This window comes from Castanea sativa, chromosome 1 (assembly GCF_040712315.1).
Source record: "Castanea sativa cultivar Marrone di Chiusa Pesio chromosome 1, ASM4071231v1".
In the NCBI taxonomy this organism is placed as follows: Eukaryota; Viridiplantae; Streptophyta; class Magnoliopsida; order Fagales; family Fagaceae; genus Castanea; species Castanea sativa.
Genome location: NC_134013.1, coordinates 19,704,433 through 19,776,521, shown reverse-complemented (window position 1 = coordinate 19,776,521; position 72,089 = coordinate 19,704,433). Strand labels below are relative to the sequence as shown.

At 35.9% G+C, this 72,089-nt stretch overlaps 2 protein-coding genes across 2 annotated transcripts; both read right to left on the bottom strand.

The window, feature by feature from the left end:
- Positions 1-22,448: 22,448 nt before the first annotated feature.
- Positions 22,449-54,424, bottom strand: LOC142610519 (CHD3-type chromatin-remodeling factor PICKLE). The gene is made up of 31 exons (XM_075782333.1): positions 54,295-54,424; positions 49,004-49,153; positions 48,029-48,166; positions 47,779-47,933; positions 47,434-47,595; positions 45,783-46,030; positions 45,588-45,683; positions 45,345-45,481; positions 45,055-45,267; positions 44,864-44,971; positions 43,584-43,634; positions 43,361-43,460; positions 40,464-40,606; positions 40,281-40,384; positions 39,803-39,941; positions 39,495-39,664; positions 38,297-38,363; positions 38,087-38,209; positions 35,427-35,536; positions 35,260-35,341; positions 32,613-32,810; positions 32,105-32,252; positions 31,899-32,004; positions 31,607-31,681; positions 30,559-30,620; positions 30,377-30,453; positions 29,773-29,903; positions 28,365-28,740; positions 26,481-26,613; positions 23,292-23,365; positions 22,449-23,158 (listed from the first exon to the last, which is right to left on the bottom strand). The coding sequence occupies exons 2-31, from the start codon at positions 49,148-49,150 to the stop codon at positions 22,637-22,639; spliced, it is 4,395 nt and encodes a 1,464-aa protein (XP_075638448.1). The 5' UTR covers positions 49,151-49,153; positions 54,295-54,424; the 3' UTR covers positions 22,449-22,636.
- Positions 54,425-68,242: 13,818 nt separating this feature from the next.
- LOC142621976 (cytochrome b561, DM13 and DOMON domain-containing protein At5g54830) lies at positions 68,243-71,637 on the bottom strand. The gene has a single exon (XM_075795377.1). It carries the CDS (start codon positions 71,349-71,351, stop codon positions 68,667-68,669), a length of 2,685 nt encoding a protein of 894 aa, XP_075651492.1. The 5' UTR covers positions 71,352-71,637; the 3' UTR covers positions 68,243-68,666.
- Between the last annotated feature and the right edge of the window lie 452 nt (positions 71,638-72,089).

Here is a 72,089-nt window from a genome sequence, read left to right as displayed (position 1 = left end):
GAAAACCCAGTTATTAAGGCCCAATACATTAGCAAGCTTCACAAAACTTTAATCAGAGAAACAAAGGAAACCAAACCTAAGCCCTCTGAACCTCCAGTTAACCTAGAGAAGATCTTCAATAGGTTTGCCAAAGCTAAGAAGGAAATCACAGTCAACAACCTTCAACATGAAATCAAGGAAACCAAATTTGAGATCAAAACTCTTAGAGAAGAAGTTAGGAAGCTTGACCAAGCCCTGACCGTCCTTAGGATTGATCACAATTTCCTTTATCAGAGAATCAAGCACCAAGATGATACTTCTCATCAAGGTAATGATGAGGCAGGCCCCTCATACCAAAACCCTTCAGATGATGAAATAGAAAACATCTATGATGAGTCAGTCAACCCTACAACAAGCATAGCCTTAGAAGAACCAACCCAAATATACATAGATACAATCAGTAAGATTAATTTCCAAAAATGGCATTCTAAAGTTAAGAAAGATTTTGAGTTTGAGATTATAGCCCTTATGGATTCAAGGGCATGTCTCAACTACATCCAAGAAGGAATCATTCCCTCCAAGTATATTCAACAGATAAGGGAACGATTATCCTAAGCAAATCGTAGCAAGATGCAAATTAAATTCAATATCTCAAAAGCCCATGTGTGCCAGGACAAAACATGCTTCAAAATAACCTTTGTCCTAATTAAGAATATGACAGATAGAGTTATCTTAGGAAACCCTTTCATGTGTTTGTTATACCTGTTCATTACGAATAGTGAAAGAACCACTACCCATCCCTTTGGTCAGCTAGTTAAGTTTAAGTTTCTCAGAAGCCCAGAACCCCGTGAGATTAGCAGCCTCCAGGATGTCTCCATCTCCAGGACCTTTAACCTGATCAACAGAAAAGCCAGACACCTTAAGTACCTTAAGGATGACTTAAGACATAAGAAAATTGAGAAACAATTAACTTGTGAGATCATCCAAGCAGAGATCAGACAATTTGAGGAAAAACTCAAGTAGGAAGTCTGCTCTGATCTACCCACAGCCTTTTGGCATAGAAAGAGACACAAAGTAGCTCTCCCATATGTCAAATATTTTAAGGAAAAGGATATCCCAACCAAAGCTCACCCCATCCAAATGAGCCAGGAACTCATGGAATTTTGCAAAGCTGAGATAGAGGACCTCCTTAACAAGGGAATCATTAGAAATTTTTAGTCACCTTGGTCATGTCCAGCCTTTTATGTCCAGAAAGATGCTGAGATAGAAAAAGGTGTACCCAAATTATTCATCAACTACAAGCCCCTTAACAAAGTCCCAGATATTCTATCCCCAATAAAAGAGACTTAGTTAACAAGCTTATTAAAGCAGTCATCTTCAGTAAGTTTGACATGAAAAGTGGTTTTTGGCAAATACAAATCAGAGACTCTAATAGGTATAAAACAACCTTCACCATACCATTTGGTCATTATGAATGGAATGTAATGTCTTTCGGCCTAAAGAATGCACCCAGTGAATTCCAAAACATCATGAATGAGATTTTCAATCCATTCTCCAGTCACTCCATTGTATACATTGATGATGTACTCATTTTTTTAGAATCCATTGAACAACATTGGAAAAACCTGTGAGCATTCCTTCATACAGTTAAGCTCAATGGCCTTGTTGTTTTAGCTCCAAAGATCAAACTTTTCCAAACCCATAAATAAAGCCATCCAATTTGCAGACAAGTTTCCGGATCAAATCCTAGACAAAACTCAGCTTCAAAGATTTCTAGGATCTCTAAATTACATTTTTGATTTCTACCAAAATCTTAGGTAGCAATGCAAGCCCCTTTTTGATAGATTTCGAACCAACCCACCTCCTTAGACTCCAACCCATACTTCAATCATCCAAGAAATCAAAAAATATGTCAAGACCCTCCCTTGTTTAGGAATTCCCTTAGTAAATTCCTTCAAGGTCATCCAGACAGATGCCTCTAACATTGATTATGGAGTCATTCTCCTTCAGCGTACCATTCCCAATTCTCAGGAACAGATAGTTTGTTTCCATTTAAGAATATGGACTCACTCAACTAAATTATAGTACTATTAAAAAAGAGATTTTATCTATAGTACTATGCATTTCAAAGTTTCAAAGTGATTTGTTAAATCAAAAGTTTTTAATCATAATTGATTGCAAATTTGCAAAACAAGTTTTAGAAAAACATGTTCAAAACATTGCATTAAAACAGATTTTTGCATGATGACAAGCCATTCTCTTAGTTTTTTATTTTGACATAGAATTCATAGAAGGAACCCAAAATAGTATCCCTGGTTTCCTTACCCATGAATTCTTATAGAATCCAAACCAGAATGTCAGGGAAGAAGCTGCAGCAGCCCCAACCCCCAAAACTACCTAACCAATCGCCCCCCAACGATACTAGTCAGGCAAAGAACCCTGGCTAGTTAGTCCCACTTTCCCCAGTTTCCATGGTCAATCATTATGCGGTTTCTACAATTCTAAGACCAAATTATGAAAGACCACCTTTAGCCCAATCCAATTTTAGTTCTACCTTAGTATCCCCAGCACCTAAAGCAATAACCCCATATACAGTTGATAATCCCTTTGGCTCGATACAGTCCCAAAGATCGTCCCAGCACCCCAATAGAAAAAATAGGTCTCCTTATGTTAAGAAACCTTACATCCAGCACATCTTTTATATCGAACCTCACATGGTTCATATAAAAGACCCATTGGCCCTTGCGTTGAAAATTTTGCCACCAAATTGGCATTTCTTTCCAAAGATCCTAGAAAAATCCATCAAGTTCTATAAGAGCATCCTCACCCAGGAAAAGTCTGCTCAAATAGAAGACATCAAGTCCAAAGCGGACCCCTCAGTTGTCCTCTGCTACAAGCTCACCATCACTAGATTTGTCAGTTGCAAAGAATGGGGCCAGCACCCCTCCTTGCTCAAAACAATTCATACAGAAGGCTCAAAATTTCAATATAGTTATTATGAATATATAGAAGCCTTTGAAAAGATTTTATTTTATCAGAATAAGAATTTTGATCATTCATGATTCTTAATGTTTGACAAAAACTTCAACAGCCAAATACCGACATGGTTCATTAAATGGTGGGAAATATTTGGATCAATCCCTCAGATCTTCCCATAACCCTTCTAGGATGCCCTCAGGTATTTTAGCTCAAGGTTCCAAGTCAACAATCATAATTCCATTGGATCAGCATGTGGCCCTATGCAATCAACAACAACCTACTAAACAGGGAATTCTCAATAAAATGGTGGGATAGCCTCAAAATTGATCCAATAATCAATCAACTAAATAAAGATTTCCCTCCTCCAGTCCACAGAGCCATTGCCCAGCAGACAAGGTCCCAGTCCAGCCTAGAATTTGTCTTAGTCGCCGAAAAATCTAGCAAAGAATTAAAGGATCTTACTGACCAGTTGCTCCTCCAGGCTTCACAGTTAGAGGAAGAAGAAAAAGCTTCTCCTACCTCATTTGAAGTATCTACTAGTCACCATCCATTTGACCCCTTCCAGGATTCTCAAGACCCTTACGAATGTCATAATTTGGATAGCCCCTGGACTATTCTATTAGCACCAAGTCACTATTCAGAATAATTCCAAACAGTCCCAAATTCTTGCACCAGCCACTATTCAGAACAGTACCAGATAGACAAGTTACTATTCATGAACAGTACCAGCTGACACAAAAAGATGAAAACAGTACCTGCCGATACAAAATGACAAAAATGAATAGTGTCACAGTTTCGCTGCTCCTTCCAGATTCCCATTTACAATCAAAGGATCCTAAGCTCCTACCAGTCTATATAAGGAGGCTTAAGTTCCATTCCAAGGCAGGCTTGGTTCAACAAAACTCCCTCTTATAGAATCCCTTAGCAATCTTGTATTAGGAACATTATCCAATCCTGTAATCAAATGGCATTTTCATTTTTCTGTTTTCATTGTAATCATATGGCCTCAGTTGGCTTTGATGGTCATATATATATACCAAAAAAAAATACAAGGAGTTCCTTGATTACAAGAAACCAATTTAATCAAATTGTTATTAACTATTGATCAATTTGATATTTTGCAAGCATGAAACATATAATAAAAAATTTTAATAATATAACGATGAGCACAAGAAAAGCTCATTCTATTAACTATTAAACAATATAACATTAATGAATAAAAAACTCATTCACACATTACAAATAAATAAAAATAGAAGAGGAATATACTTAATCAAGCTTCTCAAAAAAATAAAAAAGTTCAAACTTTATTAAAAAAGTAAAAACTAAGCAATATATATATATATATATATATATATATATATATATATATATATATCACTCATCTATATATTACTAAAAGCTGAAACGTAGCGTTTAATATTGTTGCGCTCACGTTGAGCCACGTCAGTGTCCACGTTATTATCTTTTTTCTTTCCATTTTCTTATAATTTTTTTAAATTTTTTTTACTTCATATTTACACTTCTCCAACCTTTCTCCCCCCCTTACCTTTTCATCTCCCCACTACTTCTCCAACCTTTCTTCTTCCCTCACCTTCTCATCTCCCCACTATCCTCTACATTAATATCATTCTTCATCTTTCCCTTTATCTTTTTCTATTTTTGTCTCTTCTATTTCACACCCTCTTACTATAATTTTGTCACTATCTCTTTCATTCTATGCATAGTTTTCCCTTACAAAAAAAAGGTTCTCTCTCTCTCTCTAAATTTTTCGGTAGATTTTTATTTTTCTTGCATCTTCGCTTTAGGTTGATAATTTTTTATATTCTTTAATTTAATTTAGGTTAATGCGATCCACTTTGTTTTTTTTTATTGTTGTGTTTTTTTTTTCTCTCTTTGATTGTTAAATGTTATTCTATTGCGTTATAAATGATTAAATATAGCATATAAAAATATAATATTATTCTCCTATATAGCATCATTTGTATAATTTAATTTGGTAGTTATTGTAATTTGATAGCATGATTTTTATAGTGCTCAATTTAGATGTTAAAATTACTAAAAGCTGAAGCGTAACGTTTAATGCCGCTGCGCTCATGGTGAGCCACGTCAGCATCCACGTCATTATCTTTTTTTTCCATTTTCTTATAATTATTTTTATTTCATATTTACACTTCTCCAACATTTCTCCCTCCCTTACCTTTTCATCTCCCCACTACTTCTCCAACCTTTCTTCTTCCATCACTTTCTCATCTCCCCACTACCCTTTTCATTAATATCATTTTTCATCTTTTCCTTCATCTTTCTCTATTTTTGTCTCTTCTATTTCACACCCTCTTACTATAAATTTGTCACTATCTCTTTCATTCTATGCATAATTTTCCCTTTTAAAAAAAAGGTTCTCTCTCTCTCTCTCTCGCTCAATTTTTGGGTGGATTTTTATTTTTCTTGCATCTTCGCTTTAGGTTGATAATTTTTTATATTATTTAATCTAACTTAGGTTAATGCGATCCAGTTTTTTTTTTTTTTAATTGTTGTTTTTTTTTTTCTCTTTGATTGTTAAATGTTATCCTATTGCATTATAAATGATTAAATATAGCATATAAAAATATAATATTATTCTACTATATAGCAAGTGTAAGTGCACAATTGCACCTGGCCCCAAGAACAGTTACGGGCTCAGCCCAACGAGCCTTAAACAATGTAATTTGTAGAGTGTGGGCTTGAAACCCAGGTTAGAAGTGTTTGAGGATTAAATAGCAAGCTAAAGATTATAAACACTTAAAAACAACAAAGAATGCTATGAATCAATCTGCTCGGACGTAAGCCGAGAACTGTTCTTATATAATTTCTCTCTCTTTCTTTTTCTCTTTCTTTTAGGTTACAAAGAGGGAGATCCCCCTTTCTGTCTTAGATTCCTCCTTAAATACTACTCTCTTGAATACATTTTACACGTGTTGCTTTACCTCCCCTTTAACCTAGATATTTCTTTTCCCAGTGCCTTTGAATAGTAACCAGAAGTTTCTCTTCCACTGTTCAGGTGTCACTTCCCCATCAATGCGGCCAGGGTGGTAGGTGCAGGGTCTTTAATGTGGAGGTAGCAGCCTTTATCTTTGACATTTCTTCAACACCAGTGCTTCTGGGGCATTCTAGGGTTTACCCCTTTTAACCATTGGTCTTAACCGTGTCATCCCCTAATCTTTATTGCGAAACCCCGAGTTCTTCGGTGTCCGTCCGAGGATAAGTTCACCCTCGGCTGGATCCTCGGACCCTCGGCGTATGGGCCGACCCATAGTACCAACAAATTCTAAACCCAGTAGCAGGTCGGCCTTCCTTAACACGGCCCAAAAGGCCCACATTCTCATCAGGATCTTTTTGCCCCCCACAATAGCCCCTCAAAACTCTAATTTTCAACGTCCGAGGAGAAAAATAGGGTTTTGATCCGACGAGAACCTACTCCACTCACTTTGTTAGTAATGGTACGTGTGGAAATCGTTTCGCGTCCCAGAAGATGCCATTTGGCGGTTTTATTTTGAACAACGCGCGTATTTAATACTGCCAGTTACACTTTGTCCCTCACGTTCAACGGTGAGATGGGCATCCAACGGCCCTCATTACTCCACGAAATTTTAGGCGGGACAAATATAATTTCGAGGCCGCCTTTTCGCACGTCGTGACGCTTCGGGAACCTGCGCCTTCATTTAATTCATCAGGGATCAATCCCATCAAAACACCTACAATCATTCTTTACCAGCAGAAAACCGTGGAAATCCGTACCTCCAACTTTGTAAGTTCTTGCTTTCTCTGTTCTTAACCTTTTCTCCTCGGATACAGTCCTCGGCTGTCTTCGTAAACATTTTTTCCTTTAAAGTTTAGCCTTTCGTTCTCTTCTAATGGGTAGGTTTAAGTGTCTAGTCGATTCCGTCGCTGGGATGGAGGTTTTTAGGGCTAAATACCGTATTCCCAGCGATGTAGGACTAAAATATTGCCCGGCAGAAGCCGTGGCAGGTTCTAGGAAAGAGGAAGAGGTTATCATCCCTATGATAGCCTTTATAGAGGGTGGGATGACCCTTCCAATGAAACCCGTAATGAGGGAATACCTTCGCAACCACCGGTTGTGTCCCGATCAATGCCTCCCAAACGTTTTTAGAGTTCTAGGTAGTGTAGATGCTCTCAACGAGCAGATGGGTTTAGACCTCACATGGCACGATGTCGTGTTCCTATATGAGTCCCATAAACTTTCTAAGGTAGGTTATTATATTAAATCTCGGTCCAACACCGTTAGGCTAATCTCCTGTCTGCCCAAATCAAACAAAGGCATGAAGGACGACTACTTGATCGTGTCTGGGAACTGGCACGACGGCCTCCACTGCCCAGTTGAGTGGGGGGATCCAGGTGCGACGCCGTAGGATTAATCTCCCCACAACACAACTTCTCCTAACACACACAGAAATGCGTATTCATATTTACTTAAATTTGTTAAATATTTGTGTGAATCTGACCAGATTTGTTTGTTTTGACGTCTTTTTTGCAGATAAGCAGCACGTGCGTCCTCGTCTGAGTCACTGCAACATTGCCGATCTAAACCGAGTACTTCGCTCCGAAGTGTTCGTTAGTGAAGACTTACAACTCCGGGCTGCTCACCTCATTCTAGGGTACAATCCCCTTTCCTCGGACTTCCAGGAGATAGAGAACGCCATAATTGCGGGCGACCGAAGACGAAAGAGGATAAACGTAGCTCGGCCCCACTTTCTGGACGACCGCGAACTCCCGGACGCTCCCAACACCGTTTTGTACAACCGGCCTATAGCAACAATCCCCCTTGCTGTGCATTCGCAAACAACTGTCATTCCAAAAGAGCAGGTGTCTTCTTCACACACTCTTGACGACGAGATAGATCAATTCCATCTCGAAGACACCGAGAGACCTCGCGGGAACCAGTTTGTGGTACTTTCCGACGAGGAGGAAGAAGCCACCGAGGCCTCTAGAATTGCAGGGTTTGTAGTTGCCCTTCCCGAGGACGAATTTGAAGAAGACATGGGAAGAATGGAGGGTCTCCTCACGAATAGGGCTGCTAAGGTTGCAGAAAAAAAGAAAACGGGGACGTCCCAAGTTCCCCCAGCTTTACCTCCTCCTCCTCCTCCAGCTGAGCCAAAACTGCCAGCCGAGGATCCCAAGAAGAAGAGGAAGGGGGATAATGAGGGGACGATTAATAAAGACCCCAAGAAACCACGCCAACAACCCCCATCGGCCCGGAGAAGCTGGACAAGGGCAAGGGTAGAGCCCGTTCGGTTGAAATCGGGGAATTCAGGGACGAGGCTGAAGTGCGCCGAGCACCGACCACCTGGTCCCCTGATCTAAAGCTGGACGGCGCACCCATCTCCTGCCAGTCCAGTATAAGGGCGGTTCAACAAGGCCACGCCCACCACCTGGCCGAGGTCTTGGAACGCCCTCTTCTGCTGCCCAAGGACATGGAGACCTTGGAAAAGATGGGCCAGCCACAACTATTCCTCTCACTAAAAAGAGACTTAGCGCTGGTAAGTTTTTCTCCTTTTTTAGGAAGATTCCACTTTTATTAATATTTATAGGTAAGTTTGTTTTTTTATTATTCCTAACTCCATCATACTTTGTTACAGGCTATTCAGGAGGTCTTTGTAGCTGAAAAGCTTATTGAAGACACTCGGAAAGTAGCCAGAACTGAGCTCGAAATCAGGATGGAGACTGAGAAGTCTTTGGGCACAGCCCTTGCTGAGAATGAGAAGTTGACCTCAGAGGTGGCTGATCTGAGGAGAGAGAAAAATGGGGTCGAGTCAAACTTGAAGACTATGAAGACCCAGATAGAAGGACAGCGCAAGCTCCTTCGTGAAAGAGATGAAGAGCTCTCCCAAGCTCAAAGGGAGTGCTCGGATCTGAAGAAGCAGCTGGCGCTGATGAAGGAAGAAGCCAGCTCCTTCCAACTCTCTCTTCAAGCTGCCAAGCAGGCAAGTTTTGATGAAGGGGTAGCAACCACCGAGGAGCAGCTGACAGAGGAGTTCGCGGCTTTATGCCGCGAATACTGTCAAAAAGTATGGGGGGAAGCTTTAAACGCAGCAGGAGTTCCCCAATCTTCGGATTTGAGGAAGTCCGAGAACGTTTGGCTTCCCCTAGAAATACAGGAGATTGAAGAGGCTCCTGCTGCTACTCCTACCCCTGAGACAATTCTTCCTGCCCTACCTCCGGTGGTCCCACAGCAAATTCCTGATCCTACAGAACCTTCTGGTTCCAACAAAGAGAAGGAAGGAGGAGGGGATGCAGAGAAGGACTTAAGCCAAACAGTTGAACCCAACGTCCCGCCAACGAAGACAGCAGATAAGGGAAAGCAGATCTTGACTCCCTTTGAGCTAGAGTTGAGAAAGACCGAGGGCACTAGTACCTCTCAGCATGAGCCTCCTCCAAAAGCTTAGGACTCAGCTTAGGGCTTCTCTTTTTCCATTTTTGAATTATCTATGTAATGCATATTTAACTGATTAATGAAGAACAATTTCATTTGCTTTTCACTTGGGTTGTATCTGTTATACTTTACTTTACTTTTTTTTGTATTTGTTATAAATATTGCCATTAGCACATAACCAAAATTTCTCAGAGTAAACAAATCTAACTCCAAGGATTGCACAATCATAACTTTCACATAATCTTATGTACATCATTAAAGATTTAATAAAAAGTGACATGGTTAATATATTTAAACAATGCCTTGATTAAAAAGAAAAGAGGACTTCATATAATGATTAAGCCCTTATAATGCACAACACTGTTTCTAGTAGGATGTAAGATCTGAGGACCATTCCTTACACAAAATTGCTTAACACTTAAAGACATGAAACTTAAGGTCCGAGTTTAATAAACAGTAACGCATTAACATCCAGACATAATAAGGAGATAACCTTGATCAAAATTGTGGTCCGACGATAAGACTTCACCACTTTTACGTTTGATTCTTAAAAATTATAACTTCAAATGTTAATTTTCCCAAAGTAGGAGGTCCGAAGACCCAACATAACTAAGGTTCTGTTTAACAAATGACAAGACATCAATTTCCACAAGGTTTATGGTCCGAGGACTGCACTTAACCAAGTTTCTGTTTGATTCTTAAAAATTGATAACTTCAAATGTTAATTTTCCCAAAGTAGGAGGTCCGAAGACCCGGCATAACTAAGGTTCTGTTTAACAAATGACAAGACATCAATTTCCACAAGGTTTGTGGTCCGAGGACTGCACTTAACCAAGTTTCTGTTTGATTCTTAAAAATTGATAACTTCAAATGTTAATTTTCCCAAAGTAGGAGGTCCGAAGACCCGGCATAACTAAGGTTCTGTTTAACAAATGACAAGACATCAATTTCCACAAGGTTTGTGGTCCGAGGACTGCACTTAACCAAGTTTCTGTTTGATTCTTAAAAATTGATAACTTCAAATGTTAATTTTCCCAAAGTAGGAGGTCCGAAGACCCGGCATAACTAAGGTTCTGTTTAACAAATGACAAGACATCAATTTCCACAAGGTTTGTGGTCCGAGGACTGCACTTAACCAAGTTTCTGTTTGATTCTTAAAAGTTGATAACTTCAAATGTTAATTTTCCCAAAGTAGGAGGTCCGAAGACCCGGCATAACTAAGGTTCTGTTTAACAAATGACAAGACATCAATTTCCACAAGGTTTGTGGTCCGAGGACTGCACTTAACCAAGTTTCTGTTTGATTCTTAAAAATGATAACTTCAAGCGTCAGAGCTACTCATAATTTTGAAACACACACTGACAAAAGCTCATTTCATTAATAATAATACCTTCTAAGATTATTTACATTCCATGGACGTGGTACTATTCGTTCGTCTAGATCAGCTAGCCTATATGACCCTATGCCTGCTACTGAAACAATACGATAGGGGTCTTCCCAGTTTGGTCCCAGCTTGCCCCAAGCTGGGTTCTTAGAAGTGCCTACAACCTTCCTTAACACAAGATCACCAGGTGCAAGTGGTCTTAGCTTCACATGGGCATCATATCCTCGTTTTAGCTTCTGTTGGTAATAAGCCATCTGGACCATCGCTGCCTCGCGCCGTTCCTCAAGCAAATCTAGGCCCTTTTCCAGGAGTCCATTGTTATTCTCAGGACTAAAGGAGCTGGTCTTTAAGGTGGGAAAACCAGATTCCAGAGGTATCACCGCCTCGGCTCCGTAAGTCATAGAAAATGGAGTTTCTCCAGTGGACCTGCGCGGTGTGGTCCGATACGTCCACAGAACATGAGGGAGCTCTTCTACCCATCTACCTTTCGCATCATCCAACCTTTTCTTTAGCCCACTGACAATGACTTTGTTAACGGCCTCGGCCTGCCCGTTTCCTCGAGGATAAGCTGGGGTGGAATACCTATTTATAATACCCATGTCACCATAATACTTCCTAAAAGCCTTACTGTCAAACTGAACACCATTGTCCGAGATGAGCGTGTGTGGTATACCGAATCTGGTAACGATGTTTTTTCAGACAAACTTCTTGGAGTCAATATCTCTTATATTTGCCAAGGGCTCAGCCTCAACCCATTTAGTGAAATAGTCTGTTCCCACAAGAAGCCATCTTTTATTGCCAGCAGCTCTCGGGAACGGCCCTACAATGTCCAAGCCCCATTGTGCAAAAGGCCAAGGGCTGGAGAGAGGGTTAAGAACCCCTCCAGGTTGGTGAATATTAGGAGCAAATCTCTGACACTGATCACATTTCCTGGCATAGTCTTGGGCCTCCCTTTGCATATTGGGCCACCAATAACCCTGAGTCAGAGCTCTGTGAGCCAAGGACCTTCCCCCAGTGTGGCTGCCACAAATCCCTTCATGCAATTCTTCTAGAAGCCCCTCCGTTAAATCAGGGTGTACACACAACAAGTACGGTCCTGAAAAGGATCGTTTGTACAATTTTTGATCCTCGGACAGCCAGAATCGTGGCGCCTTTCGGCGTATCTTATCTGCTTCGGATTTGTCCTCAGGAAGGACATCATCCCTAAGAAAAGATACGACCAGGTCGATCCAACTAGGTCCAGGCCTTATTAGATGGATACGAGGCGCGTTGGTAATGACTAGAGAGGGCTCTAGCAAATCTTCAACGAGGATAACCCTAGGTAAACCTTGAGCCGAGGACGTTGCCAGTGTGGCTAAGGAGTCTGCATGGGTGTTTCCGCTCCGAGAGATATGAGTTAAGGCGAAGGAGCCAAATTGAGTTTGCTGACGCTTAACCTTGGCCAAATATTCCTGCATCCTTGGATCTCTAGCCTCCATGGTCCCCGTGACCTGTCCCACCACCAGTTGAGAATCCGAGAAGATGTGGATTTCCCTTCCACCCATCCTATGCACCATTTTCATGCCTACCAAGACCGCTTCGTATTCGGCCTCATTGTTAGTAGCCGAGAACGCCAATCTCAAAGATTTTTCGAAGATAATTCCCTCTGGGGACATAAGAACAAGTCCAACACCAGATCCTCTCTGATTAGCCGCCCCATCCACATACATTTTCCAAATCGGAGGAACGGCAGTTGTAATCACACCAACTGATTTTTCTTCCAGTAATGGCTCGGCAAATTCCGCCACCAAGTCAGCGAGGATCTGGCCCTTCACCAAGGTGCGAGGCTTATACTTTACATCAAAAGCCCCCAGGATGGTCCCCCACTTTGCTATCCTTCCTGAGTAGTCGGCGCTACGCAGAACTGCCTTGAGGGGCAATTGGGTCAGAACAACCACTGTGTGGGACTGAAAATAATGGGGAAGCTTTCGCGTGGCATGAACCACGGCCAGGAGCGCTTTCTCTAAAGGTTGATAACGTACCTCGGCATCACCCAAAGACTTACTAACATAATATACCGGTCTTTGCACCCCGCTATCATCTCTTATCAGGACAAGGCTGACCGCGTGGACGGCCACTGCCAGATAAGCAAACAAAATCTCATGTGCTTCTGGACGAGAAAGGATGGGTGGCCGAGATAGATATTGCTTAAGCTGTTGAAAGGCTAACTCGCAGTCCTCGGTCCACTGAAACCCTTTCCACTTATTCAGCAGTTGGAAGAAAGGACGACACGACCGAGATATGAACCTGTTCAAAGCGGCAATCATTCCCGTCAACTTTTGAATTTCTTTCGGGTTCCGAGGAGGCTGCAAGTCCTGAATAGCCTTAACCTGCACCGGGTTTACCTCTATGCCTCTATGTGTAATCATGTATCCCAAGAACTTCCCAGAACCCACGCCGAAAGAACATTTTGAGGCGTTGAGGCGCAACTTGTACCTTCTCAGTATCTGAAAAGTGTCGGCCAAATCTTTCACATGTGAGGGGATTGTTTTGCTTTTCACCACCATATCGTCAACGTATACCTCAATGGTTTTCCCCATCTGCTGTTCGAACATTCTGGTCATCATCCTTTGATAAGTAGCCCCAGCATTCTTCAGACCGAACGGCATGACCTTATAATGGTAATTCCCCGTCGGCGTAATGAATGCGGTCTTCTCCTGATCCTCCAGTGCCAAGGGAATCTGGTGATAACCCTGGAAGGCGTCTAAGAAACTCATCCGAGGATGACCGAAAGTGGCATCCACCAGTTGATCAATGCGTGGCATTGGGAACGAATCTTTGGGACAGGCCTTGTTCAGATCAGTAAAGTCCACACATACCCTCCACGTTCCATTTTTCTTTTTAACGACAACTGTATGGGCTAACCACTCAGGGTAGAAAACTTCTTTGATAGCCCCAGCCCTTTTGAGTTTGAGCACCTCTTCCTTCACAGCCTCGGAATGTTCCCTGGAAGATCGCCGAGGTGGCTGCCTTCTCGGAATGATAGCCGGGTTGACATTTAGGTGATGACAAATGAAGCCCGGATCCAGGCCTGGAGCTTCATAAGGATCCCACGCAAAAACATCAATATTATCCCTCAAGAACTCTAACAACTCCATTTTCTCTTGGTGTGGTAAAAGTACACCGACTTGGAAGAATCTCTCCGGGTCATCGGCCACTGGAAACTTCTCTAATCCCTCGTACTGTGTCTCATCTCCTGTCACCTCTCCAGATGAGTCAGGAGCCGTTAACTGCTATAAGCCCTTGTTGATCAAAGCCGAAGACTCGGCTTCCGTCTGATGCAGTACCGCAGCTGATATGCACTGCCTGGCTACTGATTGGCTGCCGAGGATTTCCTCAACACATTCCCCCGAAGGGAATTTAACTTTAACATATAAGGTAGAGGAGACGGCTCCAAGCGCATGCAACCAAGGCCTGGCAAGGATGGCCGTGTATGGAGAGTACGCATCAACGACGATGAAGTCCACCTCCACCGTTTCTGAGCCGGACTGAACGGGCAAACGGATCTGTCCCTTCGGCACAACGGCTCTCCCTTCGAAGCTTATAAGTGGCGAGTCATAAGGAGTAAGGTCTTCCAACTTCAATCTTAACGCCTTAAACAGATCAGGGTACATGATATCTGCACCGCTGCCCTGATCTATCATCACCCTTCTCACGTCATAGTTCCCAATTCTGAGGGTAACCACAAGAGCATCGTCATGGGGCTGGATGGTCCCTACCTTATCCTCCTCCGAGAAATCTAGGACGGGCAAAGTGCCCTTCAACCTCTTCGGCCTGTGACCCATGTCCTCGGTCTGTTGATGGGAAACCGCCATCACCCTAGTGGGACCTGAGCCGGTCCTGCCAGGGGCAGCGAAGATAACATTAATTGTTCCCAAAGCTGGCCGAGATATATTGTTCCTCTGGTTGTTTGAACCAACTTGACCGGCCCCGCCCGGTGGCCGACACAAGTGCTGCTTCAACTTTCCCTCACTGACGAGCTGCTCTAGATGGTTCCACAATGTCCGACAGTTCTCGGTAGTGTGGCCTACATCCTGATGGTACTGGCAAAAGAGATTTTGGTTTCTTCTCGCAGGGTCCCCTGCCATCTTGCCTGGCCACCTGAAGAAAGGCTCTTTACGAACTTTCTCTAGTAACTGATGCACCGGCTCTCGGAACACAGTATTTACAGCCTGAGGTGTTGCCGAGCCGGATTGCCCGAAGTAATCCCTCCTCGGCTTGTTGTTGTGGTATCTATCCGGCCTGAAATCCCTTCTCTCCTGCGGGATAACCTTTTCCTTTCCCTTCCCTTGCTGCTGGTCTTCTTCTACCCTCTTGTACTCATCAATACGATCCATAAGGCGGCGTACACTGCGGACGGGCTTTTTCGTCAAAGACTTTCTTAGGTCGTGGTCAGTAGGGAGACCTACTTTAAAGGTATTAAGCGCCACCTCATCAAAGTCACCATCTATCTCGTTAAACATCTCCCAGTATCGGTCGGAGTATGCTTTCAGTGTCTCCCCTTCCTTCATGGCCATGGATAGCAGCGAATCCAATGGCCGAGGGACTCTGCTACACGTAATGAACCGCGAAGCAAATGCCCTAGTCAGCTCCCCAAACGAGCCTACGGACCCAGATTTGAGACCGTTAAACCATCTCATAGCCACAGGTCCCAAGTTAGAGGGGAAAACTTTACACATCAGAGTCTCATTGTGAGAGTGCACCGCCATCCTCTGGTTGAAGTGACACACGTGCTCCACCGGATCAGTCCGGCCATTATAAATGGTGAAGGTGGGCTGGGTGAACCTCCTGGGGAGCCTCCCCCTCTCAATCCTCCGCGAAAACGGAGATTTAGAGAGTTGGTGCAACGCCCTACTCATGGTATCGTTACCTAAGCCCCTAGAACGAGGCTTCTTACGTCTGCGAGTTGGTTGGCTGCCCTCCTCACTGGAGGATGTTGCACTGGTGGGAGTGCGCGACCTTGAGCTGTGGCCAGCTCCCCTATCCTCCTCTGAGGAAGAACTAGACAAGGACGGGGAAGCCTTACGTTTAGCGCGGCGTAACTTCCTCTTCAAACGATCGATTTCCCTCTGCATGGATTTAGAACCCTCATCATGGGTAGTGCTACCCCCTCCATGAGTATGGCCAGCACTTGGATACTCTGTATGGACACTCCCCTCACGATCCCTACGATGTTCAAGACGTTGGAAATGATCTTCCGGTTGTGATCCTTGTGACTCTGCATGGTGAGAGCCTAAGCCTGCCATAATATCCCTACCTCTTCTAGACTAGATTTCCCACAGACGGCGCCAATTGTAAGTGCACAATTGCACCTGGCCCCAAGAACAATTACGGGCTCAGGCCCAACGAGCCTTAAACAATGTAATTTGTAGAGTGTGGGCTTGAAACCCAGGTTAGAAGTGTTTGAGGATTAAATAGCAAGCTAAAGATTATAAACACTTAAAAACAACAAAGAATGCTATGAATCAATCTGCTCGGACGTAAGCCGAGAACTGTTCTTATATAATTTCTCTCTCTTTCTTTTTCTCTTTCTTTTAGGTTACAAAGAGGGAGATCCCCCTTTCTGTCTTAGATTCCTCCTTAAATACTACTCTCTTGAATACCTTTTACACGTGTTGCTTTACCTCCCCTTTAACCTAGATATTTCTTTTCCCAGTGCCTTTGAATAGTAACCAGAAGTTTCTCTTCCACTGTTCAGGTGTCACTTCCCCATCAATGCGGCCAGGGTGGTAGGTGCAGGGTCTTTAATGTGGAGGTAGCAGCCTTTATCTTTGACATTTCTTCAACACCAGTGCTTCTGGGGCATTCTAGGGTTTACCCCTTTTAACCATTGGTCTTAACCGTGTCATCCCCTAATCTTTATTGCGAAACCCCGAGTTCTTCGGTGTCCATCCGAGGATAAGTTCACCCTCGGCTGGATCCTCGGACCCTCGGCGTATGGGCCGACCCATAGTACCAACAAATTCTAAACCCAGTAGCAGGTCGGCCTTCCTTAACACGGCCCAAAAGGCCCACATTCTCATCAGGATCTTTTTGCCCCCCACAGCAAGATTTGTATAATTTAATTTGGTAGTTATTGTAATTTAATAGCATGATTTTTATAGTGCTCAATTTAGATGTTAAACTATGAGACTTTAATCATTTTTGTTTATTTTTTAATCATTTGTGGTGGACAAAGTACTCTTAATAATTGTATTAGAAGTACTCTATAATGTCATTTATTTAGAGAAAAGTAAAGGTTGGCTAAACAAAAATTAATGGATGAGAAACAAATTTATCTTTCGCAATTTTACTTTAATTATTATTATTATTATTATTATTATTATTATTATTATTATTATTATTATTATAACAATGCATATATAGAAATTTAATTCTTAAATTTTACTAATAATTGTTTATTTGATAATCTATTTTGGGTGGGCGAAATTACAATTTCGACAAAGAAAATAACCTTAGTAGATTATAAACAAAAAATTGTTTTCCTAATTGGTCCAATTAAACATAGTTAAGTTTTATTAAATTTTTTAGTTACTTTTTTCAGTGTTTTGGATTGTAGGCAGAAAAAATAAGTTTGAGAAAGTTTGTTTAAAACTAAAAGAATAATTTTCAAATTTTATATTCTTTTTAATATTCACAAAATGTTATAAATAAATTTTATTAAAAAATAAATATTTTCGTTAACTTGCCTTTTGAATTTCTACGAAAAAATGTATTTTTTTCATTTTAGTACAACAAAAATTATTAAATTTATGATTTATTATTTTTCCTACATTACATTTATGATTATTCTTATAATAAATAAATAAAAATATAATTAAAAAATACATTACTCTTTATCAAATTAGTTTAAATTGTATAAAAAAAATCTAATAAAACCACCATAAAAAAAATTATCATGCGCAACACGCAGGTTCGCGACTAGTGATAAATTAAACCCCAACCATAAATTCTTTTAGCCTTACATTAAGGTCACCTAGGGTTAAGTTAAGGTCCTAAGTGGCGTGGGCACCACATAAGCAATTCAAAAAATTGTGAAAACCTAAAGAAGTAATGAGATTTAAGAGAGTAGGTCTTTAATCAGGTTACTTTGTTTTTTGATGAATAACTTTTTTAGTGCAATCTAAGCTTTATTTTAGTCTTTAAACTGTTCAATTTATAAAACTGTTTCAAAGCCTGGAGTTCAAAGATATAAATTAATCCGAATTCTTGGGAAAAAAATTGAACAAAAATATGTGGAACAAAAACAAACTCTAACCAAAATACAAAAATCAACAAAAGATAACCCAAAAGATTGTAAAAATTAATGGAAAATTAGGATAGCCGGTAGCCGAATCTTTCACTTTGATTCAATAACTCTTATTGCAAAAGACCCAATGGCTTTATCTGGCACAAAAATATGGTATTTTGCGATTGAAAAAAAAAGAGAGAGAGATAGAAGAAAAAAGGAAATTAAAATTCAGAAATTAATTAGAAAGATGGAATTTAAACAATACTGAATGATATGGAAAGAATAATGCATACACAATGTAAGAGCAGAAATTAAGAATGAAACCTTTGTTGTTGGAGGGAATAGTACAAAGGCGGGAGGAGGTGGAAGTGTTTTCAATTGGATGAGTTATAAGTCATTAAAAAATTGGAAATGGGTTAGGCAATGTCACGCGGTGTTTGTTTTAAACATTGCTGCGTACGAATTCTTATGTTACTTGACCTTGAACGGAGACATTTGATATGCCACATAGCATAACGGGAGGGAATTGAGAAATTGGCTTCTATAATCATCAGTGCCAATATATATATAAAAGCAGAGACCTCATGTGGAAAAGTATGAGCTTCTACCAAGTGACACATTTTATGCAATGAGAATTGAAATATTCTCAAGATAAAAACAAATTAAATATAGATTTTTTATTTCATTTGGTTCAATGTTTCAAGACTTTTCTCATTAAAAGATAAATATTTTTTGTATACTTTGGTTCAATGTTTCAAGACTTTTCATCCCTCACACATACCACAAACCTTTTTACATTTTAATTCACCATTTTCACCTCTTGCACTTCTATTCCTTTATATATAATTTTACTCATAACCCTTTATATCATCCTATGTCAAATATACAAACCAAAACGATGTTATTTACCTTCAATCTTTCAAGCCCTAACATCGTTGTTTTATCTAATCCTACCCCATATGAGTTGGCTACAACCAAGGAAGGGGGGCTTGCATTTTATATTGAGTGACAACAACAATTACTATTTTGATGTTAAGGTCAAAAGTTGTGGATTAATTATGAGTTTTGTAAATGATGTAATTCATTGTGGGTGTTTAGAATATATATTTTGTTTTAGAATTAAGGAAAAAGAAAAATATAAATTTTATATCAACTTTTACTCTATAATATTCTTCCAAAGTTTCTATTTTTATTTTTTATTTCTTTTCATTTCAATTGAATAATTATAATGGATATATGTATACAATTGTTGCTTTTTATGATGAGCTAATTACAAATAAAGTTCTATAACAATTATGTTATAATACTTATACAGCATTCTCCAAAACCATCTTACATAAAATATTACAACATTATTAGTGCATTACAGGTAACTTACTTATTACTAGTTAACAATAAATGGTGAAAAAAAAAAATCAACACACAACATGATAACTTAGGAAAAACCAATTGAACAACTTGTCCCAAAGTAAAATCCATTAGAGGGGAAACCTTCCCAAAAAAAAAATTCACTATAGTAAAAAAAAGTTTATGATCTAGTACAAAATATCTGTCCCTAGAATCTACAATCCTAGTAGATGAATTTATTGCAAAAACCTTCTACAACTTCAAAATATCTAAATTCTTCTACCATATGAAATTTCCATGGATGATGCATCTATGTTCATGACCAAAACTTCCAACTGGCTCCAAGAACCTCTAGAAGCTTTCAATCATAGCAACAAGTTTATGGTAGCATCATAACTTCAGCCTTGCATGATCACCAATCTCTAAGGATTCCATCTTCAGATATACTTCTGGAACTTCAATATGGTGGTGAAATAGAGAGAATAGGGTTTGGATCTTCTTGTATGGCAAAATTGATCTGCGTGTGTATCTCTAACTAAGGATTAAGGACGATGTGATATATAACCTTGCTTGGTTTATATCTTGAATGATTGAGATGTGAGTATGGCCATGCATAGTTTCATTTACATGTTCTAGCAAATATTTCCATACTACCCATTTACATGTATATGCTTGGAAGATTGTTGAATTGTTTTGTTTAGCATTTCCTTAGCTTTGTTTAGCTGTTTAAATCAATGATGAGATCCCATGATAAATTGATGAGTATATATGCTTGCTTAGATTTTTGTGAATATGGGTATATGCATGATTTCATTATAAATAATGATGTATGGATTTGTCCATTGATTCACATGATTTTTCCTTAACTATAATGAATCTTGTCTCTATATTATTGTGAATTTTCTCCTTTAATGTTAGGGATTTACGTATCAACTCTCTAGTTAATGTTGTAGATCTTACCATACATTATTAAAAAGGTTTGACCTCACTCTCAATGGGTTTTCTAAATAAGGGGGCATAGTTGGACCAAGGGGGGCAATGGGCCCCCCTAATTTTTTTTTAAAATAATATTTTATAGGTACTTATTTTAGCAATTTTGTTCTATAAAATTACATTTTTTCTCCCTTAAGAATATCATTAATTCTTTTCGAGTAATGCTATAGCTACAATATTTTTATAAACTACTGAGGACCTGAGGTAGTAAGTTCTTATTAGTTCACATCAAGGCCAACCACTTACATCACTTTTTAACTTACCAATAATCACTCACCACATTAACAATTTGTAAATTGTAAAAAAACGTTTGTAACTCTAGAATTTTCCTCCTCTTAAAGGTCATAAAAAAAAATTGATCTAAAATCTAAAAAAAAAATATACAAGCCCAAAAAAATCAGTCCAACAACAAAATTACCAATGGTAAAACTAAAAACAATTAAGCTTAACCAACCAATTTTCCTAAAACAAACCGCCTGATCCTTTAAAAAATTTTAAGTGAAATAATTTTGTCCTTACCTAGAAGCAAAGCACATATAAAAAACACACAAAAATAACTAAATAAAATCCCTTAGCAGTTAAGTAACAAAGCCAAAAGTCAAAGCTCTATAGGTAGCCGGCAGCTAAGTCACCTCCCAAATTCCAAGTCCTAACTTCATCCCTGTTTCTAAAGGAATAAATATCTTAAATTAACCTTTCAAAAGCTTTGGAACTTGATTTCCAAAAAGAGTACGTTTTCTTGCCAGGATTGTCTGTTTTTTGCTTTTCTGGTGTTTTATTAGTTTTATTCCATGTTTTAGCTTCTGTGTGAGTAAGATAATGCATGCCAAGTTCACTATTTAGCTAATAATATATTTAATTTTTTAGTTTAGTTAGATTAGATTATTAGGGTTTGAATGCTTAAATGTGAATATGAACATGGACATGCATTTTTGTATGGGTTTTGTGGTGGTCCAATAATGGTAAGCACGCATGCGTATATATTCATATACATGCATGTTTGAACATGATGAAGTTGTTAATGTTTGGTATGAAAGTATATTTGAGATTATGAGCATATGGTGATATGCATGCCTACTGCCATGTGATGAGATGATGTGTACTTGCCGCAATGTGTTGATGTATGTTGCCTTGGTATGTATGAGATGGTGTGGGATGTATGTGAGTAATGCTTAGATGTATGTTAAGGTGGGATATGTGCTTGTATGTCTTAGAACTAGTGCGTGTGTTTTGGATAGCCTATTAGAGAGTTCTTTAATAAAATTAGGATATAGAATACAATGAGTAGAGGCTGTCTCATGGACACCATTTGAAGTTCATCGAGAGAGAGAGAGAGAGAGAGAGGGCAATAAATAATTTCATTCATTCATTTTTAATTAAGAATAAAATAAAGGCTGATGTGTTAAACATTGTTCAAAACGAAATAGTTTCGTATATATATTAAAAAAAAAAAAAAATTACTTCGTTTTGAGCTTATGTAACACTTAAACAGCCAAGTCACAAAATCAAACTTAAAGATCAAAATGAAAACTATCAAAGTTCACCGTGTAACTTTTAAGGGGCAAAATGGCCATGTGGGTTAGACCCCAAATTTTCAAAGTCAAAATGAAACTAATAGATCAAAATGAAAATTTTCAAAGCCAAAATGATTAGACCCCAAATTTTAAGGGGCAAAAGTGTAACTTAGTCAATTAAAATTTTATAAGAATTTGCTAAATTTGGGTTACCTGCTCCCTCTGTATTACTTCTGAACTTTCAAGGAAAATTGGCCATGTATTCTGCTCTAAAAAGCATGGTGTACGATACTCAGTATACTTGCGACCTATACTCGATTATTTGACAATCTACTTGCCATTTTATCATATACATACCAAAAAGGAAAAAAGATTTAATCAGATGCATTCAGCCCCCAAATCTACGTCCATAATCAATATTCATCATTGATAAACTTCTGTATTCCAATGAAACAAATGCCCATACTAGCACGGCCAGTCATTGGGCAATATGAGATGCGAAAGTACCAACATATTTCAAGCAATTCTTACCAATAATTCTCATCTTGGAAGTTGAAACTAAAGAAGCAATTTTATAAACTGTGAAAGAAATTCCCAGTCAATTGTAGCAGAAATTTGTTAAACTGTGAAAGCAATTCCAGTCACTTATATTATTTTTGGGTATAGTCTGTGTCTCTTTAACTATTAAAAAACCATGAAAATGGCTATAACTAAGCAGAGGCTCAGTAATGTGTATGAATTCAGTCATCCAAAACTATGACTCCTGGTTCTGATTTCTCGTTGCTTCCATTTGATGCAGCACCATCCTTCCTTTCATCCATCACATCATCCCCAGTAACATCAGGCAAGCTTGTGCCTTCTACCTGAGGTGGAGATGGATCAGTAGGAGCTTGAACATTTAAAGATGATTCACTCTTCTCTTTTGCTGGATCTGGGTCAGACTCCCTTAACTTGCTGCTTTCACTTTGAGGTTTAGACTCTGACACCATATCTATCATCTCAGATTCCACCATGGAAGTAGGGTTGCAGTCATCTTGATGGGCAGATGGAGATATGGTGCCTGAAACATTGATCTGCTCGGCTTGAGAATGTTGCTCTGAAGGAGAAGGATTTGCCTGCCCAGGGGAGAGAATGTGGTTTATTTCTTCACAAATGGTCTCTAATGAAAGGATGTTCTTGCTCAAGTTGACACTTCCCACCGATTGGTTCACTGAGGATGTGGGAACTGATTCCTGGGGGTTTTCCTCCACAACCTTGCACATCTGCCAAAAATATTAAAACAGTTATTAATTATGTGTGAATTTTCTATCCATATCATGTCTTCTTTGTCCTAAGCAATATACAGCCTACATGCTCAAACCCCAATGTAAAATATCTATTAACTCAAGGATTTACCTCATTATAAAGTCGAGCAAGCTCTAATCGATCCGGGTCATCATCACAAACTGCAGTAGAAATTTCTTCCGTAGCTGCACAGGCACTATATTAGTATTCCCCAAGCAGATAGAGAGGCATCAACCAACCGTAGCAACCATACATCTTACAGTAATGTGCTTATAATTGATCAGGATATGCAAATCCTGTAATCATTATTTACTTTGAATTTTGTATTCAAGAATTAAAAGAAAAATGTCCTCCTGTGACAATTCTCTAGTTTCGTTTTAAGAAAAGCTTGAATCATGTGAGAATTTTCTTCTAATAAATTACAACCAACCCTTCATGCATGGGAGGTAAACCCATAAATTATTCAATGTTGTGAATAACTCCAGTCTCCAGACACACACCCTTAAAATACAGATTTACTCCAGATATTATGAATGACAGAAAACCTGATGCAGGGCCAAGGAGGCACAGGCTATTTACAGAAAGGGTATAAATATACAAGGAAGAACAACCCTAGACATAGAAAATCAAAACTGCAACAATGACAGAATCCAAAAGGAAAATGAGATTAAGAGGTATAACCAGCCAATCAAGCTCTAATAATGTTCAATCACTTCAAAGGTCTGTGATGCAGCCATCGAAGATTAATTTGTTACTACTTTGCAAATTCAACTATTCAAGACACTGAAAAATTCTTTATCGATGGCTCACCCTTTTTTTGAATCTTGTAAATGATCAAAATTAAAGACATAAACAGAGTACCATTTGATGAGTAACTGAGAACAAGGAAGAGGGATGTGAAAAGAATGAAGTAATGAATGAGGAAGTCATTGCTAATAGTAATGGGTTGTCACAATCCATTGGTTCATATAGAATCCATGTCCTAGGTGTATCAAAAAACATTCTTTTCACTAAGCATATATAATAAAATAGAGAGAAAGGGTCTACCCTGAAACTAAGGTGATACTAACAGCTTAGTTCTCTTCAAATTGCAGGAGATAGTTGTCCAACATACAGCTCACCAACACAGGACTATGCTAAGTGGTAACACAATGTATAGAGTCTGACAGCTGCCTAGTGCTGGAAAGTCGGAAAAAGAAGTGGTATAAACTTTAAATAGAAGCCCTAGTAGACAGCATTGGTAAACTACTCAGGGCTCCCCACAGTTTAGTAAAATGGAGGGGAGATTTTCTCTTTATCTGGGGGTTCATTTCATTCATTATGAAATTAAAAGTGTAAGGCTGATTAGTGAGGTCTTAAAAACTTCATACAATGAATCAGCCATTCCATTTGTGATTTCAACAAGTAGGCAACGCAAATCAATGCTTTCTATGTTTCAATAGGGTATCAATTGCTTGGATGCAATTGAAAGCCTCAGGTTGGGACCGGGAGCATGACAGTGAGATGCCTGATCTCCATCTTAAAGAGGCGTTGCATCAAAAATGGGTTGGTAAGAATAATTGTTACTTGCCACGCTTTCCGCAGGCGGAACAACCCCAACTTCCACAGCACAACTATCTATTTCATACCCTCCCTGTCATCAAGGCAGGTCTGCTATAAAACCTACTGGTCATAAAGTCCTCAAGAATGGGAAAGCCAACCAAAATACTATTCCATAACTCACTCTTGTTTCTGAATCAAGGGGGATTGGCTTGTACTAGCCTTCAAATGACTCAAAAAACCACATTTAATTCCTAACACAACCTAATAACCCTTTCTTAAACAATTCTAGAACCTAGATCCACAAAATCCCCAATATGTCCTACTTGAGTTTGACTAGACCAGTCCATCTATAAGTACCAGAACAAGCACATTGGAACTGCTCTCCAGACTTGCTGACTACTATTTCAGACAAACCACTCATGCCAACTAGAATGCACCTCAAAAGACTTGCACAACCCAATAACCCTAAGCAAGAACCACAGTTTCCAAGCAACCAAAATTGCCACTACTGATGGTCAACTTGCTTCATCCCATCAACACTTACATCATCAATTTATAAATATGCATCACCTCTTACATTATTGAGTATTGACAATCAAAATCCTCAGTATCTGAAGTTTGGGAGTCCAAAACAGAATAGTGACTGTAGGAGAAACCGGAGGAAAATGTATTGACCAAGAGAACCAAGCCCCCATTAAACGATTAAACCTCAATTTTTTTAATTATATATAACCAACAACCCTAAAAGCTCCTAGGTAACAAACTATCCAAGCATCCTCATCCCCAGATATATGAAAAGACAAGAACAACCCTAAAAGCTCCTAGGTAACTAACTATCCAAGCATCCTCATCCTTAGATATATGACAAGGCAAGAAGACAACTACAAAGGACAAGTCCACACATCTACATCTGGGAAAAGGGGTAAGTAAGCAATGCCCGTCCCGTTTCTAAAGAACAAAAACCAGGAGTTCTCTCTTAGATTTCTTCCAATTAACTAACTCATCCTTACCTTAGTGGTTCAAAGTTCTTACAAAACAAAATATTCTTTTTTCCTAACATGCCTTCAGCCCTTCAGCATTTAAAGTCACACCATTTAACACTTCCCCAAACAACCACTAATTCTAGAATACATTGACAAGTTTAATCGTCATAGCATTTCAAGATTTGGAAGGCTACTCCTTTGTGTGTATTGTGGACCACTTGGCGAGAGAGGAACATTAGTGCAATGGTGTTGAACAGTCTAATCATGTACTCAAGCCAATAATTGAGGTCCCTATATGAGCAGATGACTGCTTTGGGCAGCATCCCTTCTTTTTTAGATTTTCTAAATCTTCTGAGTTGGAGGTCGTAATTCTTTAGGAGTAGGTCAATACAAATATTGTGTACTTGATCTGTCTCCTCTTTTGAATAAATTATTTTACAAAAACAATTCTAGAATATGCACAAAATCAAGTTTTAGAGGAGACAGATTTCAAACAGTAGTTCCTGATGACCTCAACCTCTTTGCTCAGCTGATCTAAAACCCTACTGGAACTGTTGTTAATGAACTTCATATTCCTTGAATTCACTCCAAGGAAAGTGTGAACCAAAAAGAAGGCTGACAAGAACACAGAATATAAAATTTGAAAAGAAGGCAAAATATAGGTACATCAAATAACTGAAAGCAGTCAACTAAAAGAAGGCAAAGAGAAAAAGGAAGAAACAGAAGTAGAAAACCCATTTTCTAAATCAACTCGAGGCAATTGAGTTTGACTTACTAAATGTTTCCACTCGAGGCAATTGATCAATCACTTGGGTATCAACATCCACAGAGCTAGGATTTGGCACATTTGTAACCTTAGGTTCATTTCCAGGCTCTTCACTTGCAATCTCATTTGATTTCATGTCACCCTGAGAACAGTCACAGATAAAGAAAACTATCTGAGTCCAAAAGCAAGTGAGGTGCCATCTCTTTACAAGTGACTTGAGTACACAATTCATATACTTAGATTTAGTTTTCCATATAGAACCATGCCTGCAATGATGACCCCATATTTAAAGCCCAATTTCCAAATAATCAAGGATATCAAAATCATAGAGCCAGCCAGTAATTACAGATTCAAAATCAAATATACAGTTCAGGCTACAAGCAATATATCAGAGTAACCTCTTTGTGGCATTACAATCCAGTAAAACAGGTAAAGATGATGTGTACAACATAGCAAGGAACCAGGGGAATTTATAAGTTATAACTTAAAACAAAAACAAAAAAATGAAGCATTTCAAACAATGAACTTTCGAGATGGTGAGTCCGCAGGTGGAGCTACCTAGATTTTCCCAACTAATTTTTTAAGAAGACAATTCCATGGAAATGCATTTAACAAAATGGTTGCTTAAAAGTTTTAACTTCACATTCTACCTGAAGGATGTCATCGGAACCACAAATTAACATCACAGTTTAGTCAGTTCTGCATATAATACCAGGATCAATCCAAGAATGGTAATGATATTACAGAAAATTGAATTATAAATACACATCGAAAGATTTGCACCCACACTGTGTGGAGGAGGGGGGAGGAAGAAGAATAAAAGCTGAGGAAGGAAAAAAACAAAACAAAAAGCAACCAAGGTCAGACAGAATGAAGTTTAAGAGCTGGTGTCTCAGCAACCACATCTAACTACAGTGCTTGCAGGACAAGGCCATAAGAAGTACCACTTGTTTGTAGTGTGTAAGTAGAGGAAAAACGTGAAGGGTTTGGATACAGCTTTTTGCTGATTGCTAATTTGTTGAAAATTAGTTAAAATATAGTTGTACCTAGAAAAAGTGAGACTTTAAAAGGTGTGCACAAGCAAATAAGCTAAAAAGATAAACCCGAGTTCTGAAAGGCAATAGTATGATCAGTTTGATTAAATTAATAACACTTCAAATAGAAATGACATATGCCAAGGTCCAGAGGTAATCGTTAAGACGGATCAGTCAAAGTAGTGGAGGACTTTGTTAATATAAAACACTGTGGAAAGAGTTGTTGAGTCCAACTCAGGGCAGGAACCAATCCAAATTTGATTTGCAGTTCAAAGAGATGGGTTGTACCAGTACCCAAAAATAAATTTAAATTAGAGACTCAGCCCTCCTTGACCAATGCTTGATTAAATGCTACCAAGACCTCTCACCCACATTTTGGAGAACACAAGATACTTGGCCTTCACCAGGAGATGGAAACAAAGAGGAGAGAAAGAACCTAGGATGTATGCTCAAAGATCACTCCTCTACCATAAGATTGTAGTTTCTACCTACCTCTGAGGACGTATTAAGTGTATGCAACTCTGCACCCAAAAGAAGAGAGGAGATACAAGGACAGATAATTGACCAGGCTAACAGCCCATCTTAGTTTTGTTGGTTAGGATCAGACCCACTTAGCAATTTCCTTCTTTGTCTCCTAAACCTGGATTGAAGTTAAATATCCAAGCCCATAACTGTACACAACATTCTTTATTCTCATAACTCTTTTTCCAAATATTAATAATATAACAAAGGCTGCAAGATATATTGGAACTGGCCTAAACATTTAGTGAGATAAAGCTATTTTAGGCGATTTACCTCTAGACTATAACATGCACAATTATCTAATAAGCAGGTGCCAGGAATATGAATTTAAACTTACATAATATTCTTTCTGGTACTCTGCATTGAGCCCTTTTTCCAAGAGAAGCACCCTTTTCTTGATAAACTCAACCTGTCTTCTCTGCATATCTCTAAAGTGATATAATATAGAAGAGTCTTGATATACCCGCGCTTGGTTTGCAGAATCAGTTGTCCCCTGTGTAACATCAGTTGCTATATCATTCCCAACACCATTTTCTTTTGACTGGGTTCCAGGTGCATCTGAATTAGCTGTATTTGTCCCATTTTGCACTTGAGAAGCAGCTTGTCCTGGGACAGGTAGATTTATGAAAGGGAGATTTAACTCTTGACAAATCACCTCCTGAATCCTCAGTTCCTTGTCATCAACAATCGCTTGCCATCTTCCATACCCATGCCTTTCATGTAAGTGATAAGCCATGGGTAAGTGGTAGTAAGTAACTAAACAAAGATCTTTTTTTTTATGAACTAAACAAAGATCTATGTGAACTAACTACTAAGTATTAAAGAATACATAAACTATTAATCTCACAACCACTTGGATAAATCATTTGCAACATCAAACACCACAACTGCACCCCTCAAACTCAAACATAATAGTATATACTCATACACCCACATACAAGTATATGCATGTACTTGCGTGTCTACATGCATCTATGTATTTGTGTATTAAGGCATAAAAACTTTAAGCAATGTCCCAATCATATTTAATCTAAGCAGACCAATCAAAAGCCACTTATATCTCATGGTCTGACAAGTGCAAATTGGTGTAAGATCTTGCACGAAGACATGATACATGCAATACTGCTTTTTCCATCTAAGACTAACCTTTTTAAGCCAATCCAATTTTGAAACATAATAAACTTCAATTCTTGAGCACATATGACCATGAGATGGAAATACATCTTATGCAATAGGGTTGAACCCATGACCCCATCCTCTACCCTATTTTTTAAGAGTTAGGTAGATGCCATTTGTTCCAAAAATCAAAGGCACAAGTAGAAGCATGATTAGACAACACCAAAAGGAAAAGCAAAACACAAATAGATTCCAATTGTAAGGCAAGCCAGGCTGCAAATGAAAATTTTTACCCATTTGACAACTATAAAGCACTTTTAGTTGTATTTCAAGTATTTCCTGAAATTAACAGAGCACTTATTTGTTTATTACTAATTACTGCACTACAAATAATGCAGTAACACAGACAGAATATTATATATGCATATACTTATGTCTGTGTACAAACCATAGTCATTTTTACTTTAGAGATGTAATTCTTCTTCTCATGCTTTTATTATGAATGAAGGATATAAGCAAACTAACAAAAAGTGAACAAATAATTGCAATAAGTATGCAGATAAATATTCTAACATTGAACTAATATAAAGACGAAAACAAATAAAATAAAATAAAACAAACAAACATACTTCAGTACAGCACGCAATAATAATAAATCATGTTCCTCCTTCCAAAATCTTCCACCCTTCAACCCTGGGTAGCGTGATACAATGTCATCAGCAAAAAGCGGAGTGCCAGGATTTTCTGATGAAAACTTAACCTATCATTACACAAAAGGAGAAAAAAGAAAAGGGTATAATTAGTAATTCAGCCTAAAAAATTGTAGAGAATCAAAAGATTAGCTTTATCACTAGCAATGTACATTTTAAACATAAAAAAATTGGATTGGATATCTCCCACAATCCAAAAATGAGGTAGATCTTCCATTTAACTTAATAAATCCTCCAAAATCACACAAACTATGCATGCACATTTTCATTTCATCAAGCTTTATTTGATATATGGTTTGTATTATTGACAATCTACCCTCCCTCGGGAAGAATCAATCAAGAATAATGGCAAGGTCACTCTTTGGGGTTCATCACCATCATCAATCGTAAAGACATTTACTCATCATTCCATTTTCCAGTTCTAATCAAATAGATTTAACACTTCCAAATTCTAATAAAATCTTTAAATACACAATAATGGAAAGCAACTAAACTCGTGGAAGTACTCTTTTACAAGACTTACTTTGTCCCTTACTAGAAGCAGTACTGCAATCCTAACAAGTACATCTTGTATTCTGAGTCCTTCTTTTGGTACTCCATCTATAACCAAGATGATTAGTAGAAACAACATTTTTAGTAACAAAGCAAACAAATAAAAAGACATGATGGAAAAGAAAATAAGAAACAGGAGTAGCAGGTTTTAACCTGAAAAGGTAAGGGAGTCTGTGATATCTTCAGCAATGTGAGTCAAGAAAAGAGTTCCATATCTGAATAAAAATAAAATAACTATATCAATTTATCAAATATCATCAACATAGAAAATGGAAAGAAAACACACACAACATCTCTTACTTCTAAATTTAATTTTTACTTATAAAAAAATTAATTTTTTCCTTTTGTGTAGACATTCCCATTAAACAAAAATAAATATCATTTACATTTATAGCAATAAGAATTAATACATACATATTCATCAAAAATTATATCCAAAAAATACATAAATATATCCATACATATATCTACGCACAGTCACAGCCAGAAGTTTGGGTTATACTTGTGTGCATTATAGAGTGAAACATAAAGTATTTGGCAGTGTGGTTTTCAATATATATATAGATATAGACAGAGTAACAATATACTCCAACCCATCATTAGTGTCTGTCCTTTTAACTTCATTAGTATTGTAAAATAGTTGCATTATCTTTCCACAATCTCCTAATCTAGTTTACTGAATGTGAAATGTAATGCACAGTATTTTTGAAAGCATCAAATTGATAAAATTGAAATTTGGCTAAAATGTAAGGAACACATACAGCTTATCTGGTCATAGTCAATTTGTCATGATGTACTGAATTGTATGATTTAACAATAAAATTTTGTTATTACGCCTAAAAAAAAGGACACATACTGCAACACTTGTAACTTGACACATCAAAAGGCCTACATCGACGTGGTTCAAGAACATTTTACATAACAAAAGAAGTAATCAACAGAGACAAACAAAACAAATGGAACTGTACAAAGTGAGATAATTATCTCAATAAACATTATGGAACAAAGCACATGTATATTAAAATCCTAAAGCACGCACACAGAGGTCATCCATTCCAAAAAAGTAAAAAGAATTGAGACCATGCTTTCACTTATTGCCAAAATAATGACCAGGACAATGCCACAATCAAAGTTCAATGACATTTTTAAATGCTATAACTACAAAAGATTCCAAATATGAAGCAAAGTCTATAGAGAATACTCTTTGATTTCTTCATAGGTCTTCTGCTTCATGCGAGATGTAAACTCCTTCCAGTCAAAATCCCCAACCCCAAACCTGCCATACATTCAAGAGTAAGACAAGCAACAAACTTTAGCAAACTAAAAGAAATACAATGTCCACAAAAGTTGCCGTTTCTTGCAGCAACATGATCACCCATTCTACAAACTAAAAATACCAAACATATGCATGCAACACGCAAGTGGGCGCAAAGAGAGAGTAAATCTAACAAGCAAAGATTACTGGACCAAAGATTACAAAAGTAAGAGAAAACCTCATCAAAATTTGCACAAATGCTGCCCTCTGATTTTGATTGAAACCCAGTACCCTGAAGGATCTCCCTTCACCTTCCATTAAAGGAGGTGGCTCAGTACCCTCCACTGCAAAAGAATTCATACAGAAGTTTCCCTAGAATCAAAACCTGCTGACCAAATCACTGTAATTAATTTTATTGAAAAAAAAATGATAAAGAAAAGATACCACGAGATTTCTTTCTGTGAGGCTTTCTCCCAGAAGGCGCTCCAAACGAAGGTGTTTCACCATCAGTCAGCTCAGCTTCATAGTTATCATCCTCATCAGAACTAACATCTTCTAAACCAGCTAGGTCATCTTCTTCAACAGACACCATCTGAACAAAACTCCAATAGCAAATGTTAATCCACTTCCATAGAGAATGAGACTTAGGAGCATTTTATTTCTAATCAACACAATTTTAGATGTCAATCAACCAGTTTAAACCTGTAGAATATGCCAAACTAAGACTGGAGACTTAAAAGATCGCAATTTTAAAAATAAGGATTAAAACATTCTCCCACAAGAAAATAGTCATCTACACATCATTTGACATCTTCAAAGAACAAATGACCTTCAGAAATAAATGTGACTGTGTATGCAAATACATCATTGTAGCATTCATTCTAAGAAAATCATTAAAAAGAAGGGACCAAAGTGATTTTAATAATACGTCATAAAGGCAAAATTGAAATACCTGCTTCCGACTTCTCTTTCCTTTACCCAAAGCATTAAATTCCTCAACTTTATGCACCTCATATCTATCTCTTAACAACTCTTCCCAGTAATTTGATTTTTCTGGATTGCTCACAGAAGGCTTGTTGTCCATTTTTGCCTTCTGTGCTTCCTCCTCTGCTACAGCCTCTACTTTTTCAATATATTCAAAATTTGCCACCTACAAAATATAGCATTCATTTGAGTAAAACACCAGAGAACAAGAAAGAAGTGGAGAATATGACAATGAAGAGATCCTATCTGTTCAATAAGGCTATTCCAGTAACAATCACAAACAAGATGTTCAGAGATATAAAAGAATTCTACTAGTTGAAACTTGATTGTGCTTCAAAAGATCAATGCAGACAGTTCACATTAAGAGGTCCAAATCTTACAGAATCCATACAATTATATTTTTGGACTGAAATAAATGGCAGAGTTAGTCACTAAAACTCCATATCAAGAGATCAGAAAGGTCACAACTCGTCTTATTTCAATTTCAGCCATCAAAAACATGCTTATGTAACTTTTTCAAGTATCATGAATCAAGGTGCAATAAGCAAATGACAGATGTAATCCAAAATGAACACCAATCCAGGGACAAAAAGAAACCACCAAGGGGCTAGGGCATTTTTGGACCTGCTATTACTATTACAATGGGTAGGGATGAGCTACCAACATACTACATGAATCAGTGAGCAACCCCAATGTACTTCTTGGCTGGGTGCCCCTTTTGTACGTTTATATAGAATGAACAGGGAAGATGGTATTAGAAAAATGTGGTCCCGCATGACTAAACCTCTAAACTGTTCGGCACAGCTGTATATTTACCCAACTTATTTTTTAAGCAAAATAAACCAATGAAACTAAGCTATACCAACCGAACAAAGGCAGAGAATGCAAACCTTATTACTCTCTGTTCCACAAGTTATAATACGGTAGATCATGAAAATGCAAAAATTTTAGGTACTATATGCTACGCCAGGAATGAGCAATTTATCAATGAATTTTGGGCAGTGGCACTGAAGCCAATTAAACCTCTAGCCAAAAAAGGTAATATTTCAGAATTAGAATAAGAAGCAAAATATGAAGTAGTCAACTTAGATATCCAAAGAGGAAGCAAGTGGTCATTTTTAGAATAATTTCCTTTACTCTTCACTTCAATAATATGGAGAGAATTTTATTATCATAAATTCTTAAATAAGAGTTAGATTCGAACTTTAATGACAAGGATTTCCACTATCTTTCAGAATTTGGCAAGTTCATAATTAGTAAATTATAGTCTTAGTAATTTCAGGTCTATAAGGAGGGTAACTCGGGGATATAATGAACAAAAAAAAAGGAAAGAAGATTCCAAACAATGAATTATATTTTACTAGTGTTTTCTTCTTTATTTTAACACCAATGTTGGACGGTTTATTTGTAGTGATTTCTCTATCAAAATCTGCCAAGAGGCTGTTCCCATCATGTACTAATGTCAGGTCATCGCGTGTTAATCAATAAGTCACCTAGAGAAACATTTAGATTGGTTATAACCAACCCCACCCTCTCCCGAAAAAAAAAACAAAAAAACCCAAATGCATCAAATAGCAAGTCTTTTAGAAAGATAGGACATGTGCTCCTAAACCTATCAGGCCATGGTCAGTGAAGTCTTGAGCTCTATCATTCTATAAACCATCTGATATAGTTCACAAAATGCATTGACAGCCTAATAAAATTAAAAGAGAGGATGAGAGAGAGAGAGAAAGTCCCTCACCAAAATTAGTTACATTTTATAGTCTACTCTTAGTACAAGTGAATGTACTAAATCAGATATGCAAAAATCATAGTTCAATCCATCTTAGTACAAGTGAAAATGTAAACACTTTTATCTAATATACATCTAGATCAACTGCATGTGGAAATGTATAAGAACAAGGGATTTCCTTTCTTTTCTTTAAATCAGGTATAACTTCCTTACTATCTTTCAACGTTTTAGAGCATAAAATGAACTAATAAGCTTAGAACATGGGACACAAATCATTGTTTCTTTCCTTTTTCTTTTTTTTTTGGGGGGGGGGGAGGAGGCTAGCGGATAGTGGGTATGCACAAGAATTATTAAATATATAATAGTTGAAACTATAGATAATGTTTCTCCTCTAGGTATTTCTATCAAGACCTAGGAAAGCACTAACCACATATGCACTATACCTTAGAAGGTATAGTCAAAATCGAAACTCCTAATATAAGTGCTTATATAACCCAAATCGACCTAGAACCCAAGAAAAGATCACATTTATGCCTAAAATTTAAACAGGTATAACCAAATTTACTTCCATAATTGACATGTTGCTGCATACACACTAGGCTGATCCAGTTCCCCTCAAAGGCAAATGTCACCTCTCCTTGCCAACATCACTCCCCAATTTAATTGTTGAGTTATTATTCACAATTGATTCTTAAAATAAAATAAAATTATATATATATATATATATATATATATATAAATTATTGATAATTGTGTTAAACCAACAGATATAAGGGCACAAACACAAGATCAAGCATGCTGAACATAAATAAAATATTAAGTTACTTGAAACACTAATCTCACAATAATACCAATGCACATGATAGTATAAAATAGATAAAACCTTAAAGGCCTTTAAAAACCCATCTTCCTCATCATCATCCAAAGTAGCCTCCTCATCTCCAACTTGTTCACGATCGAGTAATCTATAAAAGAAAAAATTCATCAAAGTTTATGAGCTCAAATATTTAAATGTTATCAATCAAGTCAAAATAGTAACAAATAAATTACCTGTCTATTGCAGCATCATCATAATGAATTTGGCGGGATTTTCCTGCTTCATCATTCTCATCAGCAAATAACTCCTTTGAGCCATACCTTATGATGTCATCTAACTCTTCCTACAGTACAATCAAAAATAATTAGAAGTTTCATTAATTTTTCTCTGCAGATACATTCAATTAGATAGAGCCTAGTCCTCAATGCAGCATCAGAATCTCTGGCTTACATTCGACTTCTATCAGAAATAGTTATGAAAAGGAAGAACTTGAAACATGTACAGCACATCGCAAACAAAATGATGGATATTTCCAGAGAACAACCAGTAAATCCAAGTTTAATGGATGGTTTGTCACAGCTCAGCAGATATATTTCTCTATTTTGCAGCATGAAACCCACTGGTCCATAGTAGATTACATGACAAGTTATAGCATATATTACAGGGTTGCATTTTTTTACTTTTATTACACTACTGTATCAATTCTTGAATGTTTCACCTCTTTCAAGGCTTTCAGGTTTAAATTTTATGTCACATAAAAGCATTCATGCTTGGAAACACTTGATCAAACTAGATGGAAGTTTGTTCTTAGAAAAATCTAAGAAAAGTGGGAATTTAATTGTAAGGAGATCAATGATTACAATGATAACACAATCGTAAATAGACTTCAAAACTATTAAAAACAAAAAACAAAAATAGAAGAAGAAGATTCTTTTAAAAGCAATGACATACCTTTATGAAATCGAAATACTCTTTCGCACTAAACATTTTGAAAGGACCAATAGAATTTCACACACTCGAAAAAATTCATGTTTAGTATTTACTGGTCATTTTGTGTATAAAGTTATTACATTTCCATACAACTACAACAAACAAAACATTAATATTAATGAATGAAGTCATATGGGACCAAAGATGTAGAGAAGAAAGGATTTAACTCTTAATATCAGGAAAGCATAGTATAATGCTGGCCTGTTCCTACAAGAATAGGAGTGTAAGACCAAAGATGTAGACAAGAAATGAATAAGCTAGATGTAAGATTTTCTAATGATAATGGTTACATGTGCGGTGCAGCTACACAATTTGTTTATTTCACAAGAATATTGGGCTCAACTGCTTCTTTACTGTATTCCAATAGGAGCAAGGGTTCAGACATGATGAGATGGCAAATGAGAGGTACTGGGGCATTTGGCGTTTGATCTTACTATGGTGTGTTGCACACAACAAGGGAGATATGTTTTCCATGGTGAAGGATTTGGTGCACCAAGGGGCATTTGATGTTCAATCTTACTATGGTGTGTTGAGTGCCCAAGGGAAATCTATTTTCCATGGAGAGGAATTTGGTGTGCCAAAGAGTGTGGGGGAATATTTTGACTAATGATAATCTCAGAAAGAGAACTATCATTTTGGTAGATTGGTGTTGCTTCTGTAGGCAAAGTCGAGAGAAGGTTAATCATTTGCTACTTCATTGTACTTTTACTTATGCAATGAGGAGTACTTTTTGGAATTCATTGGGTGATGCCACATAGAGTATATGATTTACTCGCTGGTTGGTGCAATTGGTTCAGTAAACATTCTTCTACGATACGGATCCCTTGTGTCTATTGTGTATTTTTGGAGGGAGCAGAATAATTGCACCTTTGAAAACATGGAAGTATTGGAACTTCAGCTGAAGATTGCCTTAATTAATTGCTTTGTAAATAGTCAACAATCTTACAGTGGTACTATTACAAAGTTCACTGGATCGCTTTCTTCTGCTTGTAATTTTTTTAAATAGAAGTTCTTTAGGCACCTTGTGTTTCTATGTTATTCATAAGATAGTTCTTTCCTAATAAATCTCTTACCAAAAATAAATATTCAATCATCAACATATATTGTTTCAGAAACCACAAAACCAGTGGCAGTGCCACATTCAACCCAGGAGGTTCAAATGAACCCCCTGGCCAGGGAAAAAAAATTATAAGTACAATGTGTTTGGCAAATTAGATAGAAAAAATAAATAAATAAAATCTACATATAATATTTTTTATATTTTTTGTTTTGACCACCCTAAAGGAAGCCCAAGAACGAACCTATTCAACACCAACTTTTATCTTGGCCTTTTAAAACAAAAAGAAAAAGCCCAACAACAAAAATTCTTAATTGAGTAATGCTATGGACAAAACAAAAATTCTTCTTAATAAATTAAAAAGACCAATAAGTTGTCAAAATTGAGCTGAATAGTTAAATAAAAGAAATGTAAAGAGTAAAGAATAAAGAATAAAGAATAAAACTAATTAATAATAAATTAAAGTATTTTGTTACGACTGCTACAGTGGAACAAAAATTTTCAGCAATGAAACATATAAATAATGAACTGTGCAATCGAATGTGAGAGCAATAGAAGAATGATTTCTTGGTTGTGTACATTGAAAGAGATGCAGTTGGTATCATTGATAATGAAGCTATCATACAACGATTTTAAAATATGAAACCTCATATGAGGCAGTTGTAAAACTTCATGTAATTGCTTCTTCTTCTTTTTTGAAATGTCAATAAATTCAAGTTCTCTTTTTATTATATTTTATATAATTAAATTTTTTAATGACCCCCCTAAAAAAATTTCTAAAGCCGCCACTACACAAAACTATCTAAAGCATTAGTATCCAGAAGAATATCCAGAAATATCTTGAACCTGGTTAATGTTTTGAGCCTTTAGCCTCCCAACAACAAGATGCTCTAAAACCATTTTCTTCTTAGTCATTTGCATCATCCTTTCTTCAATGGTTCCTCGCGTTATAAGCCTATAAATCATCACCTGCAACACCAAGAGCACTCTGAAAGTTTAAAGCAACCAAAAGTGACAACAACAATTTGCTACAACAATTGAAGAATAAACTTCAACCTTGTTAGTCTGCCCAAGTCGATGGGCTCTAGCCATAGCTTGTAGATCGGCATGGGGATTCCAGTCACTACAAAAGGGCAACACATCTAATGAATGAAAATAGACTTAAAAATGTGTTTGTGGGTGTGTGAGTGTCTAATACATTAGAGAAAAAGATAACACATCTTTTTCGTTTGGCACAAAAAATAAATGGGAATAAATTAAAATAGAAATAAATTAAAATAGAAATCTAAAAGCTCAAATTCATTTTAGCAATACCGTGATAAATGAACGCCACTAATAAGAGTTACCGACATCCTTTAATTCATTACACACCCTCTGCACCAATATAAATGGGTTGCTTTCCTCTTTAGAATGGCTCAAAATAAATGTCTACTGTCTCCTAATTAAACAAAAAGAAGGAAATATATATATCTTGTTACAAGTCATACCACCTCTAATCGGAAAGAGGAAATAAGGCCCTATTATGCAGCTGCCATGAAGCCAAAGGAAAACCCTCCCCCCATCTCCTTCAGCATTGTGATAAAATAATGAATGTAAACTATCTAAATCTAATGTAAACCATCAAAATCTAGAATGAAGTGTATATAAAGAAGGGTTAGAGATAAACTTCCTACCAACCACCTCTCCTAGACTCCACAGAAGCAGGAGTCTCTACACTGGGTATGACCTTTAAAGAAGCACCTCCAGATGCTAGCTCTCAAAAGAAATATAAAATGGTTACATATCCACTATAGAGCATCGATTAATCTAACCAATATTATGGCCACATGTGGCATCTCAAAAAAAGAATGTAAACCCCCCAGAATCAAGTCACTGGCATACAGTAAAATTATTTTAGACAACATCTGCCCAGTAGTCATCAAATTTCACCATATAGAGATCCATATCCATGAAGAATTGTTAGATCAATATTTTATTAAACCACTTCTTACTGCCTCCTAAACTCCAGGTTCACCAACCAATGAGTTTCCTCACTTCATTTATTACCAAATATCTATAAATTGATCAACAACTTGCAATCCAGAAATCACAATCAATATCCTTCAAACCTCTTCTTACTGCTTTCCTAAACTCTAGGTTCACCAACCAATGAGTTTCCTCACTTCATATATTACCAAATATTTATAAATTGATCAACAACTTGCGCCAGAAATCACATGAAAAAAGAAAACAATTGTCAGTGTAAACTTGTCACCTGTCATATATGATAACAGTGTCAGCAGTTGCAAGGTTTATCCCTAAGCCACCAGCTCTGGTTGAAAGCAGAAAGCAAAATCTGGAAGAATTTTTGGCATTAAATCGGTCTATTCTTATTTGTCTTTCAGCACCACCAACCTTGCCATCTATCCGCTCATAATGCCATTTCTGACTCAAAGAAAAAAAATGAAACAATATTAAATCAGTTATATATATATTGAAAATTCATTAACTGCTTCAACCCACAAACTAAAATTCTAACAGCCAAACACATAAGCATGTAGAAAAATAATTTCACATGAAAACCTTGTAAGTACAGTAATCTTCTAGCAAGTCCAACATGTGTTGAAATTGTGAATATATAAGAACTCTATGGCCTTGCTCTTTAAGCTTCACCATCATTTTGTCCAACAATCGCAATTTCCCAGAAGATTCCAAGAGCTGTCTGTCAAATAGGAAAAGAAAAGTAGCAGCAGGAAACAGATTATCATGTTTACAGTTAACTATAACAACATTAATATTTATTCTATATAATCCAAATATTAAAGTACCTAAGAATCCTTTCAGAACAAAAGCATGTTAAGGTCCGATTAATGTATGCCCTTTAGGACATACATTAATAATCCATTTTAGAAAACTTTTATGGAAAATTGAAAAAGCTGTCAAAAAAGTTAGTTACTTTTTCATTTTCCCATAAAAAGTTTCCTAAAATGGTTTACTAACGTATGCCTTTAAGGGCACACCTTAGTAAAACCATTAAAGTATATGAAATATATCTACTTACTTGAAAGATTCTTTTGTATCTTCTATATCTGGTTCAACTCCTTCTAACATGTAAGGGTGACAACAGAGCTTGCGCAATTCCATAACCACGTTGATTAAGGAAATCTGATACAAGCATTCAAACATGAAAATATGTTAGGTCAGGATTAAATTGAAAATTTATTACTTCATCATGCAACCTTACCTGTGCACCACCACGTCGAGTTAGTATCTGATAGTTACGGGTCAAGATTGCTTTGTAGTATTCCTTCTGCTTGCTACTTAATTCAACACGTAAAATAAGTTCCCTTTTAGGAGGTAGTTCTTTCATCACATCTTTCTTTACTCCTGCAATAACATCCAACAGAGAATGATTTTGAAAGGTACTAGATGAACAAAAAATTGAACTCCTATTTGACAGTAAGAACTTTAGCTTCAATAAGCCTGCAAGACTACTGATCTACTTTATCAATAACTCTAACCCATGGGAATAGGGCTCTCCACAAGGATATGGAAGATGCAGGGAAAGGAAAGAAGATCAACCAAATACAGTCCTAGGAATCAAGGATAATGTCCTCCTAAAATGTAATTTAGAGTTCAAGGTGAACCAAAAGTGAAGAAGGTGGTTCACTAGCTTAACTTCCATACAATGTTTCCACCCAGTCAGAGTCAAAGTTTAATTGCTATAAAAAAATAATAATAATAATAATTTAAACCACATGCAAACCAACATAATTCGATTTAAAACGTCTCCAGCAAAGAAGAAAAAAAAATATAGAGCAAAATTGAGTCAAATATCACTAGTTTACTACCAACGTTAATTTACAGGTAACTGTCATATCTCATGGAAAGATATTGATGGTGCAACCATTGTGTGGCTATAAAAGATATACTCTTTGGAAGCTTAAGACTACTTCTTAATAAATATTTTGGTCCAAAAGCCAGTATCCATGATAGTTTAATTAGTCCTTAATATTTTTGGTTTTTTCTAGAGTCTTGGGTATTTTCGTGATTATATACTAGTAGGTAGAAATATTTTGGTCCAAAAACCATTATCCATAGTTAATTAGTCATACCAAGTGCAATCCATAGTTAACTAGTCATTCTTTTCTTTTTTTTATGTTTAACTTGGTTTTTCTAGAGTCAAGGGTATTTTCATGATTATATACTTTTTGGTTGTAGGACATAATCATGGGTCTTGAATTTTATTTTATTAAGTTTTGATTCATTGGTAATAACACACCTGGTGGGTTTTGAACCCACTGCCTCACCCTTTACCTACCTTGCTCTTACAAGGGGAGAAGGTTTGTCAAGAGTCTTGTAGCCCAACTAGCACCTCCTAACCATTCCAACAGAAACAGAGGGTTCAAAACCCCCCTCCCTTATAGAAACTACTGAATTATAAAGTATAAATAAAATAAAGGTAGAAGGTGCCATATGAATTATAATTGATTAGCAGGTTCTATTATATCAATAGTTAGTCTTATTTAGACTATGGGCCTTTATATGGATGCATTGGTCCAATTCTATAAGGACTTCGTTTAGTACTCAAAGTAGTTGTTCTAGTCCTATTAGAAAAAGTTAATATCTAGAGTCCATATAAGTGTCACTAAACTCAAATAAAGAAGAGAGTGGATAAAAAGAAAAGTGAGGGTTTTGAATATCGAGCCAGGTTGGCCTTAGTGTGTTCTTTTTATTCTCTTTCTTCTTCACAACACTAATCAAAGTACCATTCACATACATTGTTCACGTACACTGTCCATGCTAAGCTAAAATTCACAACCAGTGGACAAATTCAATCTCAGCTTCTTCTCACCTCTTTTTTGATACTAAATCAAAATTTTCACTTTTCCTACCTACTAAAATCCTAGTTTTTTTTTTTAACCCTAACCCTTCTTTCTAAGGTTCTAAACCCATAGATCCTCAAGTTCTCCTAACCAAAAGTCCACCACAAGCATGTAGACAGATTTTTCTAATCTGCCCCAAATCATATATACGGCTACGAAATAAAATCTTCCAAACTTCTTATAACAATGGTTTTTATTCACCAAATTGGGAAAAAAAAAAAGATCAAGTTGAAAAGTATAGTGGGCAATTAACTTTAATAATCAAACCATATCATCGAATAGAAAGGAGGTTAATTCTATAGGCTATGCATTCTAGCCGAGCCAAGGAATTTGAAAATATTTTTCCTTTTTGCCTTAGGTGGGTTTCAATCTGCTACCAGTCTCACAAATTTAGAATTAGTATAATAGGCAAACCAAAGCCATCTACTTAAAGGTAAATGTGCAGAAACTTGTTTCAACAATAATTGCTATAGAAATGACAGAGTTGTCAAATACAGCAGTAATAATTAAGGAGTAACCCACTAACTTTGTTTAGGTTTGACAACTCAAACATAAGATAAAAGCAAAATAGTTGCAGTAATGATGCATTCTGTGATATAAGAATGTATGTCAATTTAAAGAGAAGAATAGCAAGACAGCACAAAAACTAGTCAAGATATGTAATAGCACGTGCTGGTCAAACAAAAAAAAGAACAAGACGTTTATTAAGCAAGCATAGATGTTGACATCACATATATGACAACCTATAATTGTCAATCAAGGTCGTTTTCAATGCAAAACATAGGCAAATTACCATACCAGTGACATGTTCTTCGCAATTAGCTACCTATACTTAATAAATGCATGGATCAGTTAAAAGGCCTAAGAGAACCCATGCAATTTCGGTAGAAATTACCGAATTTGAAGAAAATATAACTACTGCAAGGACAATAGGAAGTGCCGAAACAAAGAGATGATGAAATACAGAAATAAAAACAGGAAAACCTCCAATATTGGTATAAAGGTAACATAAGATTTCTGCATTCACTAATTGGAATAAGGATTCATATAGCGTCCCCAATCAATTTTGATTAAGACTTGGATAAGTTGAGTTGAGTTAAAGTTAGAGATTCATATGACAAAGCTAACATAAAATATAACTTTAGTTACGCCAAAAATTGATATACATGGCAAAGTGATGTTGGAAACCCGAAGTTCCGAACAATTAAATCAAGTGAAACTTAATTGTCACATTGAAAGAGTTTAAGAATTATACTTCTAAGAAGATGGGGGGCCAACATTTTATGCAGCCTTGAAATCTGCTCCTCTTGATTGATATCCTTAAACTCTTCCTGGAACTCCTCTAAACTTGCAAACTGCAGTGAATTAGAAATCATACATTCAGAAAATGGTCATAATGTTCATAATCAATTACTGTAACATACTCTTAAGGAATCAAACAATATCGCCCACTGCTATAATTGCTGCGATATACTAACCTTCCCGGCATCAAGGAAGTGCATAAGCATGAAAAGTTCATCCAGATTATTCTGAAATGTAAGATATGAGTCCCCATAAGTATGAACAAATGACTAAGAAGCATGCAACAAGTTATAGAAGTGAAAAATATGCACGAGTGCAAACAAAATGCTACTAATCAAAAACCAATTCATAATTATATTAAACACCCAATACATTACACCACACAAATTTTTTTATCTAAATTTAATAGATAAATTATCAACATTAACCCAAACTGTTATGCTACATAGCCAACATTTAACGAAATTGAACTTGCATCAAGAAATCAGATGAGGTGAAAGATAACATTTACAAGAGAAGATATATCCAAATTCCTCATATCATTTTTTTAAGCCAATTCCACGCATTATAATAACAACAACAATAAGGTCAAGACATGATTTAGACCCCTCAACTGTGTCACATTTCAATTTCATCTATGAACCATCAATCGTGTCAATTTTTAGCCCTTTATTTTTGAAATTGATTCAATATTACCCTTACTATGTCTTGTTGTCACCGTGCAAACAGCAATTACAAATGTCTTCCTACTCGTCATTTTTTTTTAATGCTAATGTCTTCTTAATTGTCACTGTATTACTAACGCAGTATGATAAATCACAGCAGCAATTACAATACTGGAGAAGATGGCGTCACATGACACGCATGTGACATGACATCAACAACAACCTTAAATGAGCCACATGTCAGTCAGGTTACTTCTCTTATTTTGTGAGACCTGCTATGAGTTAACATTCCACATTAGCGATTGTTTTCACATAGTGACAGCATGAAAAAGACAAGGATACCTTTATGTGTTTTCAAAATAATAAAAAAAGCTAGGTTTTATAATACTTCCAGCAACAACATTATACAAATCAAAGAATGAAACCAAGGGAATCCCAAAATATGCTATATCATCGCAATTTGAATAGCCCAAACTAATAATACCAAACAGATTTTTTTGGTCAAAAATCTGTACAGTAAATCATTTTCTTATGTCAAAAATCTATTATGATTATTAGTAACTACCAAATCTCCATGGCAATGTGGAGCAAACTCTTCATTTTTTTTTCTTTTTTGATATGTAGTAACACGGAGCAAACTTATTCATCCAACACACACACGCACAAAACATTACATGACAAAATGTGATCCAATTCATAATACCACAAAAAAATATATATATATATATTATGAAATGGTGTAGCAGTATACTGAAGTATCTATTGAATAAGAGCATATTTGGACAACAAACCTGAAGAGGAGTTCCAGTCAAAAGCACACGATGTCTACTTGAATACTGTTTCATTGAAGAAAATAATTTTGAATCCTTATTTTTGAGACGATGACCTTCATCAACAATCTACATAGAGATATTAGCATTAAGCCCAAAAAAAAATACACATTGAGGATTAGTAATGTACACAATCAGTCACAGGATGTTACCATGCACTCCCACTTTATTGGTTTCAATGATGTTGTGTCCAAGTTAATCATCTCATAAGATGTAAGAAGGACATCAAATTTTATCCTATCTTGCTTGCTTTCACTAACAACTTGACCAGATTTCTTTTTCTTTATCTTCTTATGATTTCTAGGGAAGTAGAATTCATACTCCCTTAAGATAGCACGAGCTTGGGACGAGCCAACATACATAACCTGCAGCAAGTAAACTTTCTTTCAGGACAAATAACTGACCAACGACAAAGATAAATTTACAGAGTTTAGGTACATACAACATTCATTTGAGGTGCCCATGTTGCGAATTCACGTTCCCAGTTTCGCAGTGTTGAAAGTGGAGCAACCACCAAATGTGGAGAAATGCTCTCTCCAAACAGAGAGGCCAAGAAAGCAATACTCTGTATGGTTTTTCCTGCAACCAACAAAAAGTTTGCAAAATCCATCTGCTAAGACACACAGACTGCTCCTTTATAGAGAAGGGGGAACACCAAAAAATAAAAACAAAACAGAAAACTTACCGAGTCCCATCTCATCAGCCAATATCACATGAGTTTGTTTGGACCAAGAGTAACGTAAGAAGTTTAACCCTTCAAGCTGATAAGGATGTAGTGTGCCTTCATTTACACCAAAATGCAGTTAAGAGTTCATTATAATCAAACAATATAACAAACAACAGTGACCATGTTATAGATAATCTCAGACAAATGACATACCTCCAGAAAGAAAGTCAGGGCTATGTTCATACTGTTGAAATTCTTTCTGCTTCTTCTTTGATTCCATAGCATCTTTAGGGATGCTTTTCTGCTTACTAGAAGACATTTTAGAGTACCTAGACTGAATTCTATTGAATCTCTCTATTTCTGGTTGAAATGCAGAAATATCAGATTCAAACTCCCAATAACATTCATCATAGGGAAGTTCTTTCCACTTCACATAATATTCCTTCTCATCATCACCACCTCTGCAGCACTCAACAAACAATGCCACATTCAACAATCATTTCCCATTACAGTGTTCTAACTGATCAAAATGATATATGAAAAATAAATCAATAAGGAAATTTGATAATAAGTTCACTGAGAACCTGATGAGACATAAAATAATAGTTAGATGAAAGTATGAAACTCTCCATAAGATTATTTTCATATTGTACAAGATGAGAGTGATTTGATCTAGTCTGTCCTACAACATGCTATGATGGAAGTTTTAAGATGGATGATAATAAATAAGGTTCGAACATAAGGAAGCAAATAGGTAGACAGCATGAGAGATAAGGTAACAAAGAGATAGAAACACCACCAACAGGAGTGGAAAAATTGATTAAACTCTGACCAAACAAAAAGAGCTATTGGTAAACGCTATAACCTAAACAAAAACAAAAACAAAAAAAACAGATGTGAGCGCACCCCATTTCTAGCCAACACAATCAACCCTTTTTTCACCTAGAACTGGTCAAAGCAAAACAGAGAACTTCAAAACTAGCCACAGCCTTGAAATGGCCAAGCAGGCACACAAAGGCACATATCATTAGTGATGTATACAGAGCTTATTAGCTTCTTTAAGAATCTTTATTAGTTACTTGCAAATGCAAGACTTGAAAGTTATTCAGGAAACTAATAAAGAATTCTAAAGAAACTAATTAGAAAGAGATTTGTCTACACACGCTGAGAGGGAGTTACAATCATGATCATCCATGAAAAAGAATGAGTGGATTAAAAACATACAAAATATATATAATGGGACAGTACACCGAGCCCATGCAATATATGATATGAAGTCCATGGCAGAACTAAAAACATGCAAGGAAACAGCCATGCAACTTTAAATAATCATTATATCAGAGGATTATATCTACAATGAAAACAGGGAGTTATCCCTAGTCTAGCATAATTGCAGTAAGTGGATTGTGATGAAGTCTAAACTACATAATAATACAAGAGGTGAGAATACTAACATCTAAAAATAATAAGATTGATAGATCTTTCTGATAAAACTTCCCATTACAAGATTTGGATAAATAAAAACTCCTGCGAAATCAAACAAACTAAAGAACAACTCTACATTTTAATATACAATTACAAATAAGACCAACACAATGATTTGAATGAAAAGCAAGAGTAAACTCCAGTTATTAAATCACTAGAATCAAATTCAAAATTGATGCCTGAGACTCAACATACAAACACTTCAAGATTGGGTTTATTTTTAAGTAAAACTTCAGCTTTTAAAACATTCAAGCTCTGCAGCATTGAAATTTAGCTCAAAGGAAGTCTAAAATCATTTAATTCAGAAAACAGAACTGAAGCACTTCATCCTATATTCAATAAATTAAAAAAAAAAGAAAAAATTTCAAGATAGTAGAACCTGCAAGCTAGAACCCGATCAACAGTAGTCCATTCGGGTCGAATGGCAACAAAGTCTTCCTCAGAGTTATTGCTTGATGCCATTTGACGATGAAAATTGTTTACTTTCGTCTTTAGACGAGGATTTGTCTTAAACGCTTTAAGGAACTCTTTCTCTGGCACCCTGAGGTGAAAAAAGAAAATGGAAAATGAAAACTGTCAAACTGACAAAAGATCCAGGAAAGAAATAAGGTTAAAAGAACTCATTAAAAAGGAGGGGGGGGCCGAGTTAAGGTTACAAGGCATGGCCACTAAAAAGAGAAGGTTTCTAACATTTTATAAGTAGAAGTGTTAACCGTGAAGTTACCATGTGCAGTGCAGATAAGATAATCCTTTCCACTTAACAAGATATTGTTTTACAAAAATTTGCTTTGAGCCCAACTTTGAGGCATCACTATCATCAGCAACAGTAGGGCGCATTTCACAGTCCAATATCTTCTCAATATCATTTAGAGGGCTAAACTGCAAAAGTACAACATTTTATTAGCAGTTATCACCACAAATACACTATCTGTACATCATTTAATAAAAACAAAGGTTCCAGAATGGAATCATACACATTCAGGACACCTCCAGTTGCCAGGAAGAGGAGCTTTCAGCGGTGGAAGTAAACACTTAGGATGGTAAGCATAAGTACATGTTTCACAGCAAAGAAGATTCCCACTTTCCCCACAGGCTTGACATGAATTATCTTTCTATTCAAAAGAAAGAAACTTAAAAAATTAATATTATTCATTTAGATGAACAAAATATAGAAACACTTGCAACAAAAACCAAAATAAGAGGCCAAAAAACTAGAGTTAATAAAATTGCTATATATATAAGAAAAATAAAGTGACTACTAGACATGAACAAAATAACATGAAAATTTAAAAATAAATTAAACTTATCTCCACCAAATGTCTAAAAAACGCCATCCTTTATTGTCATCAATGCAAAGTTCAGACATCTTCAAGAAATAATGAAAACTATGCTTTGAACACATTAAATCATATTTATACAAACAATCTCAATAGAGCCAATATTTTTCAGGTTACAAACGCCAAACTAAAAAGGGGTCCAAATCTTCCTCTGCATCACATTTTCCTTTCAAAATGTTTAAAGTTGAAGTCAACAAGTCCTATTCTACAAGAACCCTGACCCAATTTATTTTTTTTAATATTCAACTCTGACCCAATTTATCCAAATGAAGAGACATCATTAGCTAAAACTCAATTTAGACTTTTTTTTTCTCTTACAAATACTAAATTATGATATATTTTAAATATATAAAGCAAAAAATTCTTCAGGTACTTATGAAACTGATACTAAAGCACCTCATTTGGATGCATAACCAAAAGTCTGAGTTGGGCAAACAAATCTTGAAAATTATTTGATAGAGGTAATAACTATACCATCCTTTGAAATTAGCCATTTAGTGTAAAACTATAACCATAGAACAGGTAAATAAAATTCAACAAGAAGAAGAGAACAAGCACAGTATTGAGGCAAAAGATTAAAGATAGGAGAAAAAATAAGTAAAAGAAACAAACCGCATCAGTCCTGACTATCCTTTCAAATTTTTCCTGAGTTGTCCCACGTTTTCCAGGCAAAAGATCAGCATCATCATCTGATTCATCAATGTTATATATTGGCTTCCGATCTGATCTAACACGAAGCCTCTCTACCAAGCTACTCATATTCTGGAAGAAAGACAAAAATTCCCTTAGATTCACATCTATTAGTAATAAGTGAATACTAATAAAATTCGTAAAATTTAATTCATATAGGTTATTAAACTAAGAAAATATAATGATTCTTAATTACAGATAAATTAACTAATTTTGCCCTATTTTTCCCCTTTTGGACAATTGAATATGTACTATGCATAATCAAGATACCTACAGTAACTGTGATAAATAACTCGCAATTGCCTTCACTCCCAACCATAATTTATCTAATTCCATGAGTATTTTGAGCAGTGTTTTCCTCTCTTTTTTCAAGAATAGTGTTCAGATGGTTATATACAAATATAAACCAATCCCTCTAATATTTGGTTCTTAAGGAACCAACTAGCTTCTGTAGTCTACATGGTATACGCCTTTCTATTTTGATTCATTTCTAACATCTATGAGGGAATAAGGAAAGGTAACAATTTACTATCTCTAAAAAATTAAAACATGTAAATACAAATATTCATAATATTTATATTATATATGTGAGAAAGACTGTGCAAAAATTAATCAAACAATTAAATAGCTTCACAAGTCTCACATCAATTTAGTCCTCTATCATCATATTCTCTTTCATTACCAGCCTCTTCTTATATGTTGCTAAAGCTTTTGATAGAAGTCTTGCATTTAAAGAAACAAATTCACCAGAATCTGTCTTCCGGGGTTTTGGAAGAATGAAATGTAATGTTAATTGTTAATTGTTAATTTTGATAATTAATTTGAGATTGGAAAAAAGTTTTCATTATTTTTTGATTGTTCATCTCAAACCTCATTAAATTATATTTTTCTGTACTTTTATTTTTTTGATAGATAAGAATAATTTTATTAAAGAGAGACTACTTCATGTATAAATAAATAAAATTATTAAAAAAAAAAAAAAAAAACACGAAGAGCCAAAAGAATTGCAAAATAGAGAAAATTGTATACAAAAAAACAAAGCATCTAATACACAGCAATAGAAACCCTATTCATAGAGCCTCATGGCCAAGACCAATCAAATAAGGAGCCAGGGAAATTGGCAAAAAACTGGTTCCCAGTACTCTCCACATCCTCAAACATGTGTCGAGTGCATTCCCTCCACATATACCACATCAAATACAAAGGAACCCTTATTCCAAATGTCCGACAAGTGCTTACCCACCATATTCCTCCATCCAAGAAGCAGGTCTATCACCTTCTCCAATAAAACCCAATGTATCCCAAAAGATTGGAAAACATAGTTTTCTTTACATAATGGGAACTATTAACAAAAATGCATTGCGATAGGTCTTAATAGATTTCTTTACATAATGAGAACTATTAAGAAAGCATATAATGAATGCAGAAAACTAGAGATACCACACTTCTTGTCAATTAAATTCCTCCACAATGCATTTTTGTTAATTTTTTTTATTCAGATTAAAAGAATTTTTGTTAATTTTGTTTATATGTGTGTGCACGCGCATGTATTTGATTGATTAAGTTCGTGAGTAATTTGTTTGACATTTTTGTAGTTTGGAATTTGCTATTTATTTTTATTTTTGGCATTTTTTTTAATTCAGGGCTTTACTTAATAAATTTTTCCTAGATTCATTTTTATATTATTGTGCTTATCTGAGATCATTGTGGTACCATGTGAATATACCATTAGGTAAGTGGGCAGGCAGGTCCCAACAAAAGAAAAATGGGTTGAGTATGGGTATTGATTGTTTAGTTTTTTTTTTTTTTAATATATAAGATAGAAATTTTACTCTAACCTAATCTAAGTGAATATGTGTGTGAAGCTTCCTTTTAGAGACTTGAACCCCGGCCCTTGTCCCTCACACCCCACAAGCACTTATACTTCTGAAGTAACCATCACGCCAAGGTTGCGCGATGGTTGAGTGTTAGAATTATGAATAAATTCATCATTTTCAATAGCCTAAGTTTTTGGGATATTACGTAACTTGACATAATAAATTCTATAATTAGAGAGAAAAGCAGAAATTTTCAAAGGCAGGATTTTCCAGATAGATCTAAAAATTCCATTACAACAAAACAATCAAATACTTAAAATGGTCACAAGTTCAACAGATACGTTTTTGATAAGTGCAATTTCAACAGATACTTAAAAAGAACCCTTTTCTTTTTTAAATGTTACTTAAGGGAAAACATCACCAACTACCCTGTACAAGAGCACATCAAAAATTTACAATTAATTTGAATTTAATAAATAAATTTGCTCTATTCACCCAGCTTACAGCTTCACAAGAGTTTCCGAATTTAAGGCTATGATTTTTGGATTTAGAAACAAGTTTTATGTTTTGGCAAGGACAAAGCAACTCCAAAATATCTGGAGGCAAGGAGATGGAAACATATGTGTATATTTATGAGTAAGTTTTCTTTTATATAAGTTATGGCTTTAAGATATTAAAAATGTATAGCTGTATTTTTTAAGTGTTTGTTTGATTGCAAGAGAATCATAGATAGTAAAACAATTAAAAAATAACTAAATATTACTTACACGAAAAAATTGCATTACACCCTTAATTTGAAGTAAATGGAGGTGAATTCTATTATAAATTCCAAGAAGAGCGTGCAATGCACGTGTCTTAAATGCCAATGTCAAATATAATATGCTGCAAATCATAGCTTATAAAGTAGGATGGATAAACATTCTACGGAACAAGCTTAGCATAACGAATAAGGGGTAGAGTGGCACCTACTCTAAGGAATAAGCTTAAAAAATATATAAACATACACATGAAATATAAAAATTAAATAAAATCCAAAAAAAAAATGGTGCAACGGGCTTGCAGCACAATTGGCATCTTCCCCCATCCCCAGTCCACAAAAAAATTAAGGTGCAAGTGAAAAATTATTGCAGCATTGATAGATCAAGGCTCGGCAAGAGCTCCAGGCCAACAATCATCTACCCCTTTTAGCTGAGTTAATCCTTTCTTGATTTAGTTTTTTTTTTTTTTTTCCTATTTGAGATAGGCAAATCAGTGGAACATCAATTTCTCGTTAAAAGCAACCAATTTAAGTATGGTATACAATTGACTTGAACCAATAAAGCAAGCAAATAGATCAAACTTCAGAATTGATGTTTGAGGTTATTGCTCAACACCGAAAAACTTATCACCCAAAAAATAAAGATAAATAGCTGCTTATTCGGGCAACAAACAAAAACCCAAAAAAAAAAAAAACGCACACACACACACACTTAAACAGTATTAATTTAAACACTCCAAATAGCTGCATTTTATAATTTAGCACAGACGTCAATTAATAAATAGTTTCAGCTCCCAAATCAAAAGATTTTAACTGACTTTGACTGACATGAATACAGCTACAAGCACTATGTTCATTTTCTAGTTCAATGCACTCAATTCTCGGTGGTGGTCAGGATGCCTTAAACAAATATCAGATTCCATAGGTTATCTCTATCTTCCCTACCCCAAATCGGCAGTCAAGCTATACTTAAAGGTATAACCCCATGAAAATATTTGTGTATGTAAAATGGTCATACAAACTGCTTGGTTCAATACCTATTTCCAATAAACTATCTCCTAATGAAAGCAATTTTACAAACCAAAAGTAAGATTAAAAAATGAGCATAGTAAGCGTTGAGTTGTGAATGTGTATTATTTTTTTTAAATCCACGTTTAATAAATCTGACTCAAGGCTGATGTTTAAAATGTAAAATTAATGCACATAGCCCATTGTATGAAATCTCTAAATGATCCGAAAGATACTGACAAAAACGAATGAATTGGTATATTTGAAATAATGCAGCAATCTTTAATTAACGTTGCCAAGAAAATATTTGGTGTAAACAATGTGGAGAATCCCTTATATCAACCAAATAAAGAAAGTATACGTAATCGCTATAGATTTCTTGTTGCAATAAGGATGGACGTCCTCGAGAACTAATGAGGTAATTAAAAGAAAGGAAACCCATAACCAATAATTTTGAAAAAGATAAAAGGACAAACTTTAGCTAAATTACTTACATATATTCCCAAATATAGAGATATACACACACACACACACACACATTGACGCCAATCTAATTATTCATGCACGTATATCTATGTTTTTAGGTATGCGTCTTTCTCACATATGTATAACTATACAATATATATATATACACACACACGCGCATACGTAAATGTACATACATACACGTACATGTGTATCAAAATTGAGAACAGTGCAGAAATTCACAATTTCTCTTTTTTTTATAGGTAATAAGAATATTATTAATCAAACTGTAAAACTGAAGAAAGCAAATACAAGGTGTTCATGTGCAAATATACTGTAGTGGAAATCCACAATTCCTCAGTTTAATGTGCATATATCCTCACAGGAAAAATAAACAAACCCTAAACAGGAAAGAAGAATTCAATTTCAAAACCCTAAATACCTACAAAGATAACTAGATAAATATATACAAGTACATGATACATATGTATAGATATATATATCCCGAGGTCCGTGATTCAATTCACCACACTATTAGTCTATGAGATTTCCGGGATTTCTCATGAGTAGGAAGTGGAATAGTTTGACCAAAGGCAGAGACACCACTTTCTCATATAAATAAATAAACATAAATATATGCATACATACATACACACATAAACACACATATATTTGTGAGATTACACATTTCAGAAAAAAAAAGGGGCAATTCAAGATTCCTTGAATACGATTTGAACAACTAGGACACAAATTCCTCAATACCAAACAAGACCAAAGGAAAATGGAAACAAGAAAGAAAAAGGCCACGTTGGAAAACAACTATAGGAGCTTAAAATCAAAGCAAAGCAGCCCTAAATTCAAACCCACACTGAACCCACAAGAAGAGAGCAGAGTGATACACTCCACAGAGAACTCACAGAGAGACCCACATGGCAATTCTCAACAAACAAGCATCACACACTGCAAAAAAGAGAAATACCCATTTCCCAAACTGACTTGAAAGTTGAAAATTCATCAATCATTTCTCACCATTTTTCTTCGGATTTTCCGGAGAGAGAGAAAAAAGTGAGAAATTTGAGTACACAGCGTTGTTTTAAGTTCAAAGTTGGTGAAGTGTGTGTGTGTGCGTGGTACTGTAAGAATTGTAGAGGGGAAGAGAGAATTACCAGAGGTAGCCAGATCTGCGAGCCAAAGCACGTCAAAATTTGAAGCCAACTGGAACTCAGAGAGGTTTAGAGAGAGAGAGAGAGACTCAAAGGCGGTGTGAAGAGAGAGAGAGAGTGCTAATGGAATCTTAAACTAAGAAAACACTTGCTTATATAATAAACTTTTGAGACTTCACAAGTAATGCAACATGGTTTTTTTTTTCTTTTTCTTTTTTTTTTCTTTTTTCTTTTTTCTTTTTTTTCTTTTTTGGGTAAGTAAACAAGGTAAAAATGCATGGTATTTCATAAAATATGGAGGGTTTAGATGGGACATTATGGTCTTTTGATAAAGGTATCTATAAAAAAAAAATGGTCTTTTGATGAAGGGTATAATAGTCTTTTCATTGTGTTTTTTTTTTTTTTAAATCAAGTGGAAAAATTATCTTTTGGAAAAATATATATTATGTGAAATTTGCTTCTAGGTTCCAAAAAAAAAAAATTGGTTCCCACCCAATTTATGTAAGGTCATGTTTCAAAAATTTTTATTAAAATTTTAGAAGAATTAAGTTCCAGGTTGATAGAGTTTTGGTGACAACAACAAAATAAAGCATAAATAATAATTTTACAAAATTTTATTGTGTAGGACCAAGTTTTTTTCAAATTGCTAGTCTTAGGATTGCATAATCAAATCTTATATTTTTTTTTCGTTTGAAACTAAGACTCTAGTAGAAGTAATAGCGATTAGTTTCTTAGTGTGAGTTTGATTCTAAATTAAAAAAAAAAACCAGCTTATTTTACTGTTCAGCTTATTTTTGCTACTATTTATGGGCATTACTATACTTTTTGGTACTATTCATAAGTCTCGCTGTACTATTTCAACTAATTTATACACTTATCTGCAGTACTTTCAGCAAAAAAAATTTAATTTCAGCAAAATAAGCGGATTCCAAACAACCCCTTAGTATGACTTTTTTTTCACGTAAAAATTTAATAATTAATGAAGGGAGCCACAACATTAACAACATTCTCAATGAACTATCAAATTTTTTACTAAAATGTCACTTTTCTATTTTTTTTAGAGAGTTTGTCACTTTTCTATTTCAATTGACGCGCTTTTCATTTGTGTACTCTTTCATTCCATTTGTATACTCTTTCTTTATTGTTTTTTCTTTTCTGTTAAATATATAGTTTCCCTCCCTCCACCATTAAATCAGCAAGACCACCACAACAATAACCACACAACAACAATTCAAACCTATAAACAAAAAAATATTACTAGAGATACAATTTTTTTTACAAAAAAATTTTACAAACTGCTAATGTAATAAGTGATTATTGGTAAATAAAAAAGTAACGTTAATGGTGGACCTAGATGAAAACCAATAAAAAGCTGGTCACATTAACAGCTTATAAAAATATTGTAAAATAGTTTATGACCGTAACATTACTCTAATAAAAGATGCCACCCAAAACCCTCAAAATTATCACACATAAAAGCTAAAACTATATTGGACTAATTCTTGGTGGTATAGCACATTATTTGGTTGAGTGTGTGGGTTTAACGACACTATCACAAAGACACCACCCATTTTGTTGAACCTCTGCCTCATCCCAAAATAACATAGGGTCTTATTAATGAATGTTTTTAAGGCATTTGTTAATAAACTATTTTAAGAAAATTTTGACACCGCTCTCATAAAAAATATGAAAAACTGTTAATAAAAGTCAATTACTTTTTTCTTTTCCCATAAAAAGTTTCTAAAAATGGCTCATTAACAAATGCTCTTAAGATATCCGTTAACATTTCTCAATAACATAATGAATCATGAAAACCCCTATAAACTCATTTATTGAACCATACTACCACACGACCAACAACCCCAAAACACCACCACCACACATCCTTGGTACGGTAGTCACTTCACAAGTATAAATACTTGTGTGGTGTGGGGGGTAAAGGTCGAAGTTCAAGTCTCCTGAAGAAAGCTTCACACACATATATACTTAGATTAGGCTAGAGTAGAATTCTATTTTATATAAAATAAATAAATAAAAAACACCTTTATGCTAACACAATGCCTAATATTTACCATAAAGACGTCAAACCTCACTAATGGAGCTTTAATTTGGTGCTCATCCCAAAATCACATCACCAACCATAAAAACCCCAAGAATCCCTATAATTGAAACACATCATCACTGCATCAAGCTCAACCCCACGACTATTGAGAGAGAGAGAGAGAGAGAGAGAGTCGTTGGAGAAAGATAAATTAATACGAACAAATTGTTTGGCAAGGTATAATTATTAGCCACCACCGCATACCCTTAGTGCGATGGTCACTCCACAAGTATAAATGTTTGTGGGGTGTGGGAGGCAAGGGTTGAGGTTCAAGTCTCCAAGAGGGAGCTTCACACACATATACACTTAGATTAGGCTAGAGTATAAATTCTATCTTGTATAAAAAAATAAATAAAAAAATTATTAGCCATGCATTGCAAGTTACTATAGCTTTAAAGAATGGGGGGCAAGAAGGCTAGCCATAAGCTAGTTTGTTGGAACAAGATTCTGACTTAGCGGAAAATTTTTAGGTATTTTTAGAGCATAGGGAAATGGTGCTCTCTTCTCTCACATTTATGATAGACGCTACCTTCTCATATTTATGATAAAACTTACTATGAATTTAATGAGCCCATCCTGAATGTTAAAAGACGAAGTACCATTTCATTATACTTCGAAAGTACCTAGGAATTACTTCAACTCAGCTAGGCAAAGTTATTTAAACTTTGCAAATTTTGGCTTTCCAAATACTTTGGCAGGTTGTAATTGTCCATATCAATTGATCTTAGTTTTGGGGTCAATTTGCCAATTGATTCTTCGAAATCAGGTGGGGAATGAAATAACACACTAACTAATCAAGTTTTTCAGACTCGGACTGGACTGGGAGGTCGGACCGTGAAAACTGAAAACTAGATGGAAATCCGGTTTTTTAAGCATAAAGAACCGGGCATATGTGGCAATTCCGTGAACCCTTAAAACTAGGATTGAACCCCTAAAACCGGGGTTGGACCGCTTAGCAATTTTATTTTTTTTAAATAAAAACAACTTAACATAATTTTATTCTACTTAATTAAATTATCCATCTCTTACAAAGAATAAAACAAAATTATAATTTAAATCCTTCAAAGATATTCAACTTTACTTCAAAAATTAATCATAAATTTTAATGTTTCATAGTTATTATTTTATTTTATTTTATTAACTTTCTTATTTAATTATTAATTATATGCTTGAAAATCATTAAATTCTCCTCACATATATAGATATATTAGTCAATTTTGCTAGTTTATAAATTTAATATCTATATTTAGGCTTTAATTAATTGTTAAATTAATTATGACGTCATTACGATTCAACCTCAAAAACCTTGAACATTTTCCTTTTACGGTTCAATGAACGGTCCGGGTCTGAAAACCTTGTAACTAATGCGAAACAAACACACAATCATCGCTCACTCCATGGCTTGGCGGTCGAATTAGTCAAAATGAGCTAAACTCTTGGGCTTTGTCTAGGCAGTATTGAGTCATTGGGGACCCTAATGAGCAACATATCTATGATGGTGACGAACAACAATCTAGTGGCAAGGATGGGTGGACAAGTGGGGATCTGCAACTTGATTGATGTGATGCGCATTGTTTAGATCGGTCAGCACAACGTAAATCTATGTGGTGGTTCTTGAGATCTATAAGAGAGAATGGTATTTATGTGGGTACACGCAAGATCTCAATCCGAGGGAGAGAGAGAGAGAGAGAGAGAGAACAATGATAATGAGAACGAGAATGGAAAGACCAAAGAATATGAAGTAGAATAATTAAAGATTCGGTTGAATTTATTTTACCAAGCGTGAACGCTTAATGGCGAATAAAAACTTGTTTTTTAAGATAAATTAAACCTACTACAAACCAAACAAATTAGCAAAACCATCTACAAGCCTTGGGCTGAATGGTACTTTTAAGTGGGATTTCAATATGAAAGGTAAGCAACAAGAAATCTTAACATAAATTAACGATCTTATTGTCAATGAAGAAATGTGATGAAAATCCATCTAATGTAAGGTATGGTAAATACCTCCCTAGGGAAGTTTCAACTTATGATGTCTGCTTTTAATGATAACTCTTTATTTTTAAACCAAGATATCAATTGGTTGATTTTTGGTGTAAGCGGGGATTGAACTTCAAATCTCCTATTCAATCATCAGAGATTTTACCAATTAAACTAATTAGAATCCACTAACATGTACTACCTAATTGAATATATGAGCAGGTACTATGCGGTAAATGATCATAATAGCAAAACTTTATTACATGTTATTAGAGCATTGAACTGGAAAAACTAAATTTCATAAAACTAAATAAATAATAAAAAAAGGGAGGGGAGGGAAGGGGGGAGGGGGGAATCATTTAATCAATTCAAGAGAAAGAGCTTAAATGCCTAGCAATTCTTTTTTTCTTTTTTCTTTTTCTTTTTTTGATATAAGATAAAATTTTTACTTTAGTCTGATCTAAGTGTATACGTGTGTGAAGCTCTCTTTTGGAAACTTAAACTCCGGCCCTTACCCCCACACCCCACAAACATTTATACTTGCGGAGTAACTACCGCACCAAGGGTGCAAGGTGGTAATACCTAGTCATTCTTAATTTCCAATGTCCCAACCATTGACAAGCGAGATTGATAAAATATCAAAATGTTGCAAAACCAATTTAGCAACTTCTTTCTTTCTTTTCTTTTTCTTTTTTAAAAAGTTTTTATATGAATATAGTAAATAAAAAGGAAGTCTATAACAAGCATGTATAAAATTATTATTCGAAATTTATTTTGTCAAAAGAACTTGAGAATAAAATATATTATCATCCATCCAGTTCCCCTAAGTGTTGGGTTTGTAATATATCTCTTATGAGTGGCACCTAAATGATTATAATTAAATGTACATCAAGTTTTCTATTAAAAAAAAGGTTTAAAATGTACATTGAAAATATAAATTTTTTTATTTTTTATGGCACAATTTGGTAATATAAAGATATCAATCACAATAGTAGCCTCCATCAAATTACCTTAATACCCCAATAGAAAACATAAAGATTAATTTTAATGGTGCAAAACTTATCAACAGTAAAAGTAGGAGGTAAAATTATAAAGAACAAAAATGGATACCAAGAAAATTCCCATGATAGTTTCCATAAGTTTCACATTCTAATATGTTCATATGTACGTTACATTATACATGCCATAAGAAGACAGGGCAAAACTCATTGTTAGCAACAAAGGTTATCTCTTAAATCTTTCTCAAAAAATAGTTATCTCATAAATGCTTCTTAAAAAAAAAAAAGGGGTTATCTCATAAATGGGTTTCTTTTTTTTTTTTTTTTTTGAGAAACTCATAAATAGGTTTTAATTTTTCATTTTAGGTTTTATATATTCATTATGACATTTCCTACTAAGTACAAGGGAAAAATATACCCATACATAGTAGCCACTTAAAATCATCATTTATTGAAATTGTTAAAAATATAGAAATTAATTTTGATAGAGCAAGATAGAAACAACTTTTTAAACTTAAAATATAGAAAGCCAAAACTTTCGAAGAGCAACAACAAAATCTAAAAAAATCTTCATTACAATTTTCTTAGTAATACCATAAATAAAGAGAAAGGGCAAAACTTATTATCAAGAGAAAAATGTTATTTTATAGTAGGTTTCTTAGTTTGAATATTATGAGATGTTCATGTATACATTTTGACTATTCCTAACTACTACATATGCGTTATTACCTATATGTATCAATCATTTAAAAGCTTCAATTAGTGAAATTTAAAAATAAAAATTTGATGATCCCAATTGAGTAAGTCAATCTTGAATCAATTCTAGTTGTTGGTACTCACCAAAACTTTAAACATTGCTTTCTCATATACCCTTGGTAATATAACTAATGGTGTACTACCGATATTAATACTAGTCGTAAACTCGTGTGATGCAAAGAAAAAATATAGAAATAATAGTTTATTTTACATGTTAGGAAGAATATGTCAATTTTTTATTTGTAGTTTGATCCTTTGATATGTTTGTTGCATCATTTTCATATTAAATAATTAAAATAAATAAATAAATATTGGCACCTTAAATGTAAAGATGAGGGAATTAATAGAGAAGAAAAGGAATTAGTAAAATGTGTAATCTCACATTAATAAGGAGAGAGACTCTTTTATTAGAATAATGACCCTAATAAATTATATTAATTTAAGTAATCAATTTTGTGAGACTCATTGAGCCTATAAATAGACTGACTTAAATTTTTTTTCCAAAATACAACAATTACAAGCATTCTGATATACTAAAAAATTGTGATTCTTGTAAAAAATATAATGTGTTCTTTTTTGTAGAGTTTTGGGCTTCAACACTTTATGCGGAGGCTATTCGAGCTATACAACATTTGTTAGGTTGTTATATCCTGAGAAAGATAAGTCAGAGAAAATCTATACTAGTTACAAGCTCAACCAATTGAGACCTTGAATCTCCTCAAAGAGAGTTAGTGTCGCGTCTTAATCCAAAAAATGTTGTGTAATTTCCTTCAAATATTTTTTATCTATTTTTTTTAATACAATCTCTTCTACTATTTTCGTTTTTCTTTGTATTTGCACCAACAATTTTTCATAGTTGAGATTTACATTTACGTCATAAGAAAATTTTACCGATTTATAGACATATATGAAGAATGTATGGTCTTTGCTCATATATCCTCAATGGCTGAAATTAAAAAACCATCTCCATAGATATGATAAAAGACTTATTCGAAAATGCATGCATTGTTTATAACATGAAATTCGCATTTAGCTAGAATAACATGTCTATAATTATTTAAGCTTAAATGATGATTTTGAAGTGACTCCTTGCACTTTTTGACCCCTTTTTTAATAGTTGGGAAAAAAATTATAAAAGAGGACATCAAGAGGTAGACAACTAATGTTATCGATGAGAGTAGCCTCTGTCTTTTGTACTTATCAATATAATTTGTGTCGTTACACGTTCCTACAAGACTCAAATCGAATCACACAGTTAAGTTTTTCCTTATGCGGGGTGAATTTGTGACCTTGAAATAAAATGCATAAGATGCTATCCATCTTAGTGCTAAAAAGCAACAGTTGTATACATCATTGAGTCTAGAATTTATCACTTGAAGCTGTTACAACATGCCAGCCAAATTTAAGAATATGATGGGTTTCAGTTAGCTCAAATGATAAAGTTTATGATGGTTAAATAAGATATCTAAGGATCAATCCCCTTGTCAAGAGTGCAATCATCAAATGCGAACACAACAATTAGTTTAAACTATTATAATAATGGAATTTAAAAAGTTATTGAGGCCACTCTACTCGTCAGTTATTTAAATTTCTGCAGACCTCAACAATTTCTAAAAAGCTAAACAATCCCCAAATTTTCCCACCAGCTAAACTCCAATACACAACAATTCCAACCACAGCACAACAATCAGCTTAAGCTGATGTACTTTGAAGAGTTTCCTTAAAAAAAAATCAAAATCAGAAGTTTAAACTGTTACACCCCAAATTTTATACAACGTACAACAAAGAATTTTAAGATTTAAACTCTAATTTCTCTTCTCTTCCACTTTCCCATAATTTCTGGGACAGCAAACAGTCCAATTAAACCATAAACAACAAATTAGAGTCTAATGTAGCTGATGTGTACTGAACCATAAATAGAAAATTATGGGGGCTCCTTATGAGGGCACCACCCAAGAAAATAACAAATTTATTCCCCTTTCTTTCAAAAGATTCTGAGAAAATAATGTAAAATAGCATCTCCAGAATAAAGACATATGGGTGCCCCAGAATGTGATAAAAAACACAGTCAGAGCCCCATTCCTTCAAATCTTTACAGTACCAATACAGGAAATGGCAAAGCAAACAAAAGTATTACTTAATGGGATGAACAAGTATTACTTCCTCCAAGGGCCACTTATGGTGTTACTTAGATGTAAAAAAAACAAAATTTCTCCATGTTTAATATATACACGTTAAAATTACAAAAACATAATGTGTCCAATTTGACCTCAACACATGCAAATGACCACCTTCGAGAAGGTCAGTCACTTACCCAACAAAACATAATAATCATTGTGAAAATATGTGTGGTTTGTCTTCCAAGTAATTGAACATTGGAGCTCCTTTCATTCAAGCGTTTGGATCTTTATTACCTTTGTGTTTTCAATGTGGCTTAAAGTACATTTTATTACATTATAAAAAGGCAATTAAGTAAACACACATAACAAATTCTTAAGGAGTTCTAATGGACTGTCCCCTAAATTTATAACAACTGCTTCCAATGATTGCAAGGTTGAATCATTGACATTTAGTTAAGCCTATGAAACTACAGGAAAAAGAGAACAATAGCATGTTCTGTTTAATGAAAATGCAAAAAGCCCTTACTATAAAACAAAAACCAAAACCAAAACCAAAACATCATACTGTGGTCAATTATCAAACACAGAAACATTATAGCAAACATATTAAGAGCAATATTCCTAGGCAGTCAACTCTAGAGAAGGGCAACCAAAAAGCAATTCCCAGCAAACATGAAGATCAAATGAAGAAAATATTGATGGTAAGTGTATTTAAAAACTCCTAAGAATAATCACCACTAACGTGAAACATGCCCAACTCAAATAAATTTGGACAAAATGCAAAAATACGTTTGAATAGTTGAAACCATGAAAACTCAAACCTGTTCATCATGAAATCCTACAATTGAATTACATTCTTTTTCTAATAATGAGAGAAAAATGATAATAATAATAATAAAACATAAAAAACCAAACTCATGTGCGCCTCTCATGTGCTTCCACTAGCTCTAGAGTCTCTCTATGTCTCTCGCACTCATTTGATCGTGAATATGGGTTTTGACAGACAGACTAAAGCCAGAGGAGATGGGCATGACTGAAAGAACACTCAAGAAAGTTATCCCATTGAAGGCCATACCAATCAATTGGTGGATTGACGGAGAGAGATCAACCGGTGGCTGTCCATATAATTGCATCATCTGAAGGGGGTCTGAAGTCTGAACAGTTTGGATTGACGGAGAGAGAAACTGTAGAGCTAGAGATAGAGTAACTCCCGAATCCAAGGAGAGGCTCAATAAATGTTAACAGGTAGGAATTTGAGCTATAGCCCCCCCCCCAAAAAAAAGAACAAGAAAAATAGGTTGGAAAAAAAAATTGATAACCTGGATGATAATGTGGGAAAAAAAAAAAAAGGTTGGAAAAAATATTTGATGAGTGCTTTTATTCAATTATAGTTATAAACCAATAGTAAATAGTAGCAATTATTATGATTAATAAGTGACAAGCGGCTTAGAGAATATGTGAAGTCATGGGCACTATTGAATATTTTAATATTTATATATTAATATTGGTAAAAAATAAAAAAAAGATGAAAAACAAAATAAGGAAAAGAATGACGAAAGATCGATGATGTGGCTCAACAAGAGCATAAAAACCTTAAATGCTGCACTTCCATTTTTATATAGTATATAGATATATATAGATGTGTTAGGCTTTTGTAAGGTAGCACAATATAATCTCACAAACTATATCAATTTATCTACAATTTTAACCACTAAACCATTAGCACACTAAACTATTTTGTAATCTTAGCATTTAACATAAATTCATAAACCACAAACTAACCAGCTCAGTTTTTCCCCACAAAACAAAGGCAACTAACCCCAGGTCCTGAAATTAAATGAACACAAAGAGTCGGACACTAGATTCAACAAACACCTTAAAGCTCAAAAGCCGTATAGAAACTTCTCAACTACTACACACATGAGAACATGATACTTTACCAATTAATTCCCAATCCAAAAGGCAACCCAACATTCAAAATGAACTCAACAATACAATTCAATCAAAAACTCTCCCACTAAACAACAACAATTTGAAACATGAGTCAGCTATAAATTATGATCAAAATCATTACTTTACCCTTGAAACCAATCAAATTACATCACAATCAGGATAATCTCAGCTCACCTTGATTCAAGGCATGTTCACAAAAAACTGTGACAACAACACTGAAACCTCTAGAAAAAGAAAGGGCTAGGTGGAGAAATTGGGAAAAACCCACCCCCTAGAACGCAGTTTTCATTGCCAATTTAGCATGAGAAAAAAATTTTCTTTAAGTAATTTTATCAGCTTTCAGAATTTTAATCTCTTCATTGTCCTCTATCAGATTATTCTTTTTCCTAACAAAGTCAACTGAAGGATTATGTTTTTATTGACAACCCCTTTACTACCACTAACCTATTTGTTCAACAGTCTTTCTTTTTCTTATTTTCTTTTTATTTAACAGGAAAAATAAATGATGGGGATAAAATCCAACTATGTAATAGTTGCAGACCACTCACAATTAGGTCTCACAATGAGGTGCCACTAACTTGTTTCATGTTGTGTCCAGCTTGAAAATGAACTCAACAATACAATTCAATCAAAAACTCTCCCACTAAACAACAACAATTTGAAACATGAGTTAGCTATAAATTATGATCAAAATCATTACTATATCCCTGAAACCAATCAAATTACACCACAATCAGGATTATCTCCGCTCACCTTGATTCAAGGCATGTTCACAAAAAACTGTGACAACAACACTGAAACCTCTCAGAAAAAGAAAGGGCTAGGTGGAGAAATTGGGAAAAACCCACCCCCTAGAACGCAGTTCTCATTGCCAATTTAGCATGAGAATAAATATTTTCTTTAAGTAATTTTATCAGCTTTCAGAATTTTAATCTCTTCATTGTCCTCTATCAGATTATTCTTTTTCCTAACAAAGTCAAATGAAGGATTACGTTTTTATTGACAACCCCTTTACTACCACTAACCTATTTGATCAACAGTCTTTCTTTTTCTTATTTTCTTTTTATTTAACAGGAAAAATAAATGATGGGGAAAAAATCCAACTATGTAATAGTTGCAGACCGCTCACAATTAGGTCTCACAATGAGGTGCCATTAACTTGTGCCATGTTGTGTCCAGCTTGAAATTTGACAGAAGCCATTTTCATTCTCTTTTGGAAAGGGAACTCAAATTAGTGAACAGTAAAAAGGCAAGGAAAAAATTCTCCATCTCTCTTGTTTGGGTGTCATAGACTTACTTCATATCCAGCCACTAATGAACTAACCTACAAAACCAAAGCCCTAAACTTATAGTTTTGCTTAAAATCAAAAAATTATGTAAAGAGGAAACTGCTGTGAAACCATTGAAAAAGACCTACAAGACCTCCAATGGTTGAAGGGCCAAAAGAAATCTTTGTCCCTTACCCTTACTCCCTCTTTCAATCAGCATCAAAATCTGACAGTGAACCTGATTCAAACAGCATGGTCTTTATGGTAAAATATGCATACCATATGATAATTCACTAACTGACAACAGTCAGATATACATATGAAAATGAAAAAAAAAAAAAACAATAATAAATAAGTGAGAAACCCAATAATATAACAATAACACAAGTTTGTTATTGGAGAAGCAGAAACAAAAAAAAACAAAAAAAAAACAAAAAAAAAAAAACATAGCTTACCTTCCCATGTGAACAGCAGCAAGCATTTTTATGGTGTTTGCTCAGAGTCCCCGCTGGATTTTCAAACAATAAGGAAGTCTCATCTACCCCCCACCCCTGGTTCTGAAACTAAAAAATAAAGGAGCTCCCAAAACATCTAGAGAACATTAGTAGGACAAGGGAGGCTTCGATCTCTGAGGTTATGTGCTATACGAATGGGAGAGTTTCTTGGGACATTCAGTTTCGTCATTTAGTGAACGAAACAAGAGTCTCTTTCTTTGGATTCGTTTTTGGTCTTGATTTACTCCACTAAGGTGCGGGGTGTTAGAGCTGACAATCTTTGTTGGATGCCAGCTTGCACTCGAGGTTTCAAGGTGAGTGGGTATTATCATTCTCTTTCCCCCTCTACTGGCATCCCCTTCCCTTGGAAAGCAGTGTGGCAAGTGAAGGTTCCTCCTCAGGTAGCTTTTTTCTCTTGGACTGCGGCTCTAGGCAAGATTCTAACCATAGATAATCTTCGGAAGAGGCATTTTGTCGTTCTTGAGTGGTGTTTTATGAGCAAAGGGTGTGGGGAATTTGTAGATCATCTCCTTCTTCACTGTCCTTTCGCGTATGAGATGTGGAGTATGATCTTTGGCTTGTTTGGTATTTGCTGGGTGATGCCGCGAAGGGTAGTGGATTTGTTGGATAGTTGGTCTTGCAATTTCAGGCAGCATAGTAATTTAGTCATTTGGAGGATTGTGCCGCACTGTTTGATGTGGTGTATCTGGCGGGAACAGAATTCGAGAAGTTTTGAGAATTGTGAACGGTCCAGTCTTGAGTTTAAGTCTTTTTTCTTTTTTACTCTTCTCGAATAGTGTTTGGTTTTACCTTCTTTTTCTTGTATTTCCCTTCCTGTGTTGCTTGATTTTTGTACTCTGGCTTCTTGATGTTTTTGCCTCTTTCGTACATTTCCTATGTACGGGGCTGTTTCTTTCAATATATTTTCTATATTACTTATAAAAAAAAAAAAGTAAACAGATATAATATAATATTCAGATTTCTGAAAAAATAAAGAAGAGGAACACTTCTAATATCTAAATGAGTCCTAAAACCAGATCCAAACCGAAAGAGAAGCAACAAATACTCAATTCAAATGACCACTGCTGTTCACATGATTCAGTCTATGTCACAAGAAAAATACATGGATTCCTCATCATGCATGAAACATAAAGGACTAAATTTAAGAAGTTGTAAGACTTACATAGTAAGAAGGGATAGCAACTAGACCACCCCACAGGTTTTCACAAGCTGATCTTGAAGTAGTGTGTCTCAGATGAGCAAAATGGGTTCCAAACCACCGTGCTTCCCAAACAAAGGCACAATAAGAGTCACTTTTCACGAAGCAATTTCTTACACAAAGGCCCTAAATTATCCCTGAAAGTGAGAGGGGGTAGGAGTAATCGGTGAAAGAAAGCGAAAGAAAAAAGTTACTTGGAGCAGGTAAGGAAATCTAGTCCAAAATCTTGAGTGTCTGCAATCTGCGCTGACTTTCTGCTGAAGAATCTGGCAATGACACACTTATTGACCTCCCTTAAGCCTCTAGCCTGTAGTTTAGTATACTATGTTGTTTGACCTCTCTAAAAGCATTTTATTACACCACAAACATAGAGGCAAAAACTCTCTTTTTCTATATATAGTAGGATATCAAATCTTGGTCAAATTGAATACCATGGGGAAAAAAATCTCAGTCAAATATCTTCTGGTATTGTATCTTCGATTTATAAATTTTTCTTTCAAAATAAGAAAACTTTCCAGATCCCATGATAATTACATCATTTTAACTTACAAACAAGTCATCCCATCTGGGGATCACTTCCAAAGTCCACTAAAAAATTTCATATTTCTGTCCAAGTAATTCACAAGGCAATATAAATTAGATAAGGCTTATGTCCAATACTCTAGTACACTAAACGGATAAGAAAGTCACACGTGACGAAGATGAGACTGACACATGGTCAATTTTAGACACAAGTCATATTCGTGTTTGGATCATTGTTGCATTTGTGTCTAGAAGAACGCTGGAAGCAAGCCAAATCCAAATAAATACTGCAGGAGCACATACATATTCCCTGATGGCAAATATTGTAAATGCCACAGGTCGTACATCTAACTAAAAATTGGAGGATTCAATTGGAGGGGATATTATCTCTAGTCTTATTACACTTGCAACAAATAATAAAAAAAATTCTCTTGTGGCAACAGTAGCAACCAAAACCAAAAAACATACAGAAGCTTGACCTACAGGAATACCATTTATTATCAACTAAATTTCAATTTCTAGTAGAATGCAATGGCAATGCCTATAAAACATTAAGTATCATTGGTTAGCATCTCATAATATACAGCAACAACAACTTTCATTTTAGCTAAAGAAACTATAGCTTTCAAAGGTGTGAAAATGACACCCCCTAAATCTTAACATACAGAAGCTAAACTAATCCACATTGCAAAGAAACTCTGCTCTCAATTAATGAGAAAGAGAGAGAGAATGATAAAACCTTCCACTGTGTTGAGATGTATGAGTATACAAAATACATGTTGCAGGGTTATTATCTTCAAGATGAACGTTTGAAAGCAAATATAGTGAATACTGAGTAACCCCCTCACACTGCAAAAACCTTTCATGCAAATGAACAAGCCGGCTATCCTGTGTATGAGTAACAACAATATCAAAACTGGTGCGGAGTGGTGGCTGTATGCCAAAAAGTAATTTTCTAACATATCTATCTGCTCACAGGTTCTAATTGAACTTCCATTCTTCCAGATTCTTGCGACTCCTTTTCTGCTAGAGTTCCGGTTGGGCTTAGAAGATCATGAGAATCATCTTCATCAAGGTTACCCAACACCCAATTGCTTCTTCCGAAAATTCTCTCCCTCCTCCGACGTTTTTCACGGAATTCCAGATACACGATTATCAATGCACCAACCAAGAACCAAACTATTAAAGCCCAATTAAGTCCATGAACATTTTCACTACCATATCTTTCTCCTAAATGCTTCATTCCACTGACGAGTGCTGCAATACCGGCAACAATGGCAGATCTGCCCAAAATGACATGGCCATACTCCCAAAGAAGCCTTTCCGAGGTAACCTCCTCCCCGTTATCTGGTTTTTTAGGCCTTAGGTACGCATTCACTGGTTGTACAAAAGCCAAAACAATTGCTGTAATTCCAAGCTTAACATGTAATGAACTAACATAGAATCCCCTAAGCTCAGCCACTGCAAAAAGAAGGCCAAGGAAGACAATTGCCAAACCAGAGTACTGCAAGTAAACATGAATCTGGTACCAACCATCACCCTTAACATGCTTTAGGTACCTAGCTGCCAATATTCCACCAGGAAGCAAAATGCCCCAAGCCAGAAACATCATAAACCCATGTACAGCCAATACTGGTCGTAAATCCTCTTCTGCCTCTGCAGAACCACGCATAAGCTGCACCCTAATAGGCCTGCTACTTGTGACAGAATGCATATTTCTCTCACTAAGACTCTCATTTGACCATTTAGCACCCATTGCCCAAATAACTTTAAGAGGTGTTGTGGGATCAATAATGTTCTTACACTCCGGCCTTTCATGACCATGACCACAAGACAGAGGTTTCAAGGGACGTGTGAATTCCAGAGTGATGATACCACCCTCTGACTTGCACCTCACGTATGTCAAATTCTCACTAGTCGGATGCACGCTCACTGCTTCCTTTCCATCAATCCAATACGTGTTTACCCGCCCTACCCCGTCCTCACCCATCCAACCCACATAAGCATAGCTATTTATCATTCCAATACCAAATCCAATTGCAAGATAACCACTTTTCTTCTCGCCACGAGCTGCAATTGATATTGATTCCTCCGACAAAGTCCAAAAGAATGTAACTTGCTGATCATCCAAAACAACACTATTATTATACATATCAGGCAGACCCCCATCAACCACCTCCACTCTCCACCCCATTTTCTCTTGATACAAAGACTGATAGTAAACTTGATCAGGCGTATTCCTATCCGGCGCCCACGTTAATTCCATTGGACTCGCTTGAACTCCCTCAGCATTCGGCCCCCCTGCATAAATCGTCTCATTCAAACCCCTCAATGTAGCATTCCCACCAATTGAATCCGAAGTGATATAAAAAGAAACATCATGTCCAGCTTGAATTGAAAACTTAACCGGCACCCCACGCTCAACTCTCAACACCGGAGCCTCCTTCTTGTTAATGTAAAACACTTTAGCCGGGTTAGGAGGGTTCGGGTAATGCAATGCAGGACCGGACACAACCACGAGCGGAGCATTAGCATCCGCAATAATTAAGTCCTGATCTTCCTTATCCTCTGGATTCAAAGGACCCAAACAATCATCAACTGGGTCTGATACATTAAACACAAAATGCCCATAAAACCCACCATGATTTTGAGGAAGATAGTAAGGTCTCAAAGTATCAGGTGGCCTCATAGGCCCAACTGCCCAAATCACCGTTAAATTCTCAGTATGATTCACCGGCAAATCATACTTGTCATCAACCGAATTTAACGGTCTCCGATACCGAATAAACGAGACCCCATCAGTTCTATGCCCATAAACCAACTTGGTATTGTTGACGAGGCCAACCGGGTCGGATCCTTCGTAAATGGTATCGGGGCAAACGCCTTGTACGACCCCGTCTTTGTTGGTCACGCACTCGCTGTAGTTCGTGATGTAATAGTCGTCCACAAACGGCGTGCCGTCCTCTTTGAAGCCCGCCACCGCCACGTCGGATTTGATCATGGGCTGCGAGGTCGAGTTCGGGTTGGCCCACCCGAAAGCCATGTAGTCCGTGATCACGGTCGCCGCTTCCAACCCGATATCGATGGAGTCCACGTCAGCATTCAAAGTCCACCGAATCCTGTACCTCTCGCTCAACACCTTGCAATTCTCGAACATGGTCGGCTCGGTATTGTTGCGAGAACTCGGGTTCGAGTCGGGCGGCGGCGACCCGGCAGCAGGGACGTCGAGGACGACGTGGCCGAAATCGGAGGCGGTGGGGCGGTCCCAAACGGAGAGGACTTGGATCCGATCCCAGGTGACGTTGCTTCTCAAATGCACGACGAAGGTGGCGTTGGTGTAGGTGTCGTTTAGGGTTTGGTCCGAAACGACGAAGCCGTTGGCGGTGAGGGTGGCGAAGTCGGGCGCGACGGAGCCCCACCAGTGGACATTGGATCCGGGTAGCATGTCCAATTGGGAGACCCGGAAAGAGAAATCGTCTAGGATTGTTAAGGCGCCGCGGAGCTGGTGCTGGACCATTTTGAACTCGGATCGGAGGCCCACGAGGGGGCTGGTTTTGGAGCAGGGGGGATTCGGATCCGCATGGCAAAGGAGGAGGAGGAGGAGGAGGAGGAGAAAGAGAAACCCGAGGAAGATGGGTTTCTGAGGCATGAGATCCCGGATCTGGTACTGGGTATGATCCGAATTTCGAATCAAATAGTTGAGAGGGAATGATATGATTACCCCGGTGGGTTGACGAAGGAGAACTGAGGTGTCGCCGTCGCCCGTCGATGAGAATTGAAATGAGGCGAGGAATGCGTTCTGCGTGGGGCGGTTCTATTTGTTTTTACTTTCTCAATTGTTAAGTGAAGAAGCCGCGTTGTTCTTGGGGCTGGCTTAGGAAGCAAGAGACAATTTCATTTGGAATTGGGAAGAGACATGGAAGCTGTCCAACATTATGCCTTTTTTTCTTTTTCATTTTATAAATAATTTTCTCCTCCTAGGAAGAAACAGTTTGTTTTCTTCTAGTCTAGGTTCTTACACATTTTATTAATGTTTCACTAATTATAGAAATATAAATTTTATAATATAAAAAATTAAGGTAAAAATGCAAAACACACTAAACATTTAGGGGTATTTGGTGGTTGTTTAAGTTATGTTGTTTTGGTGTTTTTAGTATACGTGTGGGTAAAAATATGTATGAAAATATATATAATGTTGTTTAAAATGTGTTTAAACATACCTGCCAAACTCCCCTTAGTATTTATTAGCGGCTGAAATCACCCATCCTATTAGTTTATAAAACAATAAAAGTTCTTCAATTAACACAATAAAATTTCACAATAGTCTCCCATCAAGCAAAATTATTAGTCTTCCTTGGGTCAAAATAAAAATTATTTTATTTTATTC

What these genes read in the sequence shown, in the direction of transcription:
- LOC142621976 (XM_075795377.1), bottom strand. Translation starts at nt 71,351, where the DNA reads ATGCCTCAGAAACCCATCTTCCTCGGGTTTCTCTTTCTCCTCCTCCTC.
- LOC142610519 (XM_075782333.1), bottom strand. Translation starts at nt 49,150, where the DNA reads ATGAGTAGCTTGGTAGAGAGGCTTCGTGTTAGATCAGATCGGAAGCCA. An exon ending in GAAAGAGAAGTCGGAAGCAG is followed by an intron (nt 32,253 to 32,612) that starts GTATTTCAATTT and finishes AGTTTTGTTCAG; the next exon opens with ATGGTGTCTGTTGAAGAAGA. An exon ending in TTATTGCGTGCTGTACTGAA is followed by an intron (nt 28,741 to 29,772) that starts GTATGTTTGTTT and finishes CTTACATGAAAG; the next exon opens with GCATGGGTATGGAAGATGGC.